Genomic DNA, 66,669 nt, shown 5'->3' with positions numbered 1-66,669 from the left:
CTGACCTCGAGCCAGACATCCTAGAATGTGAAGTGAAGTGGGCTTTAGAAAAGCTGAGCAACAACAAAGCTAGTGGAGGTGACAGTATTCCAGCTGAGCTATTCAAAATCTTAAAAGACGATGCAGTAAAAGTGCTACACTCAATTTGCCAGCAAATTTGGAAAATCAACAGTGGCCACAGGATTGGAAAAGATCAGTTTACATTCCAATTCCAAAGAAAGGCAGTGCCAAACAATGTTCAAACTACCGCACCATTGCACTCATTTCTCATGCTAGTAAAGTTATGCTTAAAATCCTACAAGCTAGACTCCAGCAGTATGTGGACCGAGAACTACCAGAAGTACAGGCAGGATTTTGAAGAGGCAGAGGAACTAGAGATCAAATTGCCAACATACGTTGGATCATGGAGAAAGCTAGGGAGTTCCAGAAAAACATCTACTTCTGCTTCATTGACTATGCTAAAGCCTTTGATTGTGTGGATCATAACAAATTGTGGCAAGTTCTTAAAGAGATGGGCGTACCAGACCATCTTATTTGTCTCTTGAGAAACCTATATGTGGGCCAAGAAGCAACAGTGAGAACTGGACACGGAACCACTGATTGGTTCAAAATTGGGAAAGGAGTCCGGCAAGGCTGTATACTGTCGCCCTGCCTATTTAACTTATATGCAGAGCACATCATGAGAAAGGCAGGGCTAGATGAATCAAAAGTTGGAATTAAGATTGCCGGAAGAAATATCAACAACCTAAGATATGCAGATGATACCACTCTAATGGCAGAAAGTGAAGAAGAACTAAAGAGCCTCTTGTTGCGGGTGAAGAAGGAGAGTGCAAAACTTGGGTTGAAACTTAACATTAAGAAAACCAAGATCATGGCATCCGGCCCTCTCAATTCCTGGCAAATAGATGGGGAAGAAATGGAGGTAGTGACAGATTTTATTTTCCTGGGCTCCAAGATCACCGCAGATGGGGACTGTAGCCAAGAAATTAAAAGACGCTTGCTCCTGGGGAGGAAAGCCATGGCAAATCTAGACAGCACACTAAAAAGCAGAGACGTCACCCTGTCAACAAAAGTGCGTATAGTCAAGGCTATGGTCTTCCCAGTTGCAATGTATGGCAGTGAAAGCTGGACCATAAGAAAGGCTGAGCGCCAAAGAATCGAGGCCTTTGAACTACGGTGCTGGAGAAGACTCCTGCGAGTCCCTCGGACTGCAAGGTGATCAAACTGGTCAGTCCTAGAGGAGATCAACCCTGACTGCTCTTTAGAAGGCCAGATCCTGAAGCTAAAACTCAAATCCTTTGGCCACCTAATGAGAAGGAAGGACTCACTGGAGAAGAGCCTAATGCTGGGAAAGGTGGAAGGCAATAGAAAAAGGGGACGACAGAGAAGGAGGTGGCTGGATGGAGTCACTGAAGCAGTAGGCGTGAGCTTAAATGGACTCCAGAAGATGGTAGAGGACAGGAAGGCCTGGAGGAACGTTGTCCATGGGGTTGCGATGGGTCGGACACGACTTTGCAGCTAAGAACAAGAAGGCATTTGATAAAGTAGATCACAACCTACTACTTGATAAGATAGAAAAATGTGGGTTAGACAGCATCACCACCAGATGGATTCGTAGCTGGCTGACCGGATGTACTCAGCGTGTGGTCCTCAATGGAACTGTATCTACATGGAAGGAAGTGTGTAGTGGGGTGCCCCAGGGCTCTGTTCTGGGTCCAGTGCTCTTCAACATCTTCATCAACGATTTGGATGAGGGGATAGATGGGGAACTCATCAAATTTACCGATGACACCAAGCTGGCAGGAATAGCCAACACTCCAGAAGATAGACTTAAGATACAGAAAGATCGGGATAGACTTGAACACTTGGCGCTATCTAACAAAATGAAATTCAATGGTGAAAAAAGTAAGGTTCTACATTCTCCAAATCTGATCAAACTACAAATTTGGTGAAATACCTTAAAATTAACTGTTGACTTTCTGATGCTGTTAAAAAAAATGATCCAGTTTCACTGCTGTTACTGACCGCCCTAAGCCCGGTTGACCATATGCCAAACCTGCTCCTTTGCTGGCTGCCCCTCCCCTCCCCTCCCCTTACTCTCTTACGATCCCCTTCCCTGTTTATTAATCTCAGCCAGTCCGAGTGATTTGAGTGACAAGCTTTTTACTTAATTAAATATTTTGCTTTGTAGAATTGCACCCAGCAATTAGAAAGCTTATATCCTTCTCTCTCTTCACACACACCTCCCACCCCACCCCCACCCCCAGCCAGTCATGATCCTTTTGCTTCAGTGCACCAGAAAAGGATGTGGTCACACATTAAGCAGCTGCAACCCTAATATTAATACACTGCTCTGCTCGCAAAATCATTGTGAGCTAATTGGTTTGTTGAAGGGCAGGTAGCTAATTGCTTAATTGATTACACATCTGGCCCATTTATCTAACTCAAAGTCCGTCTCTCAGAAGTGAGTTAAGTCACTCATACCCTGGTCATCTCCTGTATGGACTACTACTATGCGCTCTACGGAGTAATTGAAGAGTACAGATATGCCTCAACTCTACAGCAGTTTGTTTAGTGACCATTCAAAGTCAAAATGGCACTGATTGTTTTTCACACTTACGACCGTTGCAGCATCCCCGTGGTCACAAATTCAGTCACTTGGCAACTGGTCCATATTTATGATGGTTGTAGTGTTCCAGGGTCACGTGATCACCTTCTGTGACCTTCTGACAAACAAAGTCAACGGGGAAGCCAGATTCACATAACAAGGTTGTAACTTAACTGCAGTGATTCACTTAACAACAGTGGCAAGAAAGGTTATAAAATGAGTCAAAGCTCACTTAGCAAATGTCTCACTTAGCAACAGAAATTTTGGACTGTTATGATCATAAGATGAGGACTACCTATATTCACACCTCCTTCTTCTGCCAGGAAGGTGGAGAATGCCCTTGAGGGTGCAAGCCATACATCAGGAGTGCAAGCAGGCTGGGTTGCTATTACCTGGTCAAATGAAGAGCCAACTCCACTGTAAAGGTTGGATAATTTTAGCACCGGTGGACTTAACTTTCTCCCTTCTTAGCAGGATTCTCACATCTGTTAGTGAGAATCAAATGCAAAATAATTGCTCTGGAAGGTAATGTGAGGTCTTGGGACAAGCCCTTTTTAAGCCGCTGCTTAATGCAAGATTTTGTTCTTTTCAACATTAAGCAAACCCAGTTTTCCTTTCCAAGTTTCTTAATTTTTGTAATTTCAGGGTGTAACTCTAAAAGAGGAAAAAGGGCATTGCTTGTGAATTGCCTACATGCAAAAGGTGAGCATCCAAATCGGTGTTTATGTGCTGCCATTAACTCAGTGAAATGAGATAACAATAGCCTTAATTCCCTTGAGTTAATTTGCTTTTAAATTACTTGGACCAGAAGCGTGCTGTGTAGTTGCCTCCATGGCCAGCAGATGGTGCTATTGCTCAATTTTGCTACCTGTCGTGTACAGGTATTTCCCCGCCACCCCCTCCATCTCTTTACTCCCAAGAGAATGCAGTTAGTCCTTGACTTATGGCCACAGTTGAGCCCAAAATTTATGTTGCTAAGTGAAACATTTGTTAAGTGAGTTTAACCCCATTTTACTACCTTTTACAACCTTTCTTCCTTTCACATTATTCACCAAAGCACCAGAGGGAAGGATGAGAAACAATAGTTGGAAACTGACCAAAGAGAGAAGCAACCTGGAATTAAGGAGAAACTTCCTAACAATGAGGTCAATCAACCAGTGGAACAGCTTTGCCTCCAGAAATCGTGGGCGCTCCATCACTGGGGTTTTTTAAGAAGAGGCTAGGCAGTCACTTGTCCGAGTTGGTAGGTTCTCCTGCTTCAGCAAGGGGCTGGACTGGAAGACCTCCAAGGTCCCTTCCAGCTCTATTCCATTCTATTCCATTTTCTATTCCATTCCTATTCCATTCCTATTCTATTCTATTCTATTCTATTCTATTCTATTCTATTCTATTCTATTCTATTCTATTCTATTCTATTCTATTCTATTCTTATTTGTAATTCTATTCTATTCTATTCTATTCTATTCTATTCTATTCTTATTTGTAATTCCATTCTATTCTATTCTTATTTGTAATTCTATTCTATTCTATTATTTGTAATTCTATTCTATTCTATTCTATTCTATTCTTATTTGTAATTCTATTCTATTCTTATTTGTAATTCTATTCTATTCTATTCTATTCTTATTTGTAATTCTATTCTATTCTATTCTATTCTATTCTATTCTATTCTATTCTATTCTATTCTATTCTATTCTTATTTGTAATTCTATTCTATTCTATTCTATTCTATTCTATTCTATTCTATTCTAATTCTATTCTATTCTATTCTATTCTATTCTATTCTATTCTATTCTATTCTATTCCCACAGTTGTTAAGCAAAACATTGCAGGTGATAAGTTAGTAACACAGTTGTTAAGTGAACGTACCTTCCCCTCCCCCGTTGACTTTGCTTGTCAGAAGGTCGTAAAAGGGGATCACGTGGCTCCGGGACACAGTGACCGCCATAAGTAAGAGTCAGTTGCCAAGCGTCTGAATTTTGATCACATGAGCATGGGAAAGCTGCAATGGTCATAAGTGTGAAAAATGGTCCTGACTCACTTTCTTCAGTGCCGATTTAACTTTGAATGGTCACTAAGTGAACTGTTGTACGTCAAGGACTCCAAATAATAGAATAAAATAATAAAATGGAATGGAATGGAATAATAAAATAATAATGAAATAAAATGAAATATGAAGTGAAACGAAATGGAAGCTTGAACACCTTTTCCAACTACGGCTAACAATTCCTTATTAAGAGGCAGCAGCTCTGGCGAGCCGCAGCTCATGAAAGCAGATGCCTTTAAGAAAAATGGCTGGTTGGAAAAGGCGCTACTAGCCTCCCTCTAACTTTTTGGCTACCACAGACCAACCTGGCTTCTCTTCCTCCACTATCCTGGGCTGCAGAAACCCAGCTGTGGGCGGAGGATGCAGCCAGCATCCTGGAAAAGTTAATTCACTGGGGCAGCCAAATGCTGCAACCGGCCGCAGCCCCCCCTTCCTTCTCCTCCCCCCCGCCTGCTTGCCAGCCAGCCAGCGGCACAAGAGTTAACCAGGGTCAAGCGCATGTCAGCAGCTGGCAGCGTCTGGAAACCAGCGCATCAGTGAGGAGGCAGCGACAAGCCCCCCCCCCCCGAGACCCCCTGGCATGGAAGGGGAGCTGCTGACTGACAGCTCTGGCTCAGCCGGTGTCAAAGGCCTCCCCAGCTGGGCCACGGGTCAGGCTTGGGCCGGGTCCCTTCAGGCGGGAAGGGGAGGGGGCCTCCCGACACCCAGCCTGCCCCCCCTCCCAGGGGCCTCACCGACGCTCCCCTCTCTGGTTGGGCATGCATGCCACCGCTCGCGTGCCAAGGGGGGCAGGGGGAGGCTGCTCCACACAAAGGCGCTCCGTTCTGCTCTGGAATTCAGGTCCTGCTAGGAGCCACACGGGGGGGGGAGAGGAAGGAAGAGGAGCCCCCCCCCTCTGATCTCCACAGCAGCCAAAAGGTAGATGCAAAACGTGGGGGTGGGTACCAGGGGTCTGTGACAGTCCTGCTGGGGGCTCAATGGGACCGGGGCACATCCAGCTCCCCAAATGGAAGCAACATGGGGCGGGGGGGGGGAGTGGGGTGGGCTTTTTCTCTCCTCCCCCCCCAGGGTCTCTGAGAGGAGCTTGGAAGAAGGCACTTTATCTCTTTTTTCCCAAACTAGACGTAGTCCTCGACTTACGACCACGGCTGGGACAGGAACTTCCATTGCTAAGCGAGAGGGCAGCCAAGTCAGTCGCGTCCAATTTTCCTACCTCTTTGGCCACGGTTGTTCAGTGGATCACTGGAAGCTGGCCAGGGATCACGTGCCCCCCCCAACCCGATGCTGTGACCGTCGTAAAGATATGCCGGTTGCCAAGAGCCCAAATTGGGATCGTGACCATGGAGATGCTGCGACGGTTGTGAGAAGCTGCCGTAAGTCACTTTTTCCACTACTCTAGTGACTTTGAATGATCACTAAACGAATGGCCGTAACTCGAGGACCATCTGTAATACTGCTAGGTGGAAGGGGAGCTTTATAGCAAGTTTGGTCCTTTGATGGGACAAACACCCTCCCCCCCCAGGCTCCCTTTGGCTTCTCTTTAGGGCCGGGGGGGGGGCAATATTAGCCGTTCATTATGCCCTGGGTTTTTTTAATGTCCTCAGCCCAGGGTGCAAGAGAGGGAGGGAGGGAGGGAGGAGATGAGGGAGGGAGAAAGAGTGAAAAAGAAAGAAAATGAAGGAAGAGGAAGGAAGGAAGGAAAAGAGAAAGAAAGGAAATGAGAGAGAAAGTGAGAAAAAAGAGGAAGGAAGGAAGGAAAAAAGGAAAGAAAGAAAGGAAATGAGGGAGAAAGAAAAAGAAAGAGAAAAGAAAGGAAATGAGGGAGAAAGTAAGAAAGAGAAAGGAAGGAAGAAAAAGAAAGAAAGAAAGAAAGAGAAAGAAAGAAAGAAAGAAAGAGAAAGAAAGAAAGAAAGAAAGAAAGAAAGAAAGAAAGAAAGAAAGAAAGAAAGAAAGAAAGAAAGAAAGAAAGAAAGAAAGAAAGAAAGAAAGAAAGAAAGAAAGAAAGACAGCTTTGCCAGTTCAGTTCTCTTTTCCGGTGGGGCTTGGAAGCAAGCAGAGAATCCTCTCCTTTTTGTGCCACCCATCAAGATTGATTCTTTAAAGAAAAAAAAACCACCTCGAAAATGACAAGCTGCCACCCCAAAGACAGTTGATTTGTCGAGTTGATTTGTCGAAGAAGGGGAGGAGGGGGATGGAGGAAAGCCAGGAATGGCCGGGCCCGGCATCAAAGGAGCGGGGTATCCCGCCCCCCCTGGCTCTGCACACCTCCATCTGCCAGGAAACACAACGTGGCCTGCCCAGCACCATGGGGTTGCTGGTGATCTCTGCCCTGCAGGAACCTCCACCCGTCAATCAAGTGCAGGGTGACATGGCAGGCCGTCCTCGGCTATTATGGCTGACAGATGTCCATTATCTGCTCGTCTCCCAGCATTCCTACGACGTGGGCTGCCAATCACCCCCTCCTGGAGAAAAGATGTATTGATTTGCATGCATCAGGCCCAATTGGGGGGGGGATAAACCCAAGACACCCCCTCCCCCTTTCTCCCCATTCTTCGTGTCTCTGGTGGGGCCTGAATCCAACCACGTCCAGCTGCCTCCTGCTGCCTCCATCTGACCGGCCTCTTTGCAGGCTGTCCTCAAGGTTGGGGTCAAAGGTTGGGGTCAAAAAAAGCACGATGGTGGGCGCACCCCCCCAGCCCAGGTTCCTTCCCTCCAGGAAAGGCAAAATCAGCTCCAGTGCAAGGGGATCGTTGGTTGGATAGTCCTACGAGACCCTGATTGTAAACTCAGTTTGTTAGGAAGCTGTTCTTTGGGGGGGTGACCCTTTTGGGGTGCCCCAAAGTTGGCCACTGGGCAGGGGCACAGCTGCCCCTTTCCTCAGAGGGCTCCCAGCAGTTGCTCTGCCTTCTCTTTCAGCCAAGGAGGACGGGAGGGTGGCAGGGCAGCAATCTGAGTGGTTGGACAGAAGCACAGAGACGGAAGGGACCCTGGAGGTCTTCCAGTCCAACCCCATTTGAGCAGAAGACCCTATACCATTCTGGAAAAATGGCTGTCCTTGAAAACCACCCACAACTTCTGGTGGCAAGCTGTTCCACTGGTTAATTGTCCTCACTGTCAGGAAGTTTCTCCTTAGTTCCAGGTTGCTTCTCTCCTTGATTTGTTTCCATCCCTTGCTTCTTGTCCTGCCTTCAGGGGCTTTGGAGAACAGGTGGACCCCCTCCTCTTCTTTGAGGCAGCCCCCCAAATATTGGAAGACTGCTATCATGTCACCCCTCATCCTTCTCTTCATTAGAGTAGACATACCCAATTCCTGCAAATGTTCTTCATGTGCTTTGTTATCTCGCCTTTACTATTTTAACAAATAACTCAAGGTGGTAAACACGTCCAACCCACGTTCGTCCTCCTATTTTCCCCAAACAACAACCCTGTAAGGTGGACTGGATTGAGAGAGAGAGACTGGCCCAAAGACATCCAGCTAGCTTTCATGGCTAAGGCAGGACTAGAACTCACCATCTCCTGTTGACTGGCCCAAAGTCGCCCAGCCGACTTTCATGGCTAAGGCGGGACTTAAGCACTAGAGTTCTTGTAAGTTTTAGCTTTTTTTTAACTTTGATTCTCACCTATATTTTGATTCCTGAATCCTGGGAACGGGGTGGGCTAGATGACCTCTAAGATCTCTTCCAAAGCAAGGCTTCTATGTTGCTTCTGATCTATTTGTTTGTGCAGATTTGGATGGAGGCTGATCTTCTCCAGCATGCCATCTATTATAATGAAGCTAGCTCCCAATGGTTTACTTGACCCTGCTGTTTAACCACACTGGCATCCTCTTGGTTGTCTCATTTTTCCAGCCATTCTAGCCCAGTTTCCAGTTTTTTATAAAAGTCACCCCTCCCAGGAAGAGGCAATCAGACTTTTTTTTTTTTAGACTCTCCAACTTGGACCGATGGGGCTTCATCCCTGAACTTCCAGGCCGAAAGATCAATTCCACTTACGATAAATGCAAGCAGGATATATATATTTTTTCTCGTGCCCTGTGAGCCTCCGCAGACCTACCTCTTAGCCTAGCTCAGAAAAGAAGTTTGGGCTGGAGGGAATTAAACAGAGGACATTGCAAGAAGAGGAGGGAGAAGAAAACCGTTAATGTTTTATCTTTAGTTTGAATGATGGCCAACACGTGTAAATCTGAAGAACTGCGCATAAAACCGAAAATGAAATTCTACTGACCCGAGGAAGAATCCATCCATGCAAAAGAAATCATCGGTGACTTTGTGCCTCAAAGCGGAAGGTTGGACCTGGGTTCAAGAGACGCCTTGCTGCCATCCCTTTGCAACAGGTAAGTCCTGCCTCGCTCACTCCTGCAAAGTATTGCACGAGTGTCACACATATTGTGGGTCTGACTCTGGGGGATTCAGAGGCAGGTGGACTGGATTTTTGAGGGTGGGGGGAGACTTAGCAGGCATTTAAGGGGGAGGAAGGGGGGGCTAGCTAGGTGAAGGCAGAAGCTCTCCCCGCTGCCCCCACTTCCAAGACTCGGGTCGGCTTTGAAGCCATCGCAGTTTCCTGCCCTCCGTCCAACTCGGGTGGGCTTCCTATGCCCCGTTCACACGTGCATCGCTCTCTGCGTGCAGGATGCCGGTGAGTTGCTCTGCCTTGCTCGGCTTTCTCCAGCTCCGCTGCCTCGTCAGCCCGCTCGGCCGGCCGGCCCCTCCCGCCCGCTGCCGACCGGCGGCTGAAGGCGCAACGTGGCGCCCGCGGCTCCTCGCCCCGGGAAAGCGCCAGCCCGGCGGGGGGCGGGGGGGGGCGAGGCGGCGCCGGGGGGGGGCTGCTGCCGAGCCCGACCGACCGATGACGGAGGAGCCCCGGAGGCTGCCCGGAGGCGGCGGCGAGGGTCGCGGCGGCTGGCGGTGAGTCTCGCCCGGAGGCGCCCCCGAGCACGTGGCTGCCAGCCGGGCAGAAGGGCAGAGTTGGGGGAGGCAGCGGAGGGGTCGCCGGGGGTCGCGGGGAGAGCCCGGGGGCGTCCGGGGGGAGGAGGAGGAGCCGCGGGGGGCAGAGCTGGCCCACCGAGGGAGGGGGGCGCGCCCCGCCGGCCCCTCCTCCGGCAGCCTTTGTGGGGAGGGGGCTGGGGAGGGGGGCCTGAGGGGGGCGCCCGGGGGGGGAGGGCGCGCCCGCGATGGGCGGCGGGGCGGCGGGCGGAGCGCCCGGACTGGCGGGGGAAGTTTGCCGGGGCGGGGGCGGGGGTCGCGGCGGCTCGGGGACCCCCGGAGACGCTTCTTGCCCCGATGAGGCTCCGGCTCCGGCGGTGGCGGGGGACGAGCCGGGCGCCGATGGGGGTCGGGGGGCTTCGGGTCGGGCGCTCTGCCCCCCGTCCGCGGGGTCGGTCCGAGTGAGGAAGGAAGGAAGGAAGCGGGTGGAAAAAGCGGCCGAAGGGCCTCCGCCATGCCCGGGGATCCAGCGGAGGATCCGAGAAGTCTGGCACAGCCGGCGGGCGCCCGGTTGGGGAAGCTGGTCCTTAGGAGGAAAGGTGGAGTCCCCAGCGAGGAAGGGTCGTCCCCGCGGCTTGCGCGACTCTCTTAGGAGGAAGGTGAGCGGAATCGGGGCTCGGCGGAGCTTCGGGGTGTCCGTGTGTCTCTGCGTGTGTTTGTGTGCGTGAGCAGGTTAGTAAACTTGCAGGGCTCTTTGCTGTGATCCCCCCCCCACCTGCATTGTCTGCCTGACACTCATGCTGATTATACCTGGAAAGGGGAGGGGGTGTCTCGTCTCCTAACCTTCCCCTCCTCCTCCTCCCCCCCCCCAAGCTGGCAATTGGTTCATGGATGCTTTTGGAGCACAGGGTGTGTCGGCATCCAACACAACCTGGCCATACTATAAATCTTCACTTAGCTGGGTGAGGAACGCTACAACTCTCTCTCCCTCCCTCTCTGCTGGAGCCAGGCGCCCTCGATTGCACCCAGGGGTCAATTGCAAGCAGTTGCTGAACTCTGTGGCCAAATTGGGGAGCTGCCAGCCCTGACTGGGTGATTTGGGAAGGGGGGGGTTAGGTTAGACTGGTGGAGTGGTCAGGCAAAGGCGCTCTGCGTGCCCTCAGGGGCACCCTTTACCTTGCTGGAGATTTGCCTGTCCAAGCCTGGGCCAGAGGCAACAGGTGTCAGCTTGCTTTCGGCCACCGTCTTTGGCCACCGTCTTTCGCCCAGCCGCTGAATGCCGAGGGGGAGGAAACTGAGGCAGCAGCGGTTGCTACAGCCACTGCACTGGATGACAAGCAGCTTTTCCACCATCCCAGCCGGACTTGTCAAGGCATGAATCCAGAGGCCCCCCGGAACCTCCTCGACCTGAGAACGTTCCTTCCGGCAAAGATCCCGGGGGACCTGAGGACAGGATGGGGCCTTGGCACCTGAAGCCGAAGCAGGTCAGACAAAGGTGAATCAGCTCTGCCGTCCGAGGGGCCGCGTTCTGGAGGGTCCAAGGGGTGAATTGGGGAGGGGTGGGGGGGCTGCGTGGGCTGCTTGTCTGGAGGAGGGAGGGGGCACGGCTTGGTCGAAGCAATGGGCCCCGTTTGAAACTGCCTTCCCTGCCTCTCCAGGAAATGTTTTTTGAGGTTAAAAAAAGACAATTTGCAGACTCGGTTTCAAGTTTTTGAGCTGGTCCCTGGTGGACCGTAATGGGTCCGTGCTGGTCGTGGTGGGGACGAGAAATAGGAAAACAATCAGATCACCAAATCGGTGGGCGCTTTTATTGAGCCCCCCACCCACCCGCCCAGCGATTGGTGGAAATTGTCGAGGTTGGGTGTTCAACGCAAGTCGGAAACACTTTTGCTCTCCTACGTTTAATGGGTCTCCTCGGGATGTGCTGTTTACCTCAGCGCTGCTTCTGGGAAATACCCTTGTTTCTTTTCGGGGAGACAATCCCCAATTGTTCACTGCCCCCCCTCCTCCCAAAGACCCTCAGCCTGAAACTGGATTGCACACATTCAATTCCTTTTTTTTTTTTTTTTGGCAAAACTTGGTATGCCATCTCAGCCTCTCTTACCCACCTAGGCAGCCAGTGACGTTATCCTGAAATAACTTGTGTTTGGCTGTAGAATTTGGGCAGAAGGTTGGATTTGCAGGCGGTTGAATTGAGAGAAAAAAAACAACCCAGGAGGATTGTCAAATGGGTGTTTTAGAGGCTTTACCCCACAAGGCTGAAACAGGACCTTGGGAGGGCTGAGTATGACTTCTGTCTGCTGTTTCTTTCCGCGTCACCCAAAGGTTTAAGTGAAGCGGGGTTGGCTGGCTTTTGAAACTACGCAAGAGGAATATCCCAGCCCCCCAATCCCACGAGGGGGTCCAATCCTGAACGCTTTCCACACAGTGAGCGAGGTTTGATTTGGTTCTGCTTTGCATCTGATTTTGAGAGGGGTGTGTGTGTGTGTGTGTGTGTGTGTGTGTGTGTGTGTGTGTCCATCCGGGCACTGCTGAGTGCAATTGAAAATGGGTTTGGGGCTTTGCTTGGAGTGCCTCCTGCCTCAGGATGGTTTCAGAGGTTGAAAACGAGAAAGCAAGTATGTCTGCAGCAAAACATTTTCCTTCTGTTCTCCAGTGCCGCCGTCCCCCCAGCTTCATTCCCAAGGAGGGAAGGGCTCCCCCCCTCAATCCCCGTGGGGTCAGGTGGCTTGGCCTGCAGCCCTAGGAGGGACCCCACGTTCTGCTGCAGCATCTGGGCCCCAATATTCATGGGGTGGTGCCGATGAGTAAGGAATTCGGTGCAGGCGTGAGATGGGCAAAGATTTGGAGCTGAGAAGGCCTGCAAGGTCGGACCCCAGCCAGGCTGCCCAGCTCGATTGCCACCGGCGAGCAGACATTCTGCAGAGGGGAATCAGCGTGTTGTGTCCCTCTTCTGTTCTTCCAATCCGCTGGAGGATGGATAGGGGGAAGGAGAGAGCACGGAAGGAGGTATCCTTCCAAAGAGCAGGCTGGCTGGCTGGCTGGGGGTAGCAGCAGGAATACTTCAGAGGTTTCCCCCCCCCCAACTCACTCGGCTACTTTCACCTTGTGTACGTTTGACTTGCTACTTTGGTCTTTTGCACAGCCTTTGGATTTAGATGATGTGGGTTCGAGTCCCTCCTTGTTAGGCGTGGCACGATCTCAACTGGAAGCAGGAGTGCTTCTGTGGACGCAGGGCTGTGGGGCCTTGACCCATTTGGGGGGGAGTGGGGCGGTCTCGGCAGCGTGGCCGCGAGCCACTCGGCTTCAGAGAGTTGCAGACATCCGGGTGGGCTCTGCCTGCCATTGCCAGGTGCCTGTTTGCTTTCTCCCGCCCTCCCCCCCCATTGAAAATCTGGAGACCACAAGATGATCCAGGAGATCAGTTTGCTGGGAGAAAGTTCTGACCCGTGGAAACGTGGATCTGTGCTGTTTGGAAGGTAATCTGGCTGCTTCAGAAGAAGATCAAGTACTTTGCCCAGCCCTGTCTTTTTGCTCCTTCAGCCGAGGGTCAGGAAAAATTGGGCTGCGTCTTTCCAGGCTAACACATTTTATTAAAAGACTGAAGCTTTGGGGTGAAAGCATCTGTCTTTGAATAGACTTTGGAAACGTGCAACCAGATTCTTTCAGATTTTGGGGTACCCTGGACGAAGACGGCTCTCCTATAACTGCGGTTAAGTTTAAAGCCCTTCCTTGCTATTGCAAGTCTGCGTGGACCACCCTCACTTCTTCTCCCCCCCCCCCCCGACCTAACTCTGGGCTGAGATTCTGTTTATAATTCCTAATTTTGCCTCTGCACTCCTGCTGGTCTCCTAGCCCTGCCTCTCTCCCTCCCCCCCCCCAATTGTGCAAAAGTGTGTGCATTTGCAAAGTTTCAGGACTGTGCAAAGCCCGGGAGGGCCGTCACCCCTTGCCCCCTTTCGCCCTGCCCGAGCTTGCAAAGGTGGCTAGCTGAGCTCTGGAGGTTGCCCATTGGTATGCACCAGGCGGCGTGTCTATTGATGATCTCCATTTTATATGCGCAAGAGGCGTGGGTTTTGTATTGGTATGGGAGACGGGGTGCGAGTGCAGTTGTGCGTGCCTCCGGATCGGTATGCGTGGGCGCTCGTGCGTTTGATGTGGGGAGCTGGGAAGGGGGGACGGAGGGAGAACGGGTGGCCCACGGCGGGTTCGTCGGCTGGCAAAGGGTCTGCTTCCCGGCTTGTACACGCACCGGGCTGAGACAGGTGCGTGTTCGAAGAGTGTAGCCATCCGTGGCAAACAGGCTTTCCATCTTCCTGGCTTCGTGTCAGGATGTTGAACAGTTTTCGTACGGCCTCGCTCCGTTAGGTAACGTTCGTCCTGGGAATGTCATTCTCCCTCGGAGTTCAGAAGTAAGTGACAGGCGCTTCCTGTCTTGATTTATTTGCGATGGAAGTGATGGAGCAGGAAGGGCTGACGATGCTGGCACCATCTAAAGTCTGGGCGACCCACCCTGCTGGTGCTAACAGGGGCAAAGCCCACCCACCCCCTTGCCACTCGCTGGGGAAGGGGGTAAGCATCTGATGGCCCAACCCTCACCGTAAATAGGCAAAGGGACCCCGGTTCTGTGCCGTCCTTTTTCGGAAAGCAACCAGCTACCCAGATGGAAGCTGCAAATTCAGGGTTTGGCCGTCTCAAAACATGTTGATCCTGGATCTGTTGATCTCACATTTGGGGCAAGTTAGGAACTTCCGAAGAGCAACTTGGTTGGTCAGACCCAGGCTAGTTCCTTCCGTTGGGATCCCTGCTTTTCACAGGGAGAAGAACTTGCCTCCGGGTTTTTAAGAAGGGATTGGGCAACCATTTGTCTGAAATGGCTATAGGCTTCCTGCCTGAGCAGGGGGTTGGACTAGAAGACCTCTAAGGCCCCTTCCAACTCTGTTATTCTAGGAATTACTAGGAAGAGGGAGAGAAGTGGGCCTTCCTAGCTCACTTTAGTGCATTTAACCGTTGACGGACGCAAACGTGTCCCTTTGGGGAAATTGGCTTCCTTGCTACCCTCGCAGCTCGGCAGGCTGTTTGTGAATTTCACGGCAACAATTGCAGTTTGCTAGTTGAAGGGAAGGTTTCTGGATTACTCACCTGATTTGTCCAGCAAAGCCTGGCACGAGCAGTGAATTGGTATTCTAGACTTCGGGAGCTTTTGTGTTTGCAGATTCAGGATTACAGCTAGTCCTTGATTTTATGACATCTCCATCACTTAGCGAAAGGCTTGTTAAATGAGTCACAGCTGATCTTACAACTTTTTTTTTTTTGGCCACAATTTTTAAGCAGATCCCTGCAGTTGTTAAATGGACCGTGCGGTCATTAAGCGAATCTGACCTCCCGCGTTGAGTTTGCTTGTCGGAAGCCCACTGTGAAACTCGCAAAATGGCGATCGCTTGGCCCCTGGGACCCTAAGCATCAGAAATGCAAGCCAGGGTGCCTGCCTGCCTGCCACGCGCATGAAGTTTGATTCATTTAAGGGAGGGGATGCTGCGACGGTCGTAATTGTGAGGACGGTCACTTGTAAGTCACTTTTTATCAACTTCAAACAGCCACTAAATGAATGATTTGTAGGTCAAGGACTACAGTGGTCTTGCTCGAAGCTATGTTTTATAGTATGAGGTCTTTGAAAGCTAGGAAGCCGAGTTAAGACTGGTCAAGATCTGTTTGTCCTTATTGATTTTCTAGAAGGGAACTTGGGCTGACACCATCAAGAGCCCTAGAAGACCCCTAGACTTCGACTCCCAGAATTCCCCAGCCAGCTCCATTAAATCATGGAAAAGAGAGAGAAAAAGCTGGAGAAATTTAATCATCTGTCTTTCTTGCTAGCAGCTGGTGATTTTGAGGGACGTGCAGAATAACAGAGTCGGAAGGGGCCTTAGAGGTCTTCTAGTCCAACCCCCTGCTCAAGCAGGAGACCCTATGCCATTTTACACAAATGGTTGGCCAATCTCTTCTTAAAAACCACCAGGGAAGGAAGGAAGGAAGGAAGGAAGGAAGGAAGGAAGGAAGGAAGGAAGGAAGGAAGGAAGGAAGGAAGGAAGGAAGGAAGGAGCAGAGTAACAGAGTCAGAAGGGGCCTCAGAGATCATCTAGTCCAACCCCCTGCTCAAGCAGGAGACCCTATGCCATTTCAGACAAACGGCAAAAGGGCCAGGGTTGGTCTTGAGTGCAAAACACTTGAAAAGCAAGATGCTGATTCCTCCGTGCTGTTTTCCCGAAAGACGGCAGGTGCAACAGGAACCGATTCCTTGGTTTGCGGCTGGTGAGAGGCAAAAGGGACTGCTGCTCTCCAGCTCTCTGATGGGGGGAAATTCAGGGGGTGTATTGTTATTATTTTTAAAGGAAGGCTGATTAGCCATCATCGTCCTTTTAATGGATTGCTGATTTGTTTCCACCTGTTCCTAGTTCTAAAATCTTTACTCCAGGGTCTTTTTGAGATAATTGGGAGAAGCAAGGCAAGGAAACGGGTAATTAAGCAATTTAAGAATGCCCCCGACTGTTATCAGAAAATATTTTCTTTTGTGCCCCCCCAAAGGGTAATAATCAATGCAGCAAGACAAAAACATCTTCTAAACGCCTGACTCCCCCCCCCCTTCTCCATTCTCGGCTTGGAGCAAATGGTTTGTTTCATAGAATGATTCAGCCTTGGAAACGCAATTGGAGGCTACAAGCATAAGGACTAGAAACTTGAGGGCTTCCTTTGATCAGGAGCTCAAAACCCCTGCATGCTGGCTGGGGAATTCTGGGAGTTGAAGTCCAGACCTCTTAAAATTTCCTGCCTGAGCAGGGGGTTGGACTAGAAGACCTCCAAGGTCCCCTCCAACTCTATATGATGATGATGATGACTAAGAAATGCTGGATTAATATAATTAACTTGCTGTGTTGATGTAGCTACTGTTCTCTCGTTCTGTAAACCAACTTAATTTGGGAGGACGGAGTAAGCTGGATTACAATACAGGTAGTCCTCGATTTACGACTTTTCATTAGCAAGAAGTGACTTACGACTGGTCCTCGTATTTGCAACTGTCAGACCATCCCCACAGTCACGTGTTCAAAAGTTGGGCATATATTTACGACGGTCGCAGCAGAGTCACACGATCCCCATTTGCGATCTTCCAGCTGCCTTCTCAGAAGCAAAGTCGTTGGGGAAAGCCAGATTCACTTAGTGACCGCCTGATTCACTTAACAACTGGCACAGTTCACTTCACAACCATGGCAAAAAAAGTCACGTAATCAAGCATGGCTCACTTAATGACTGCCCGATCGTGGTCATACGTTGAGGACTGCCACAAATGCTAACCTCCATTAAAGGGGTTCGTGGAAACGATGAATGAGAATCTGGAGGGAGAGGAAAAATACAGGGAGTCCTCAGTTTACGACCATAATTGAGCCCAAAATTTCTGCTGTTAAGTAAGGCATTGGTTAAGTGAGTTTCTACCCATTTTATGAACTTCCTTGCCACACTTGTTAAGTGAATCCCTGCAGTTGATAAGTTACTAATCTGGTCGTTAAGTGAATCTGGCTTCCCCGATTGACTCTGCTTAGTCAGAAGGTCGCAAAAGGGGGACCATGTGTCCTTGGGACACAGCAGCGGTCATACATAACAAGTCAGCATCTGGATTTTGATCACGTGGCCATGGGATGCTGTAAAGATTGTAACTCTGGAAACCAGTCCTAAGTCCCGTCTTTCAGTGCCGTCGTAACTTTGAACAAACTGTTGTAAGTCGAGGACTGCCTATGTTACGAAGAGAAAGAGACCTGACAGGGATTTCCCCCCACCCCTTTGTCTTTCAGAAGGCCGTGTCCGTAAGGGGCATTGGGGGCCTCGGGTGTCCGGTGCCAGGCGGAGGGTCCCCCCCGGGCGCGATGGCCTCCCTCTACGGCAGCGAGGGGGTCAAGTGCTTCAGCGTGGAGTGGGACTTCCTCCAGGGCCTGCTGGTCAAGAACCAGTCGGTGCCCTGGTAAGTTGGCATCTGGTGGGCGCCGGGCTGGGTGGCAGGGCCTGCTCCGATGAGTGGCAGCTTCCCTTTTGTCGAGGGTCCCCTCTCTGAGCCTACCTCGAAGGGCTCTTTGGAAGGTTGCAGGGAGGCCAGGACCCCCCTTGCGGGCACGGACCCCTCTGGGGAAGGACGGAGGTTGGGGAGGGGCTGTGATAGCTCAGAAAGGAAGGGGGAGATAAACGGGGGGAGGTTGGACCGGAACTCGAGCCCTCTCTGGGGTCTCTAGCTTGATGCAGGAGGGGGGGCACCGCCAAATCTGTATTGGGGGGGTGCAGGTTAAGCCTGGGTAACACAGGCATAGATCACAAGCCGTGGCTCTCTCTAGGGACGAGGCCAGTTGGAGGCCCCCTGTTTGTGTACCCCAGATGGGCGTTAAAGGTGGCACGGGGGGGGTAGGAAAAAGAGCCCCTGACCCTCCAATCTTTCCAGTTGTTGAGGGGGTGGTTTTGGTCAGATGTTCAGTGAACAAGTGGACAGATTTATGATGCCCGTGTTTAAATTCCTGGGTCTAGACTCTAAGGCCTGGCACCTGCCTAGATAGTCTTGGACTACAGCTGCCATCATCCTGGAGAGTGCTGGCTGGGGTGCATGGGAATTGGAGGACTCCCATCCTCCCTCAGCTCAACCCATTTTCCTTGATGCCTGTCTCCCTCTTTTCCTTCTTCCCTTCCTTCCTTCCTTCCTCCCCCCCTCCCTCCCTTCTCTATTTCTCCTTCCTCCCCCCCTTCCTTCTTCCTTTCCTCCCTCCCTCCTTGTCTTACCTCCTTCCTCCCTCCCTCCCTCCCTTCCTTCCTCCCAGCCTGCAGGCTCTACGGAAGGAAAAATCCCGCAACGCAGCTCGCTCCCGCCGAGGCAAGGAGAATTTTGAGTTCTACGAACTGGCCAAGCTGTTGCCCCTGCCCGGCGCCATCACCAGCCAGCTGGACAAGGCCTCCATCGTCCGGCTCACCATCACCTACCTGAAGATGCGCCACTTCGCCCTCCATGGCGACCCACCCTGGACCCTGCGGGCAGAGGGCCCGGCCCCGGCAGGCAACGGTGGGTGCTGGGCAGGATGGGAGAGGGGTGGGCACTGACCACGTGGGAGCTTGGATGGGACCCAGTGAAAGCCCAGCCTTTATTGGAAGCAAAATGAAAAAGAGAGCCAGCCATTCTCCCTGAGCCCTAGGAAGGAGGCAATGGCAAACTACTTCTAAACCAAACTTGTCAAGGAAACTTCAGGGGCTCATCCAAGCAGTCTCTGAGAACTGGACACAACTGAACAGAGGAAAGGGACACACACGGACACACACACACACACACACACACATACACACACACACACACACACACACACACGCCAAGGTGTTGTAGCCTCTTCTAAAAGACCCCCTCCCTGCCTTAACCATTCACCACTTCACTCCCCCAGTTTGGTCCATGTTCCTTCCAGGAACGGAGAGATTCATTACCCAACACAGGCAGTCCTTGACTTGCAACCATTTCTGTTGCACAGCGAGATGACCTTCCTTGCCACAGTTGTTAAGTGAATTGCTGCAGTTGTTCAGTTAGCAACACAGTTGTTAACTGAATCCAGCTTCCTCCCCCTTGACTTCGCCTGTCAGAAGGTTGCAAAAGGGGATTACGTGCCCCCCCCCGGACACGGCGACCGTCATAAATATGAGTCGGATGCCAAACATCTGAATTTTGATCACATGACCCTGGGGATGCTGCAACGGTCGTTAAGTGTGAAAAACAGACACAAGTCGCTTTTTTTTGGTACCGTTGTAACTTTGAACAGTCACTAAATGAATTGCCGTTAAGTCGAGGACCAGCTGTCCAATCTGTTTCTTCCCAATTTGGAAATTATCAGGGAGAGAAATCACAGAAAGGGGAAGACTTGTCGGGACCCTCAGAGACCATCTAGTCCAGCCCCTCTCAGCCCGGCCAGTTGAATGCTCCATTCCAGCACACAGGCAGGACAGCCCACCGCCCCAGACCTCCCTGCCCGCAGCCCCTTACCCAGGCAAAATAGCATTGATTAGCCAGGGAATAAATCGCCATTTAAATAATGCCGCTTCAAAATGTGTAATTAAATAAATTAACTGCCGGGGAAGAATATGGCTTGCGGCATTTTCTGATTACTATCATTAGTTCTGGGGTAATTACCAGCCAAATAAAGAGGGTGCTGAGCAATAGGGATAACATCTGCCTATTGTTTTTGGGGGGATGGGCTGGGAGGGGGGAGCCTTCCCTTCATACCCCCCCCCACTTTGCAACAGCAGATTCCAGCACTAACGAAGATGGGTCTGGGGGAGGCATTTTGTTCCTCTTTTACTCTCTCTTTCCACCCCAGCTCAGGTGGGGGGGAGGCACCCCAAATCTGCAGGGAACTCATCTTCCTCATGGTTGCCTTTGCAAAATGGGGGCTGCAAACAACTTTTTAAAACTGGGGGCAGCTGTGGTCCCCTGCATCTGGGGGTCCAGTGTCCCAATTTAAAAAAGGTTGGGGTCTGAAATGGCTCGGGTATTTTGCCCCTCTCCCTTTGCCTCTTAAAAGAGGGGCTTGATCGGGGGGGGAAGGATGCCTGCCACTTCATGTGTTTGTGTTTTTACAGTGAGGACTAGAAGCTTGTATGAAAGGGGTCCCGGAGAAAAAGGCTTGGCAGCTCTGACCAGTTAAAAGGAAATACGTCAGGCAGGATGATTTGTTATCATAAGATGTGGTGGGCAGAGGTTTTTCGAGAAGAATTTTGGGAGACGTCAGGTGCTGCTTATCCACCATTATGCCACTATTCCAAGAATGCTTGTCTATAATATTTCACAATAATGTCCTAGCTCTGTCAGCATATGCTGGTGGTCTTTCTTTCTTTCTTTCTTTCTTTCTTTCTTTCTTTCTTTCTTTCTTTCTTTCTTTCTTTCTTTCTTTCTTTCTTTCTTTCTTTCTTTCTTTCTTTCTTTGCATCATCATTTTATATCTTGCATGACTGCAGTCTTCAACTGCCACCTACACACAAACACACACAGACTGCAGAGAGTTATCGGCCAGTGCTCCCCCCCTTAATTACCCTCTCTGTCTGGGGAGGGGGGACAAGGTCCTAATCAATTGCATTAGCAGGATTAGCAGCAGGTTTTTGTTTTGGAGGTTTTTCAATTGCCAACAGTGAGTCTCTTCCTGGGACTTTGTTAGGGGGGGGGGAACCCGATTAAGGTCATGCTGATTAATCAGTCACTGCTTTATTAAACCTCTGGAGGGAGACCAATTGCTCAAATTGCCCCTAATTTGACAAGGAAAATGGAGCCTGATTTTTTTTTAATTTCGCTTTTCCCGGAGTCACTTCACGCATGTGGGGGACTCGGCAAGAGAGAAAAGCGAAACCATACGAAACATGGGATGGGTCTGGAGCTGAAATGGACAGTCCTTTTAGGGACCTGGTAAGGGGCCGCATGGCAGATCCAGAGGCATTTGCAAGGGCAGTCAGAAAAGTCAAGATGGTGTCCACAGCCATACAATAAAGCCACATCCCTTTGACTTTTTTAAAAAAAAATTCCCCCACATACAAACTCCGAAGAGCTGCATAGTCCAAAATTTGTCCAACGTGTCATAAATACATGTCAAAATAATAAAAGCAGGATATAAATAGGTAAATACATGTACGTAAATAAATAAATGTAAATAAATGCATGGTTGCCAAATGGCCAAATCTTGATCACGTGATCCTGGGGTTGTCGCGACAGTCGTAAATGCAAAGACTAGTCATAAGTCATCTTTTTCAGTCCTGTTGTAACTTTGAATGGTCGCTAAATGAACGGTGGTAAGTTGAGGACTACTTGCATTTGTTAATTACCAAATATCTCACGAAGCAACTGATGGGAGGGTGCAGGGAAGCGAGCACGTTTGTTCCACATGCATGTAGATCTGTTTGTGTGTCGAAGCATTTTGAGTCCAATGTGCTTCAGTCTATCCATCCCCACCTTGAAGAGGGTCTTTCAGAGTCATTTCAATCCTGCCTTCCTCCTTTTCAACTTGAAAAAGCCAGAGAAGATTTTGGAGCCCTCTTATAAAGTTGAAAAAGAGGTCCACGTGGGTGTTTTGATCTCCAAATGATTAGGAGCGCGATGGATGTGGCTGGCCCAGTTGAATTTTCAGCGGTGTGTCCTTCTTCTTCCTCTTCTTCATCACTGTGAGAAAAAAGAGGCCGGGACTTTGGAAAAATTGCAGAGAAGAGCAACAAAGATGATTGGGGGGACCGGAAGATAAAAGATACGAAGAATATTTGCAGGAATTAGGAACGGCTAGTTTACTGAAAAGAAGGACTAGGGGAGACATGATAGCTCCAATATTTGAGGGGCTGCCATAAAAAAAGGGGGGTTCGCCTGTTCTCCAGAGCACCTGAAGTCAGGACAAGAAGCAACCGATGGAAACTTATCGAGGCGAGAAGCAACCTGGAACTAAGGAGGAATTTTCTCCATTTGTTCTCACTGTGAAATGTTCTCATAATGTAGATGTCTATGGAGATTCTCAGTCCTCCAGGTCATCGTTATCCCAAAGATGTTTTTTCAGGAGGCAACTGGACTTTCTTCTTTTTCTCCTTTCGCTTCTCCTCCAAGAAGCTTCTTCTGTTCTGACTGGATGGTGCGGATATAAATCCTTCCATTTCCCCGCCATCCAGTCAGAGCTTCTTGGAGGAGAAGCGAAAGGTCTTCAAAGAGAAACAAGAAAGTCCAGTTGCCTCCCGAAAAAGCATCTTTGGGACTTCATAATGCAGCTTTCCTCACAAGGCTGGTCCTCCGCTGAGGCCGCCTGAACCTACGGACCCCCTGCAGAGTGGTGGGGTGCTCTTTTCCACCTTTTCTCACCTGGCAGTCCAGGCCACCCCAAGGAGTAAACCACTCTGGGATCTTTTCCTGCAACTCCGCTCACATACCGCCCCCTCCTGCCCCGGATTTGGGCTGTCGGAAAGAAGGAGGAGAACGTGGGCGGAAAGGGTGACTCGTTCAACTTGGCTCTCATCCAGCCCAGCCACTTAGCCTGATTGATACAGCTTGCTTGGTATGGGCAGGGTGTACGATGTCTCTCGCACCCGGAGCCGGCAGCAGGACACGTCTGGGTGAAGGAAGGCAAGGTGGAACAAGCAGAGGAGGCTGAAGGACCGGCCGGCGGCGCAAAGCTTGGAACAAAACAAACAGCAGTGTAAGGACTGTGTGAAAAGCAGGCTGTTCGTCCATGCCCCGTGGCAGCGATGGCCTGACTGCCAAGCTGGGAGCCCAGCATGCCTCGCTGTCCCACATTTCCCTCTTTCTCCTCTCGTTCTCTTCTTTTCCCGCCTAGAACTGATGGTGTTACCTAGTTTGGTAATGAAACTCCTGCAAGGAAACCACCCAGCTCAAAGATCACCAAGGACCCCACAGTCAACCTCCTCCTCCTCTTCCTAGCAATGTTGATGTAACTTAGTTGGGTTATGAAATGTCTGCAAGAAAACCACCCAGCTCTGAGGGCATGATGACCCTAAAGAAACTATTTGCATAACTATAGATGTATCCTGGAAACTGCTAGGGAGGGACCGTTGGACCCTCCTCCCCCTTTCCAGTCATTCCGAGCTCTGCTGCCGCTTTGCCCTCCCGTAAGCAGCCCTTCCCTCCTGGGAATCCAGACCACCTTCCACTACAGTTCCCTGAAAGAGGGTTGCAAGATTTGCGGTTAAAGTGACCTCGACTTCTGAGTAGCCAGCAGAGGCCCTATGACCGTGGTGGTGAACCTATGGCACACGTGCCACAGGTGGCACGCAGAGCCCTCTCTGTGGGCACGTGCGCCGTTGCCCCAGTCCTAGGCCTTCAGCTGGGTTTTATCAAACCTTTTCGCTTTAGGCCTCCAACATCGTGCGCAAAAAAACAGAAAAAGGTTCAATCAATCAATTTCAACCTCGTGGGGAAAAAAAAAGATCTCGCAAAGTTGGAATTGATTGATTGAACTTTTTAGTCCCAGCCAGTCTGCCGTTACCACTGCAGCCACGCCCACCCAATGGGCCCCGCCCACCCGGCACCCGATGATACATAAGAGGGTTTTGGATTGCAGTTTGGGCACTCGGTCTCTAAACGGTTCGCCATCACTGCCCTGTGACATCCAAAACGTAGGATCTCTGGGAGGGATGACACGATCCCACTCTCTACTCCCCATCTCCGTCCCTTTTCCGTTCTCCTGCTTGAGAAGGGGGTTGGACTAGAAGTCTTCCAAGGTCCCTTCCCACCCCGTGATTCCCATACACTCCGCCAACCTTGCTCTTTGGCCTCTCAGCTGCAGCTCATTCCGCTACTGCCTGGCTGGGAAGCGAGGGCTGCAGCTGTGGGCCCATCATCCACGCTGGTGCTGGCGGCTTTATAATTAAGGGCTTGGGGAAAGAATTTGGTGATTACACCGAGCTAGCCAGATTTTGACGTTAACCCTCTGAATGCTCCTTCCCCTTGGGGGTTGGGGGTGAGGGGCCTGGACCCTCGGTTGGAGTAGGGAGCCCCAGGGTTCAAATGTATTTTTTGCGCAGGGTCCAGCATTTGGCACCTAGACCCTGTCATCTTTCCTGTTTATGTTACTATTTTCTTTTTTTTATTTAAAAAGTTTTACAATACATTTTAACTTTAATCCCCCCCTCCCCCACCCCCACCCAACCCTCCCTATCCCTTCCCCCCATTCCCTCCTCCCCCTTACTATTTTCAAAATGCACGTTGCTTAATTTTTCTTGCTCTTTTTTTATTTATTTTTTTATTTTTAATTCCATTTATATCCCACCCTTCTCCGAACACTCAGGGCGGCTTACAAGCTTAGCAGTAGCCTTCATTCTATGTATATGCCTGCTTATTAGGGCTTTCACACACACACCCCAAGCGGCATTATTACAAAGTCAGCTTAATTGCCCCCAACAATCTTGGCCCTTCCTTGACTCCTGGAAGGGAAATAGGTCAGTTTATAGCGGTTACCCCTTTCGTTCATTCGTGGGTAGTCACAGGCAGTTCTCACCACCACAATCGGGATCAGGATTTCCCTCACTAAGCAAAGCGGTCGCTTGCTAAGTGAGTCGCACTCGAGTTCACAAACCCTTTTCGCCACGGTTGTTAAGTGAATTTGTGGCTGTTAAGTGAATCCAGCTTCCCCCGTTGACTTTGCTTGAGGGAACCTGGCTGGGAAGATTAGAAATGGTGATCAGCTGATCCCAAAGGCTGCAACCGTCATAAATGTGAACCAGCTGCCAAGAGTCCGAATTTTGATCACGTGACCACGGGGATGCTGCAGTGGTCATAAGTGTGAAAAATGGTCGTAAGTCCCTTTTTTCAGCACTGTTGTAACTTCAAGCAGTCATTCAAGGAAGGTTTGTAAGTCAAGGACAACCTGAACACGCCCACTATATTTAAATATTTATTTCCAGGTGGGAGAAATACCCCTTAAAAGAACAAACATCCTTCTTCAGTGGAAGATGTTTCCTCATTCTTTGCTTATAATTATTTAAATTTATAGTTGCCAAACTTGTCCACTTTAAGATTTGTGGACTTCAACTCCCAGAATGCCCCAGCTAGCTCTGAATTCTGGGAGATGTAGTCCACACTTCATGATTTTTTGCTAGCATACTGGCTGAAGAATTCTGGCAGTTGAAGTCCACAACTCTTAAAGTGGACATGTTTGGAGACCCTTGATTTAAAATAAAGCCCACCCACTCTCAGGAGAATCTCCTGTTGCGTTTTGTGTCTTGTTACAATAGGGATCAAAGTTGCATTTTATTGACGGACAAATTCACTTGCTCTGCGTGCCAATCATAAGGGCAGCTGTTGACACCCTCCCCCTCCCACCACCACCACCAGTCCCACGTATCCCGATGACATCATGCAGATCTGTAACCTTTGCCAGGTGACGTCATCAGGTGGGGTTGACATTCCTTGGGATTCGTTTCCCCATTTTCCTGCCATTTTGCTTTTTCAGGAACGCCATGGGCTTCTTCAGTTTTGGGGGGGGAAACAGGAAGCGGAAAAAATCCTCTTTTTTTCCAATTTATTTTCCCCGTCTCTCTTATTTCTCTTTTTTTTCTTTCTTTCTTTCTTTTTTTTTAAAAAAAACTGTTTAAAAAGCTGGCAAATTGCAAACTTGAAAAGAGTGTGTGGGGGGGGATTAACAATATGCCCCCCCCAGCTTCTGCCCCGTTCCCTTCCCCATAATGTGAGCAGCTTTCTAATTCTTGCATTAAATGCTTTTAATTATAGGAGCATTCTGTCTGACCTGTGGGGTTATTTCGAGAGAGGAAAAATGAAGGAATTAAAGAAAATGACAGAGGAAATTGCAGCAATTAGCGGGGCTGGTATTGTTCCCGATTGTCTGTCAAGTGGGTCTCTGTTTGTTAGTTACAAGTAAATTCGTACAGATAACTGTTCTGAAACGGCATCTCCGAAGCTGCCACAGTGATTTAAAAAGACAGAAAGAGAGAGAGAGAGAGAGAGAGAGAGAGAGAGAAAAGAAGAAGGGAAAAAAGAGGCAAAAATATGATTTTTATTTTTTGTTGTTTTTTCCCCCTTGGAAAACCAGTTGCCCCCAAAACTGGGGCTGCTTCCACCCCATGTCTAAAGCTGCCTAAAGCAAACAAGCTGTCTTTGGGGTTAGCTTCTAGCTACAGGTTGTCCTTGACTTACGACTCCCGTTTCAGCCCAAAACTTCCATTGCTAGGCGAGATTGTTGGGAAGTGAGTTTTGGGAAACTTTTGGGAAGTGAGCCCGATTTTTACGCCCTTTCTGGCCACCATTGTTAAGAGAATCGCTGCAATTGTTAAGAGGGAAGCCGTTCCACCGATTCATTGTTTGGACTGTTGGGAAATTCCTCCTTAGTTCTAGGCTGCTTCTCTCCTTGATGAGTTTCCATCCATTGCTTCTTGTCCTGCCTTCAGGGGCTTTGGAGAATAGGTGAACCCCCTTTTTTCTGGGACAGCCCCTCAAAATATCGCAATATGCTATCATGTCCCTCCTACTTCTTATCTTTATTAGACCAGACATTCCCAGTTCCTTCAATTATTCATTGTATGGTTTAGCTTCCAGCCCCTTTAATCACAGGAGTGTCCAAGCTTGGCCACTTTAAGACTTATGGACTTCAACTCCCAGAATTCCCCAGCCAGGGGAATTCTGGGAGTTGAAGTCCACAAGTCTTAAAACAGCCAACTTTTGACACCCCTTCTTTATCATCTTGGCTGCTCTTCTCTGCACTTTTTCCAGATTCTTAACTTCTTTTCTGTCATGCGGTGACCAAAGCTGGACGCAGGATTCCAAGTGTGGGCTCAACCACCTAAAAACAAATTACTAATAAATGAACACACAAATGAATAAGAAACAAAACAGCCCGCAAACTCCTTGGAACTTCTGAACAGTTGTACCATAGAAAAATCGGAGATGTGATCAGGAAAGAGCTCCGGATTCCTCTGTGGATCAAAGAATGCGCCCTGTTTGGCATTCCGCACACGTGTGGGTCCCTTTGAGCCCACCTTCCTTCCCCTGCTTGGCCCCCAGCCAGTTGTGTGGGGGGGGACGGTGAGGCTGCAGGAAAGGTTAACTCAGGGGCCATGGAGCTTTTCAGCTTGATTGGGGGTCTCGTGAATGCCGGGCTGATAAGTATTCGCCTCTCGTCTGGCAGGAATGCTCAGGACACAATGGCTCGTCCTGTCCTCCCCCCCTTCCTTCCCCCTCCTGCTCTATCCTTGGCTTCCCCCAAATTTAGCACCTTCCTTCGCCTCTGCCCCCCCCCCGTCCTAGGTAAGGGTCCTGGCCAGAGATCCTCCTCCACAGACACCAGCCAAAAGCACTTCTTATTCGTTCCTTGTCTAGATATTCCTGGATCAAATTAACCCACATCTATCTATCATCTCTCTCTCTCTCTCTCTCTCTCTCTCTCTCTCTCTCTCTCTCTCTCTCTCTCTCTCTCTCTCTCTCTCTCTCTCTCTCTCTCTCTCATCTCTATGTTATCTAATATATCACTATCTATCTTATATATAATCTTTCTGTATCTATCTTCTCTATCTCTGTGTATCTCTATCAATCTATCTGTATATCATCTATATCAATCTTCTCTACCTTATCTGTCTATCTTATCTATCAATCTATCCTCTCTATGTGTCTGTATATATGTATTGATATGTGTATATCTTTGTGTGTGTGTGTGTGTTTCTTTATTTCTGTAGCTTAACTGTCCATCTACCTCGGAGAGGAGCCCCAGGGGGTATATTTCAGTTGCAAAAGTTAGAATTTAAGTATGGATAGTCCTCCACCTAATGTTTGTTTAGCGAACGTTTGAAGTTACAGTGGCACTGAGAAAAATGACTTAAAAAGTGAGCTTTGTTGACTGGAGAATTCTGGGAGTTGAAGTCTATCCCTCTTAAAGGGGCAAAGGTTGAGAAACCCTTGGTCTAGATCAGGGCTGTCAAACTGCCGGCCCACGGGCCGGACGCATCACATGGAAGCTCTGCCCACCCCATTGCCGGCAATGGCAAAACTGTCCCGATACATTGCATGACGTCATGTGACATGGCGAGTTTGACACGTCTGGTCTAGATCTAGTTCCAGAGCTCATCTGGGTGGGGAATCTAAGGGAATCTGTGGTCTGTTGTTTAAGATCCCCCAACTCTGAGCTGAGGTTTGGAATCTGAGGGCTAACTTGGAGAAGAAAAGCAGAGTAGGCATATAAATTGATTGAATGAATGCATGAGTGAGCGAGCAGATATCACAGGAGCATTGATTCCTCCTAGCCAGATCCTGCCCATAGCAAGGGATCTCTCAGGCTTCATGACCCCAAGAAGCTGACTGGGAGGGTTGCCACTTTGGATCCTCCTTGCTGACCCTGAGATCTTGGTTTCTCTCCAGCTTCTGGTCGGAGAAATATGAACGGGCTGCTGACGGAGCTCTTTGAAAAGCACTTAGGGGGCCACATCCTGCAGGTAAGTAATAATAATAATAAAGTTGGAAGGGACCTTGGAGGTCATCTAGTCCAACCCCCTGCTCAGGGAGGAAACCCTATACCATTTCAGGCAAATGGCTGTCCAGTCTCTTCTTAAAGACTTCCAGTGTTGGAGCATTCACCACTTCTGGAGGCGGGTTGTTCCACTGGTTAATTGTTCTAACTGTCAGGAAGTTTCTCCTTAGTTCCAGGTTGCTTCTCTCCTTGACTAGTTTCCATCCGTTGCTTCTTGTCCTGCTTTCAGGTGCTTTGGAGAATAGTCCACCTTCTGTCCTCCAGGCTGGGTTCACCAAGGTGCCAGGACAGGTTCCTCTCTCCTTGTCTGAATCCATCCATCCTTCCTTCCTTCCTCCCTCCCTCCCTCTGTCGTAAGTTTGAACCATCTTTAAGCAACCAGTCATAACTTCAGGACTGTGCAAACCGAATAAATAAATAAATCTCCAGTTAACTCTAGACAGGAATGTGAGTCTCCACACCTCTGCATCTGTGCGCATCAAGGGTACAAATTGTGAAGGCACCACAGGAACACAAAGGCCTTATTTCCTGGTTCCCGCTATTCTCCAACTGAGTTTCCCCCTCCGATGGGCAACTGAGGCTGGCCACTGATCCCTCCAGACCCCCAAGGCCCCCACCACCACCTCCTCCCTGCAGACCCAGGAATTCTGCCTTCGGGAAATGGCTCTGGGCTCGGCTAGTTCAGCCAGGCTGGGTTTGGGGGGGGAGACCCCTCCCTCCCTTGAAGGGAACTTAATTAGCCCACGGTCGATGAAGGAATGAGAGAGCCAGGAAGGGGTGGCAGGCGAGGGGACCAATTGAGTTAGGGGCTTTGCTCCAGCCTTGGCACAGAGGGAAACCGAGGCCTTAACCTGGTTTGGCAGCTCGGCCAGGTGGGGGGTCCCTTCTGAAATAGATTTCTTCCCTGGCTCCTGTGCTGCCGGCGGCCTCCGCCAGCCCCTTTTCGCGAGCTAATGCAGATTTATTGGGAAGCAATTCGATTTGGCCCTCGGTGTGTGGGAAGACTGGGCAACAGATGGCGGGCAGGAAACTTGTGCTTTCTCTTCCTGCCGAAGGCAGAAGACCCCTCCCCAATTATCACAGAGGTGCTGGAAGCTGCACCACCGTTTTTTCTGTTGGATCCTGGGCTGGGGGGGGGAGTTTGCCAGCCCCCTCATTCCCACCCCAGGAAAGGAGAATATTTGTAGCTCAGGGTTGAAATGAGGACCTACGGGCCATCCTCGACTGAGCTCTAAATTTCTGTTGATAAGTGAAACAATGAAGTGAATTTTGTCTCATTTTACGACCGTTCTTGCCACGTCTCTTGTTAAGCAGATCGCTGCAGTTGTTCTGTTAGCCACACGGTCGTTAAGCGAATCTAGCTAGCCCCCTCTTGACTTTGCTTTGCCTGAAGGTCGTAAAAGGGGATCACGTGATCCCGGGACACTGCGACCAACGTAAATACGAGTCAGTTGCCAAGCGGCTGAATTTGGATCGCGTGACCGCGGGGATGCTGCGACGGTCGTGTGGAAAAACTTAAGTCCCTTTTTTCATTGCCGCTGTCATTTTGAACGGTCAGTAAGCGAACGGCTGCAAGTGGAGGTCTTGCCTATAGTCTAGGCCAGGGGTAGGCAACCTCGGCTCTTTTATGACTGGTGGACTTCAACTCCCAGAATTCCTGAGCCAGCATGGCTCAGCTTAGAAACTTCTCCCTTTCCCCTCAGCATGGCTGGCTCAGGAATTCTGGGAGTTGAAGTCCACAAGTCATCAAAGAGCCAAGGTTGCCTACAAGGGTTTGTTTTTGTGTGGTGAGACGTTGCTTTGGGCTCTCCTGAGTTTTGCTTCCCATAACCTTCGCTTAAAAAAGGAACCAGGCGCTTCCTGCATAGGTGACGGAAAGAACGTTTACCTGCCAGACTTCAAAAGCCGGTTCAGTGGGACCCTGCCTATCCGGCAGGGCCACGAGGGGAGGTGGGGGGTCCTTCGCTTCGTCACCCACCGCCCAGCCTCTGCGCAAGGGGAGGGTCCCACGCAACAAGTGACGCTGAGGAAGCGCTTTGGCACTTTTGCAGTGGAGCCGTGGAAGAGGAACTGCGGGGAATTAAAGACACCCACAGCTGGGTTAATGTTCAGACGTGTTAATTACTGCTGACAGATAAAATTGCTTCTCCCCCCCCACCCCCCAGTCATCAAGTATGCTCAGAGGTCATTGCTGCAGCAATTAAACGGTTGACACCAGAGGACAGGCATGCCTCCCTGGGCTGTTGGGGAGGGGAGGTGGGAGAAGTGGGTGGGTGGGATCCCCAGGCTTTCCCCCCCCCTTTTATGAGGAGGGGATTGGGGACGGCCCCTCCGAGATTGACTGGAGATGAGCAAGCAGAAGGAGGTTCGGTCTGGTTAAGGCACCAGGCTACAATGCGGGAGATGGCGAGTTCAAGTCCCACCACAGCCAGGAAAGGGGTGTGTGTGTGATCTTGAGTCAGCCCAGCCCACCTCACAGGGTTGTTGTGGTGGGGAAAATAGGTGGAGGAAGGTGTGTTGGGTATGTTTGCTGCCCTGGGTTATCTGTAAAAAGAATAAAGGAAATGAGAGAGAGAGAGAGATGAAAGAGATGATAGAGACAGATAGTTGATAGAGATAAATAGATGATAGATAGACAGATATAGATAGATGATAAAGATGATAAAGAGAGAGATAGATTATATAGATGATAGATAGATAGATAGATAGATAGATAGATAGATAGATAGACAGACAGACAGACAGACAGACAGACAGACAGACAGACAGACAGACAGACAGACAGACACAGACAGATGGACAGAGAGAAATTAATTTCATTGCATTAAAGGTCCCCTGCAAAATTATTTTCCCAACCAAGTGACTGGTAGGGGAAAAAAAACCCTCCTTCCATCTCTCTGAAGATTTGAACTCAAGATCCCAGGGCCATTCATTAGCAGCGCCTTCTAGCTCTGTGCACAGCCGTCCTGGTTTGCGGACTCCGCTTGTGCAAGGACGGAGGTGCCCTTATTGGTGACCCTTCAGAGCCAAGACTCTCTTTTGTGCCAGGAGGGGTTTGTCTCCAAAGTTGGAAAAACTTTGGGGTCTGAGTTCAGGATGTTCATCTTTCCTGCTTTGGGGCTGATTTTGTAACTTCCCCAAAGTACCTTGAAAAGAGGGATTGGGGGGGGCTTTGCCTTTGGAGGGCCATGGCTCTGCTTCAGAGGGTTGATTAAGAAGCCAAATTTCCTGGCGTGGGGGATGAGTTGCCATGGTTAAATTCAAAGGGCCGTTTCAGGCTTCCTCCTTGGGGCGCCCAAGAGAGCAATTTCCTGCTTTCCGGAACAATTTGGAAGGGGGTGTGTGTTTGATTATTCTACACCACCACCCACCACCCCCCGGACCTTCTCCCTTTGCAGCTTCTCTGGAGCTTTCCTCTGGAGGATCCCCGAGAAATCTCTAACTTTTTAAAAATATATCTTTATTGAATTTCTCAAACGGATCTAATAGAGTCTTGGGGGAAAAAGAAAAGCAACAAAAAAAAGACTTAGAAGTGTAACAATGCTGTAACAGCCCTAAATAAAGGTGGATATACGTGTCCCAAGGTTAATGCCGCTTCCCTTGCAGACGTTTCGTAACCCAGCTAGGGGACAATATTGTGCATCAGTTTCCAGATGTTTGCAAGGGCCTTTCCTCTCAAAGAATCCAGATGGGGCTTGTCATCCACTGGGAATGATAAAGCAAAGGGACTTTCTGTTGCAAACTTACTCTGCTTTTCACAAACAAACAAACAAAAGAGGTACAGAAGCTGTGGTTCTTCCTGCTACTTGGGAGACAGGCAAAAAGCATTTCCAAAGCATTTCAATTTAGTCCCAATCTGGTTCTTTAACCCTTCTGGTCTCCAAGCAACTAGTTGTAAACTGAGAACTGCTTGCGTGGCCTTCTTCCGTATCATTGGAGACGGATTTCGGTGCATTGGTTTGGGAAGAGTTTCTGGTCCTTAGGGCGAAATCATCTGAACGTTTCTAAGTACAAATCCTGCAGATTTCCCCTTAAATTAGGTGACTTTTCTCTCCGCTGGGGAAAAGGAGAGAGTTGCCTTGCTGGCAAGACCGTTTTTGTGCCTACACACAACCACAGTTGAATTGTGTTCCTTTGCTCCACAGTCTCTGGATGGCTTCGTCTTTGCACTGAATCAAGAGGGAAAATTCCTTTACATCTCCGAGACGGTGTCTATTTACCTGGGCCTGTCACAGGTAGGTTTTGCCTGCAACTACAGGTCCTAAATCAGAGGTCCCCTTTTGGGCACCAGGGACCACCGGTTCCGTGGAGAGAGGTTTTTCCGCAGACCGGAGGGTGCGTAGTTTTGTGTGCCTGCATCCCACAAATGGGGCTTTGCTTGTTTGTGTGGGCCGGTTGCTGGCATGCTGCAGCCCGGTACCTGTCCATGGCCCAGGGGTTGGGGACCCCTGTCCTAAATCATTTCTCCAAGGCCGTGCTAACTTTGAACCATTGTCAAACAAACAATCGTAGGTCGAGGACTCCCCTCAGGAACGTTTGAGTTCTGCAGGATGCGGGTATTAACTTAGTAGTTCGGGAAGCTTTCCCGGCAAACGCTCCCACGTGCCCAGCCGCCCTTTTGACGCCCTCCGTGTCCTCTTTGGTCTCACCTGCTGAGCGCCCAGAACATCCGCCGTCTGGTTTTTCGGCGCACCAGCCACTCCGCCACATACATAATGAGCCACAGCAATTATCTCCCCTGGAAATGACGCCAGACAGGCGGCATCGTCTGATAATTGATGATCGATGATCAGCCGGTTCCTTCCGAGCAGGAATTGATTGATCGCCGTGGCAAAGAGAGAGACATTTGCTAAGGTTTATCGTGCCCCCCCCTTTCTTGTGGGAGAATTTGAAGAAGAAAGAGGGGGGGGAATTGTAGAAGTGCTCAACACACAGGAGAAACACCCCCCCTGCAAAAAGAAAAAAATCTGCCTTGCAAATCAGTCCCGGTGCGCCAGCAGTTGAAAAAAGACGGCGTCTGTAACCGTTTGTGAGCCGGTGGCTCTTGCCCGTAAATAACCCTCCAGGGTGACTTTCAGATTTTAATTCCAGATTTGCTTTAGATCCAAATTCTGGGAAGGGAGCATTGTCCCCCTCCTCAATTTTCCCCACTCGTTTCTTTTTCGCGCCTGTTTGAGTTGTAAGTCCTTTTTTTCAAGGCTCTTGTAACTTCAGACGGCTGTTGAATGGATGGTTGTAACTCAAGGACTATCTGTGGTGCCGTTCCTACTACGGGTAGTCCTCGACTTACGACCACAACTGAGCCCAAAATTTCTGTTGCTATGTGAGAGATTTTTTAGGTGAGTTTTGCCTCATGTTATGACCTTTCCCACCACGGTTGTTAAGTGAATCACTGCGGTTGTTAAGCTAGCAACACTGTGGTTAAGCGAATCTGGCTTCCCCCCCTTGACTTTGCTGGTCAGAAGGTCGCAAAAGGGGATCACGTGACCCCCCCCTCCCAAGACGCTGCGACCGTCGTAAGTACAAGTCAGTTGCCAAGCGTCTGAAGTTTGGTCACGTGACCAGGGGGACGCTGCAATGGCTGTCAAGTGTGAAAAAGGGTCATAAGTCACCTGTTTCAGTGCTGTTGTAACTTCAAATGATCACTAAGTGAACTGTTGTATGTAGAGGACTATCTGTACTGCTACTTGAATTTGATGCAGTCGGGGCCCCTCCCTATCGCGCAGGAAAGTCCCCCTTAAATCATGGAAAAGAGAGAGGAAAAGCTGGAGAAATCTGATCATCTGTCTTTCTTGCTGGCAGCTGGTGGCCAGAGTGATTTTGTGGGACATACTGCAGGGAATAACAGAGTCGGAAGGGGCCTTAGAGGTCTTCTAGTCCAACCCCCTGCTCGAGCAGGAGATGCTACGCCATTTTACACAAATGGTTGGCCAATCTCTTCTTAAAAGCTACCAGGGAGGGAAGGAAGGAAGGAAGGAAGGAAGGAAGGAAGGAAGGAAGGAAGGAAGGAAGGAAGGAAGGAAAATAAATAAATAGCAGAATAACAGAGTCGGAAGGGACCTTAGAGGTCTTCTAGCCCAACCCCCTGCTCGAGCAGGAGATGCTACACTGTGCCATTGTGCTGAAGACGCTTTTTAGGAGGAAAAACTGTGTTAGTCTGCAGGAATCACAAATCTGGAATGTTGCAACATCTTTTGCAGATGGCATTTTTTTACTGAAAGGCAAAAGGTTTTTGTGAGCTGTCGTTTCAGCCCTCGAATAACACGTGTGGGTCCCAAAAGACCCTACCGGAAACCCCCTCCTCACTTTTTGGGGGGGAACAAGACACCTAGCTGCACAGCCAATCTTTTCTTTCCCTTCGTTTTGTTGTTTTCTTTTCACCTTGAGAAGCAGGCAAGAACGGGGCCGATGGTGCTGGAATGTGAATATCGCCGGTGCCAGCCTCTCCGTCTGCGGGGAGACCCGGCGGGGGGCAGGGGGGGCTTTCATCTCGCCCACTTGCCTTAAGCAATTAGAGGGGGATGAAACGGAGGATGGGTTGGGGGGAAAGGACGTTTTCAGAAACTGAGCTGCCTGCCTGGGCTGCCCCACCCTCACCCCCGGCCCTGATAATGGTGCCTGACGTGTGAGTGACAGCTGTCTCCTTCCAGGGGGCACCTGGCAGAACAGGTGGGGCACCTGCTAAGGAGGTGGCCGGAACGGCGGGTGAGTCACGGGAAGGATGTCTGGAGGATAAGCCGTCTCTGGCCGAGGTCATCCGAATTTGTGCTGCCCTCCCAGGGCCGTTTCTGGACACGCAAGAAAAGCTGGCCAGAATTCGGAGCCCCGCTTTGCACCAGGATCAGCGTGAAGGAGAGAAGACGTTTCTGATCTTTTAGTTGTACGCCGCTCAAAGTCATGCTGGGAACAAGATGGGGAGTCTCAAAATTGGACGTAGAAATATAAATATATGAAATATAAATTCTGACAGCGGTTAAGGCACCAGGCTGGAAAGCGGGAGGCCACCTTAGCCACGAAAGCCAGCTGGGTGACTGGGAGTTCTAGTCCTGCCTTAGCCATGAAAATTAGCTGGGTGACTTTGGCCGATCCCCAGGAGGTGGTAAGTTCTAATCTCACCCTAACTATTAAAGCCAGCTAGGTGACTTTGGGCTAGTCACCAGGTGACTGAGAGTTCTAGTCCTGCCTTAGCTATGAAAACCAGCTGACTATCGTTCATCCAGTCCCTCCCCCCCACCTCGCAGGGTTGTTGTTGAGGGAAAACAGGAGGAGAAGGTGTGTTGGATACGTTTGCCATCTTACATTATTTGTAGAAACAGTAAAGTTGGGAAGCAAATAAATAAATACATACGTAAAATATGTTCACAGCTTTGAGTCAAAAATTATTTGTAAAATAATAAAGGAGACATACATACAGACAAACAGAAAAGGAGTTCCAGTCAGTTTCCCCAGCTGACCTGCAGAGAACATTCCGTCTGGATGCGATGCCCTCTACACTCTTTGGGTTGCGTTAAGGAGAGAGCCCTGTGAATTGGGGGTCTGCCCAGCCCTGGGCGGGTTTCACTGGGCACAACCGCTTCCATTTCCAACGCTCCTCATTAAAACGCCCAAGCAGACCTCGGCTTACGACCACAATCCAGTTTTTAAGTGAGTCATACGGTTGTTAAGTGAATCTCGCTTCCCCCTATTGACTTTGCTCGTCAGAAGGTCGCAAAAGGGGATCATGTGACCCCGGGACACTGCGACCGTCATAAGTACGAGTCACTTGCCAAGCGTCTGAATTTTGATCACGTCACCATGGAGATGCTGAAACAGTTGTAAGTGTGTGAAAAATTGTCATAAGCCACTTTTTCAGGTACTGTCATAACTTTGGTCGCTAAACAAACCGTTGTAAGTAAGAGGACTACCGATCTTTTCAACCCTAACCCTTCTCTTCGGTTCTGCTTTGTTTTATTGATTTATTTCTTAAATTTATCTGCCGCCCATCTCATCTCTTGGCGCCTGGCAATCGAGGGAGGGAAGGAGAGCACCCGTGCCCGGTCCGGCTCAGCCTGGTAGGCACATCTCCATTCCCGGAGCCCCAGGGCCAGCGCCTACACCGGCCTTTCCAACTGCTCGCCCACCGTGGCTTGCAGACCGGGAGGAAACCTCCGGCAAGGAGATGGCAGCCTTTGACGCTGCGCCTTGCCCCAGGAGGAAGACCAGAAGCGCCTGGTGTGTGTGTGTGTGTGTGTGTGTGTGTGTGTGTAGGGGCGCTTGGGAGGGTGCAGGAGAAGCAGGCACAGCTTAGTGTCGGGGAGAAAAGTGGCATTCTGCAATGAATGTCTTACTGGCTGCCGAGCAACCTGACAATGCCAGGCTGGAGCCCGGCCACCTGGCAGGCGGGCGCTTCCGCTCCTCCACGTCCACCTCGCCGGGCGCTCCGGAGATGTCCTTTGCGCCAGCTCTCCTTTCTTCGGGCTTCCTGGCCATTGGCATCTCCTCCCTCCCCATCCTTCCCCCAAAGGGCACTTCGAATTAGGCGTTTTAATGTTTTTTTAACTGCTCTGATGCTTTTTTAAAATTTCAATTGTAATACAGGGGGTCCTCGACTTAGGACCGTTTTTCACACTTAACGACCATTGCAGCCTCCCCACGGTGACGTGAGCAAAATTCGGATGCTTGGCAAACCGACTCGTACTTATGACGGTCCCCTTGGGGGACCTTCTGGTGAACAAAGAGAGTGGGGAAGCCGGGTTCCCTTCACGAGCGTGTGACTGACTTAATATCTGCAGTGATTCATTTAACAACTATGGCTAGAAAGGTTGTAAAATGGGGCAACAGTCACTTAACAAGTCTCTCGTTTAGCGAGAAAATCTGGGGCTCTGTTGAGGTCATAAGTCAAGAGCTACCTTTATATGTTTCGAATTGTGAGCTGCCCAGAGATTTCCTGAAACGGACAGCTACAGAAACCAAGTAAATAAACATGTAAATATATATATTTACATTTATATCAATAAATATAAATAAATCGTCTTGCCCCACTGCTTCTTTCTCCAGCGGCCTCTTTTCTTTTCTTTTCTTTTTTTTTTGCTCACTCAAAGGGCTGCTTGTGGTTGCGCCCGTGGCTTTTTGCACTCGGATCTGTGCAAGCTGGAAGGCCGACGCAGCGCCGGGCGCTGTGCGAAGTGGCTTCCCTCCCCCAGATGTGTTTGTCCATCTCACAATGGAAGTTGGACACGAAGACACGGCTGCCCTGCGTTGAAAACCCTGCCAGCCGTTAGAAGCAGCCATGTCAGCTCTCCTCCCCCTCGGCTGCTCCCCCTTCCGACTTACCCCTCCTCCCTTTCTCCGGCTTTCTCACTTCTCCTAGCCGAGGACTAGCTGGTGCATGTTTAATGAGGACTAGCTCCTTTGAATGCACGCGACTCTCACGGGGGAAGCCAGTAGCTCTGCATTATTATTTATCGATCTCTTTGCCCTGGCTGCATTACAGTGCAGGGAACGTTAACCTGAGCCGCTGACCCTGGGTCTTGGAAGCGGGCAAGGGGTCTGCATCAGGACTGGGCAGGGTCTCCAAGCGGGGTGGGTTGGGAGGTCACCCCCCTCAGGACTAACTTTCAATGTGACTTCTTTGAGGAACTCTGGGGGTGTTGCCAAGGGAGTGAAGTAGCCTGGGAGCAAAAGACAGACAAAAGGGGGGAGGGGGGCGTTCCTGAAGAGGCATCCATGCACCCCCAGGCAAAAGAGGAGCAAAATGGGACCCCCTGAGATCAGGGAGACGAGGGTGATTGTGGGATGCTGACTGCATCAATAAGCTGCTTTAAGCCAGGAGGGTAATGAGGTAGATCATGGGGTCCCCCTCCCAGGTAACTGATGGGCAGGGGAAAATCCTGAATCAGGGATCTGAATATAGAGAGAAGAATTTAAGATTTCATTTAATTAGTTTCCCCAAGACCTATACACTTTCTTTCTTTCTTTCTCTTTCTTTCTTTCTTTCTTTCTTTCTTTCTTTCTTTCTTTCTTTCTTTCTTTCTTTCTTTCTTTCTTTCTTTCTTTCTTTCTTCTTTCCTTTCCTTTCCTTTCCTTTCCTTTCCTTTCTCCCTTCCCACCCATGCTCTGGATATGATGGGTTTACAGCCTGCTGACCGTCCCCCCTTGACCTTTGAACCTGTCCTTGCTCTTCCAGGTGGAGCTGACCGGCAGCAGCATCTTCGACTACGTCCACCCAGGGGACCACCACGAAGTGGCCGAGCAGCTGGGGCTGAAGGCTCCCCTGGGCCCTCCTCACCCCCCTCACCCCAAGGCCTCCCTGCTGGGCTCCTCCACCTCTTCTGAGGGTCCTCAATCAGGTACGGTCTCTCTGTTACGCCCCCCCCCCGTTGCTCAAGCAGGCTTGGAGGTTGTCTGGCCATCTGTGGAGTCAGGAAGCACTTAGCACATGCTCAGAGATGCCCTGTTACCTCTGGTCTGGTCTGGATCTTGCTTAATAGAACTCCCACAAGCCATCATATTCTAGGCCCCAGAACATGGTTTCCTGGGTTTATCACCTGGACGTACCACCACAATTGAGCCCCAAATCGATGTATTAAGTGAATGTAGCCCCATTTTACGACTTTTCTTGCCACCGTTGTTAAGTGAATCAGTGCAGTTAGTCACACAGTGGTTAAGTGAATCTGGCTTCCCCCATTGACTTTGCTTGTCAGGTCGCAAAAGGGGATCACTTGACCCCAGGACACAGTGACCGTCATAAATACAAGTCAGTTGCCAAGTGTCCGTGATGCTACGACGGTCATAAGTATGAAAACAGGTCCTAAGTCCCCATTTTTCAGTGCCGTTGTAACTTTGAACGGTCACTAAACAGACTGTTGTAAGATGAGGACACCCCCCCGTATGCCTGAACCCAGCCAGCCGCAGCTTCATTAAAACTCAGCTTGAATCAGTCGTGGCTTTCTCAGCCGCGGCTGCCTTGCTCCGGTGGGCCCTGCGCCCCCTTCATCCAGAGCAGGCCTCTCTGCAGCGGTCTGATGAGGAGTTGGGGGGCTCCCTGGGCTGAGGCGCTGAGCCCCTTTAAATGTGCCTGGGCTTGGGGAGGGGGTCTCGGCTTCACCTCCCCTTCTTCTGCCCCCCCTTCCCCCCCGGGCCGGGAGAAAGAGATGGTCCCTGGGGTCTCCAGCCCTGGATTGTTGCCGGCTTCGCTTTCATCGGGGAACTTGTTAAAGATTGATGCCAAGATGGCAACTGAAAGAGAATGCCAGATCAGCTGGCTGTCAAGAGCGAGTCCTCAGAAGAGGGAGACGTCCGGGGTTTGGCTGAGGGTCCCCACGCCTTGCTGCCTTGGCCTGAATCGGGCAGACTCCCCACCCCCCCTCAGATGTCCTCTGTCCGTGGCAGATCCAGGGATACGAATATTACGTCCATTCTGGGATTCTGCTGGGGCTTTGGGTGAACGAATCCGGTCCTTCTTTTCTCCCCGGGGACACTTGTGGCACACACAGACACCGTGACGCTCCCACACACCCGAACACACCCCCCACCTGCGCTTTCCTTTTCTTTGTTACCTTCTGGGAGGAGGGGGCTTCGGGGTATCCGAAGCAGAACATCTGGATTCAGTCACAGTTTCGTCCCATGCAGTATTAACCATGTGAACTCTCAAGATTCCTCCTTCTCTTATGTATTCAAGACGGGCAGTGATTAATATTTATAAGGGTGTAGTAGGTCTATACACGTGTTGTACATAGCATGTTTAAATGGGTGCTATGTATGTGTACACTTTGAGAGCCAGCAACTAAATTTCATTTTAAATGTGTGCCTTTGTGCTCACAGTAAAAATGACAATAAAGGTTTCTCTCTCTCTCTCTCTCTCTCTCTCTCTCTCTCTCTCTCTCTCTCTCTCTCTCTCTCTCTCTCTCTCTCTCTCTCTCTCTCCCTCCATCCTTCCTTCTCTATCTTTAGATCTTTCTAGTTCCCGCACAGCCCCAGGCGACGGAGCCCTGGACCGTTCCTTCTTCATCCGTCTGAAGTCCACTTTGACCAAGAGAGGACTCCACATCAAGACTTCGGGCTATAAGGTACAATGGGCGCCCCCACCCAGACTTGGGGGCTGGAGTGGGGGGAACGTGGGGACAGGACAAGGCAATGCCTCAAAAGGAGAAGCAGGTCATCAAAGTCAAGCAAGACAGGCTTGATCTGACAATTAGAGGTGACATTTGAAAACAGAGCTTCTGTTCATTAAGTGAGTCACAGGGTCACCAAACGAATCCGGCTTCCCCAGCTCACTCTGTTTGTCAGAAGCTGGCTGGGAAAGTCGCAAATCAGGACCGCGTGACTGTAAAACATAAAAGCAAGTCAGTTGCCAAGTACCCAAATTGCGATCATGTGACACCAGGGGTGGTGTGACGGTTGTAACTTTGAGGACAATTTAAAAGTTGCTTTTTCCAAGGCTGTCCTAACTTCAAACTGTCGTTAAATGACTGGTCGTAATTTGAAGACTGCTTAGAGTACCCTTTGGGATATGGCATCTCTCTGTGGCCCCTGATCCACTCTGTGGCCCTCTTTTGCCCTCCAGGTGATCCATGTCACGGGCCGCCTCCGTCCCAGACGACCGTCTTATCCCCATGGCCACTCAGTGCTGGGCCGGGTGCTGGGACTTGTAGCGCTGGCCCACACCCTGCCACCCTCCACCCTCAGCGAGGTGCGCATTGAGTGTCACATGTTCGTTTTCCGGGTCAACATGGACCTACAGATCGTGTACTGTGAGAGCAGGTGGGTGAAGGGGACAGCTGGACTCTGGCCTGTCCTGGCAGCGGAGCGGGGGGGGGGGGTTGGACACTCACAGGGCAGCTTAAAAACCAGACGCCAAAGGGAAGCCCAGCAGGCGCATGGTGGGTGCAGAACCTGTCACATTTGGGGATGGACACTAGCTGTGATTTGCAACTTCTACAACAAGCTGACTCAGCCCAGCCTGGAACTGGCCCACTGAGCCATGTTTTGTAATCCACAATCCAGCTTTGGTGATGACCAGGTTGGGTGACCCCTGATGACCACGTTTCCTGCTATTTTGCGGGAAGTGCTCACTGACTTTTTTTTTTATTATTACATTTATATCCCGCCCTTCTCCGAAGACTCAGGGCGGCTTACAAGCTTAGCAGTAGCCTTCATTCTATGTATATGCCTGCTTGTTAGGGCTTTCACACACACCCCCAAGCGGCATTATTACAAAGTCAGCTTATTGCCCCCAACAATCTGGGTCCTCATTTTACCTACCTCGGAAGGATGGAAGGCTGAGTCAACCTTGAGCCTGGTGGGATGCGAACCTGCACTAATTGCAGGCAGCTGGTGTTACTTAAGGAGGGGTAGAAATTCAGCTTCTCATTGACCATAGAAGCTAGGAAGCAGAAGAACCGTCTGTCTCCTGGAGTTGTGAGGGCTCCGTCACCAGAAGTTCTCAAACAAAGATTGGACTGGTGTGAAGATTCCTCATCCAATCCTATGATTCTAAGATCCCTCCCTGTCCACATACTCAAGATTGGACCTTGGAGAACCTCAACTGGCTTGAGGTGGACTCTCCTACCCTTGGTGGACCCAAGGATCTAAGAAGGTGTCCTGCCTTTCCAAGAAGCCAGACACTCCTGTCCCTCCTTAGACACCCCATGGAGAAGAGTGTGCAGGCCAGCTCCCCTCCCGGACCATCTACAAGGCTTTGGCCAGGCTCTCTATCTCCTTTAAGCCCAAGCCCAAACCAAGGTCAAAGTTTCTGGTCCACAGCGGTCCCCTTCCTCTTCTCTCCTCCAGGATCACCGACTACATGGACTTGTGTCCCTCAGAACTCGTTGGGAAGAGCTGCTATCGCTTCGTTCATGGAGAAGACGTGGAGGGGATCCAGCAGAGCCACCTGGACTGTACGTGGCCCCAAGAAGGGTGCAATTGCTGGCCAGGATTTATGGATCCTGGGCCCCTAGCTAGGTTGCCCCAGAGGCTTCTTTCTACATAGGAATGGTGCACAGGTAGTCCTCGAATTACGACCGCAATTGAGCCCAAGATTTCGATTGCTTAGCGAGACAGTCGTTACGTGAGCTTTGCTGCCATTTTACGACCTTTCTTGCCACACTTGTTAAGTGAATCACCGCAGTTTGAAGTTAGTAACACGGTTGTTAAGTGAATCTGGCTTCCCCATTGAATTTGCGGGTCAGAAGGTTGCAAAAGGGGATCCCGTGACCTTTCACACAGACATGGTCATAAATACGAGTCAGTTGCCCAGGCATCTGAATTTTGACCACATGATCCTGGGGATGCTGCAATGGTCGTAAGTCTGAAAAACGGGTCCTCAGTCACTTCGTCAGCGCCATTGTAACTGAACGGTCACTAAGCAAACTGTTGTAAGCCGAGGACTATTTATATGCTAATAATAATAATAATAAAAGTTGGAAGGGACCTTGGAGGTCATCCAGTCCAACCCCCTGCTCAGGCAGGAAACCCTATACCATTTCAGACAAATGGCTGTCTAGTCTCTTCTTAAAAACTTCCAGTGTTGGAGCTTCTGGAGGCAGGTTGTTCCACTGATTAATTGTTCTGACTCAGGACAATTAGTTAGTTCCAGGTTGCTTCTCTCCTTGATGAGTTCCCATCCGATGCTTCTTTCCTGCCTTCAGGGGCTTTGGAGAATAGCTTGACTGCCTCTTCTTTGGGGCAGCCCCTGAGATATTGGAAGACTGCTATCGTGTCGCCCCTAGTCTTGTCATTAGACTAGACTTCTGTTCAACTTAAACAAAAACCTGGGCAGCTCCTAACCATCAAAAGCAAAGAAATTCCAACAAAACAAAACCACAAAAAGATAAACCACGTTAGGAACAACAAACCTCTATTTCCATGCAGTACTCTGAGCTGTTTATCAGGCGCACTTCTCCTGTCCTGGGGAGCTTTGCCAATCTCCCTGGGCATCACAATTGTTTTCGTGAAGCAGTCTGGAAAATGATTTTTGAATGATTTATACACTGCCTCTCCTGTCAAGAAAGAATTCCCTTTTGGGAGAGGAAATGCAACTGTCTGCAAGTAATGTAATATTTATTGTATCAGATCAATATGGTAAAATAATGTAAATACATTTGTTTGTGGCGTTCTTGGTGCTGCCTTCAGCCTGCAGACATTTCATGACCCAACTAGGGAACATCATCAGCGCTAGAAGGGGGGATGGTTGTGGAGAGGAAGAGGAGGAGGAGGAGGAGAAGTCTGGGGTCCTTTGTGCTCTCTGAGCTTAGTTGTTTTCTTGCAGACATTTCATGACCCAACTAGGTAACATCATCAGGGCTGATGTGGGTGGGAGAATACATCCTCTCCAGAAGCCAATACCTAGATAAGCAGCGATTAACACCAGACAATCAAGCAGAAAACAATATCCGAATTAAGGGATATTACCAAAGGGAAAAAAACCGCAATGACAATGACTGTCTATAAACAGGGCACAAATCCCACCCTCCCTCACGCTGGGGATGTTCCCTAGTTGGGTCACGAAACGTCTGCAAGGAAATCGCCTGGCGGTTACACAGTCTGGGTCGAGCGTGTAGCTATGTTGAGTCTCGGCCAAGATTGACCTTCTTCTTTCTCCACCCGCTTTAGTGTTAAACAAGGGGCAGGTGGTCACCCGCTACTACCGCTGGCTGCAGAAGAGCGGGGGGTTCGTCTGGGTCCAGTCCTGTGCCACCATCTCGGTCAACGTCAAGAATCCCTCCGAGAGGAACATGGTGTGGGTGAACTACATCCTCAGGTGAGTGTGAGAATTTGCATGGTCTTCTAATCCAACCTTGCCAATTTTAAGACTTGTGGACTTCAACTCCCAGAATTCCACAGCCAGACCGTTGCAGAATCCAAACAGTCACGTGATCAACATTCAACAATGTTGAATGAGCAACCAGCTCATATTTACGACAGTCGCAGCATCCTGGGATCATGGGATCCCCTTTGGCGACCTTCTGACAGGCAAATTCGATGGGGAAGCTGGGTTCACCCCACAACCGTGTTACTCGCTTAACAAGTGCAGTGACTCGCTTAACAGTTGTGGCTAGAAAGGTCGTAAAATGGGGCAAAACTCACTTAAAAAGTGTCTTGCTTAGCAACAGAAATTTGGGGCTTGATTGGCATTGTAAGGCGAGGACTGCCTGCATTCCCTGAGGCGGATGGAGCCGGTTCAGCCAAATTTGGCCCCAATCTTTTTCAAGTGAGCCTCTGTTCTTTTCCACCTGAAAAGGCCAATTCCCTTAAAGCAGAAAGCTAGCTCTGCAGGCATCCCCATCACCCAGCAGAGGAATTTCCTCCCTGCTGTGCTAGATTTCTTCATTTGGGTGGGGGAGGTTGTTAAAAAAGAAAAAAAGAAATGCAGACCACCGTAATTCTGGATTCCCTCTATCCATGCACCGTTGGGGCTTAGCTCTGAGTCCTGCTCTGTCCTCACCCCAGTTTTGCTGCCCCTCCACACCCCCTTTGGACCCTCCCCACCCAGCTGGACCCTTTAAACCACAGAATCTCCTCTGCTGAGCCTTTTTTTGTGGGGATAAAAGGCGGGCTGTGTGAATGGCCGGCCCAGATGGTTATTAATGGCCCTGCTCTCCTTTTCCCTCTCCATAAAACCAAAGGAAGCATTCTTATGCTAATCCGGCAAGCAATTGCCGATACTAATGTATGATTTGTCAGAGTGATTAGTATTTTAGTTAATTAGAGCTGTAATTAGAGCCTAATTAACTTTCTTGCAGCAGCCTCCCTGCCTGGAAGCTCGCCTCCCTCTCCCCACAGCTGCTGTAAAACTTTGCACGGGAGGGGCTGGGTGGGATTGTTGGGGGTCCCATAGCTGGCAACAGGGGTGAAGCGAGGGGGGGGGGCTGTAAAACAGAGGTGGTTTCTTTGGGGGATCCAAGATCTGGGGGTGAAATAATAGCAAATGGAGCTCAGCGGCAGTCCACGCTGGTTGTCCCTCTGCCGGCTTCTTTGCCTTTTGCGAGAAGCAGCTTGGGGGGGGGGAGACGGAGTGAATGGCCGCTGACCAACTTTTTTTCTTTCTTTTTTTTAACCAAAAAAGGCATCAAAAGGGGGGGGGGTTCCGCCTCCACCGAATTTCCGCAGCCTCCAATAGATTCGGAGACTGTAGCTGCAGCTAAGTGGTCATGGAGGTAGTGAGAAGGGGAGTGTATAAATCTGGTTAATAAACAGGTGAATAAGTCAGTTCCATGTGTGTGGCTGCTTTAAGACTGTGGACTTCAACTCCCAGAATTCCCCAGGCATCAGAATCAGTTCTGGATCATCATCATTGGCATTGGCATCCTTCAGTCTGGAGAGACGATGGTATCGTGCTCTGGGAAGAGGTCCTAAAGCAGCGTCTGGTGTGGCTAAAAAGGCCAATGCGAGAGTGGCAGTCCCTTCCACACGGCAGGCAGATACAATCTGTCCCCTGTCCAGCCCCAGGTTTCGCTGGTTCCGGGGCTGCAGGTGTCTTTTCTTTGAGGCTCTTCGAGTTCTGGATCATGAAAGCAGAAAACCACCTTGTTGCCTCTTCTCTCCTACAATCCTTGTGGCATTTGTACAAAATCGTATTTGAAACCTTTCCACATCACTCACCCACTTCTTTCTTTCTTTCTTTCTTTCTTTCTTTCTTTCTTTCTTTCTTTCTTTCTTTCTTTCTTTCTTTCTTAGTTTGCAATTTTAATCTGTCTCTGTTTGTTCTTGGACAATGGAGCAACTATGGCCCTTCGGCCGCTCCCAGCTGCAGGTGGCTGGCACTGTCAGTCCCATTCAAGTGGGCTTTCGGCTGATCTTTTCTGATTCATCGGCCAGCAGGCAGAATGAGCGGCCTGGTGGTTATTTTAATCCTTTGCCTCTCTTGCAGTCTCTTACATTTGCAAATCAGGGGGAAATTTGCATTTCTTTAGCTTGAGGAGGGGGCAGCCTGAAGGGGCTTTGCTGCCCCCAAGTGGCGGATTGCCCTTTGCAACACAAGCAGTCAGACAAAATGTATTATGTCCATGACCAGCAAAATTTAAAAGAAGAAAAAGAGTGAGATGCAGTTTTAACCCCTGGCTGTTTATATTTTTTAATCTTTTCCAGCAAGCCGGAATGTAAGAACATTGCCCTGGATGTTTTCCAGGTTCCTGGCATCCCCGCCAGACAGACAGAAGCGCCCAGCGCGGGAACGGATTACAAAGGTAAATGTCCTAGAACGACCTACGAGAGGCTGCCACCTTTTGACGGTGCCCTGCTGGTGGAAGAGACTTTGGGGAGGGGGAGAAAAGGTCATTAGTCTAGGCATACCCAGTTCCTGCAACTGTTCATCATACGATTTAGCCTCCAGACCCTTTATCACAGAGGTGTCCAATCTTGGCGACTTTAAGACCAGTGGACTTCAACTCCCCAGAATGTTGTGCTGGCTGGGGAATTCTGGGAGTTGAAGTCCACAGGTCTTAAAGTTGCCAAGATTGGACACTCCTGCTTTATTGTCTTTGTTGCTCTTCTCTGCATTCTTTCTAGAGTCTCAACATCTTTTTTGTATCGTGGTCACCAAACCTGGACATAAACCTGGCTACCAAGCGGGGGTCTTACCAAAGGCCATGCTTCTATTCCATCCAGTTAGCAAAGGGACCTGAATTTCCCTCCGGTGCCAGGCCGATCGATGGTTGGGGCATTCCCTGTTTGGTTGACTCCCCCTGTTTTCCCCCTTTCAGAGAGTGACCGGGGAAAGCCGTGCCCAGCCGGCAAACCAGTGGGGACCCTGGCCCAGCCCTACCCCAGGAGCGTGACCGAAATGGGGCGGCACTGCCACCTGGTGGAGAGCAAGTCCAGGGGTCCTGAAACCAAATACCCAGAGGAGGAGGTGGAGGCATTGGAGGAGGAGGCTGGGAGTGACACAGAGCCCCCCCCAAGGAAGCGGATCAAACTGGAGTTCCCGCCAGAGAGCCCCCCGCCCAAGGGCAAGGGGGAGACCTTGCTGGCTAGCTCCGAGGACTCCGACAGCAGCAGCGATTCGGAGCCAGAGATGGTTCCCCAGCAGACGGGGCCCCTGGCCCGGAAGGTGAATGGCTGCAAGCCCAGCGGACGGAAAACCATGGTCCCCGGCCGTCCCTGCATGTCAGAGTTCACCTCTGTCATCCAGACCCAAAAGGGTGCCTCGCTCAGAGCCAGCCCGGCCCTTAGCATCAAATCGGAGCAGGGACCCCGGGCCAAAGGGGGCCTCTGGACCTGTCCTGGGGGGAAGGGCAGCCCTTTCCCCGCAAACAAAGCCCTTCGGCTGGAGAAGCCCCTAGTGAGACAGGCACCCTCACATCTGTACGTCTCCATCCCCGACTCCGTGCTCACCCCGCCCGAGATGGACAGCGGTCCGGCCAAGGGGCCCTTCAGCGCCTCTCCCCGGGCGGCTCCGTCCTCCTCAGGGGACACGCTCTCGCCTCCGCTCTCGGGCTCCCCCTGTGAGGACCGGGGGACTGCCACGCCCTTCACCCCACTGATCTACCCAACGGAGATGGAAGTTCTCCAGAGGTTCCACACGAGCAACGTGGTCGTCCCCTTGATGCATCAGCTTGGCAATCCACACGCCAGCTCCTCGGCAGGCTCCCCGGGACTCTACACCACGAGCACCATCCGCTACGCCCCTGCAGACATGACCCTGGCCATGCCGAGCAACATGCTGCCCCCTTCCCACCACCCACTCAGCCTCATGGACATTGGCAGTGCCGAGGCCAAGACCTCGCGGGAGATCATGTACCACCACCTGCAGCGACTGAACATGGTGGCCCCCTTTGGGAACTCAGCTAGTTTGGCCCAGATTTCGGGAGGGGCCTTTGCTGCTGCTGACTCTTTGTTTTCCACCCTGCCCTTCTCTGTGGCCAGTGGTGGGATCCACAGCGGGCCAGCTCTGGAACGCAAAGAGGATTAACGCCCATCAACGGTCCATGATCAAATTGGTGTCTTCTTTGCCCAGATAACCACAGTTGAGTCCTGCCTGGAAGAGAGCTATCAAATCTTGAGACAGCTCGGTTCCGTGCTAGGGTGCTCACCAGCCTTCATGAAACTGGGGGAAGAAATCTTTAGTCCCGGAAGAAGTTGCTAACCACCTGCCTGCTTATCGCATCCCTTTCCTAGTCCTCGGGGGGCAAAGGAGAGCGGATGGACCGACTTCTGAAGGTCGGTGGTTGGTTGAAATGGGGTGTTTGGTGGAGGGTTTTGCTTGGAGAAACGTGGTAAAGCTGTCCAAACTTCCAGGAAAAAAGACCCACAGACATATTAATGGGCATCTCCCACATACCTGCGTTCCTGCTGCTACACCTTGACTGATTTTAAAGACTTAGGGGAAGGGGGGTTGTCAGTTGTCAAATATAACCTGCATTTGTGTGCCAATGAAAAGTAGGCAGTCTTTGCCCGCAATGCCTTTCCTAAACGTGTTTATTCCAGGCTGTCACACCAGCAGTTAACTTTTTTTGCTCACGCTGAATTAATTCTTAAAATATGCAATATGATCGAATCCAGGAGGATAAATCAAAAGGATGTAATAAATAGGCGTGTGAACTTATCCTTCTAGGAACTTTGTCCTGTGGTCTTGCTGGGCAAATCGACAACTTTTTCCAACATGGACTTTCCAGATATGCTGACCTTGACCTTGGAGGGGGAATAAGGGAATTAATTACCCCTTAAGGAAATTAGTTGGATACATTTGGAAGGCAGCCCGTGATGGGGGTTTACTCGACTCCTTGCATTCAGTTTTGACAGAAAGAGGCTCCCTGGTTCTTCCCAGGGATTTGGAGCGAGTGGCGAAAACACTTGTGAACCCATCGTAAGGTGGAGTGAGTTTGGATCAAGGGTGGGTGGCTGAGTCAGACATGCAGCACACGCTGTGTTCTCCGTGATCAGGTGCAAAGAAGCAAGATTACAGGTCAAGTTCCAGTTAAGCAGATTTATTCCTCACGCCTCTATGGAAGAATCTAGAAGAATCTAGAATCAATTCACGGTCAGCAGTAAATTGGAGCTAGAAAAGAGTTAATGGAATTGAAAAAGGGTTGAACCTGGACCGTTTGTGAGAACGTATCAGTTTCAGGCTGATTCCTCTCTTGACTCCACCTCCAGCTTCTGCTTGTGCTTCTACATCAGGGAGGTCCAACCTGGGCAACTCTAAGAACCGTGGACTGCAACTCCCAGAATTCCCTAGCCAGCACAGCTGGCTGGGGAATTCTGGGAGTTGCAGTCCACAGTCTTAAAAGTTTTGGGAGTTGGGAGTCCACAGGTCTTAAGATGCCCAGGTTGGACACCCCTGTCGTACACACATCACCCAATGTGTTACTTGGATGTAGACCTGGTTTTCCAGTGATATCAATTCAATCCTGAGCTATTAAATTGTTCTGTTTAATTGTTTAATAACAGTTTGCTATTGAACTGAAGCTCTAGCTATCCAGCAATTGCATGGGAGCAAAATGCGGCATCCCTATGAAGGGATCGCTTGAGGTTCTTCATTGACACTTAATAATCTAGGTGGTCTTTTAGATCTGGCCCTCTGCAGAGCTACCCTTCTTCCTCTTTTTATGCAAATGCAGCTTTTCCAATCCTTTCCCCAATTCCTATATATTAAAGGCTCAGCAGGGAAGGGATGGACCCGGGTGCAAAGCTGGCTTAGAAAAGGGGCGAGTCACGGCAACGCGGGTAAAGATGGCCTTGGAGCAGTAAGGAAGCAAATGCTGTAACTTTAAGCACTTATTCAAAATAAACTGTACGGGGGAGTCCTTGACTTACAACGGCACTGAGAAATGTGACTTATGACTGTTTTTCACACATACAACCGTTGTGGCATCCTCATGGTGACGTGATCCAAATTAAGACTCTTGGCAACTGACTCGTATTTACGACGGTTGCAGTGTGCCGGGGTCAGGCGAACTTCTGACAAGCAAGGTCAACAGGGAAGCCGAGATTCACTTAACAACCAGGTTACTAACAACCACTGCAGTGATTCGTTTTACAACGGTGGCAAGAAGTCGTAAAATGAGGTGAAGCTCACTTAACGACTGTCTTTCGCTTAGCAACGGAAATTTCAGGCTCAATTTGGTTGTTAAGTCAAGGACTACTGTACAGGTCAGTGGGAAACGGATGGCACCCACCGAAGATTGTAGCACTTGGATAATGTGAATTTTTCCCCCTCCCTCTATAACTCGTTGCTAAAGAACTGTACGTGTCTTGTGTTTTGTTTTCTTCCCTTTTATTAATCTGCTGTTCGCACCGGGTAGACGAAGGTAGCTATAATCTCTTGTTGACATTTTGCGGCTTCTTTTGGCAATCCGGGACTGGAGAGAACATTAAAAATAAACAGAATTCTTTCCTGCCTTCTCAAATGATTTCAGCAGATTGGAAAAGCTGTTTTGTTGTGTGTCTTGTCTGAATTTTGGCCTGACAGATTCCTATTTTGGGTTAATTAACCAAAGGGATCCCCCTGACCCTTATTGAGCAACCAAACACCCCAGCTATTGGACGGTCCTTGAAAGGTCCACATCCTGATGATTTAACCCACCACTGATCTAGATCAAACGGTTCACTGTGGGTGAAATTTAAAGGGTTCCCAGTAAATTGTGAGCACAGAACCAGCCAAACAAGCTCAGCTGCACTAAATCTTCCCCCTCCAGAGACAATGCCGACAAGACTGTACTACAGGTAGTCCTCGGCTTATGACTGTGAACGAGCCCAACATTTCTGTTACTGACATTTGCTAGGAGAGTTTTGCTCCGTTTTACGACCTTTCTTAAGAGATGCCGCAACGGTTATGTGAAAAACGGCCCTAAGTCATTATTCCAGTTCCATTGTAACTTCAGTCACTAAATGAACTGTTGTAAGGCGAGGACCACCTGTATTTCACAGAGTCTCCCTCCCCCCCCCTGAAGACCCTCCCTTGCTTTTGCACAGAAGAATAAGGGCAAACCTTATTTCACAAACAGACCCCACTCCCTTCTCCCAGAAAATAACTAGAAAGTAGACAAAACTTTCTTTGGGTGTCTTTAATACAAATGTCCACTGGCCCAATGACAGAAGCGAGACATGGCCAGGAGCGTAAGCGAGAGCGGACAAGCCAAAGCAAGCTATGCAGCAGACATTCCGGGAATTGGCTTTTATTCACACGTGTTTGTAAATATATATATATATATATATGAAACCAGAAAATCGGTTTAAAGCAGAAAGGGGGGGGGGGGTTGCAAAGCAGGTCCACTCGTGAAAAGCATCCAAGATCCTTAAGTAGCAAGAATTCATGCTTCCAGAGCTCTCATTTGCCCAGAAGGTGGTTTAAAAGCCCTTCCTTCCTTGCCATCCCATCTGGAAAAATCTGAAATGAATTGAAAGCCCGCTCTTTCACTGGTCTCTTGCGTGCAGGAGAGCCACCTAGCCTGCCTGCCTGCCTGCCTTCCTCCGTGGTGCATCCGGCCCAACCGCCGTGGAGCTGTCCCTTCCGAATCGTCTGCAGAGTCTCATGGAGTCCAGAAGAGCCGCTCCAGCCTTCATTTTTCGCCCTTGCCGTCCTCCTTCCTCTTGTCGCTGACGTCCTCCTGGATGATTTCCACCTCCAGCCGGCCGATGTAGAGGGAGATGGCGCACAGCCAGAAGAGGGCCACGCTCACCACGGCAGCTGAGTTCAGGAGAGCGGCAGAGTAGGAGAGCATCATGGTGCGACGGAGGAGGAGGAGGCTGACGAAGTAGGAGGCGCTGCCGTACGAGACGCAGATTCCCCCAAGGATGAAGAAACCTGAAGGGGAAATGTGGGCAGAGAGGAAGACCCATCGTTAACTAGGCCAAGGCAAAAAGGTGGAGCTGGCTTTCCAGCCATCCCGTTCACGGGAGCCACAGCTGCCCGGATGCGGAAGGGGGACAGTTGTGGCCAAGTTACCTCTGGACACCCAGCCCGGCCGAAGGGCCTCCCGATCACTTACCGTAGGCCGCTTCCCGCCCCATGTCGCTCTGCATATAGGAAATCACGCCAATGCCCGTGGCCAGCAGCCCATTCCGAAACCAGGATAGGAAGGCTGACAGAAAAGGAGAAACGGGAGAGTTTCACAATTAGCTCTGCATATCCGTTCATCCATTATCTATCATCCATCTATCTGTCTGTCATTTACCTATCTTTCATTTATCATCTAGCCATCTATGCTTCTATCTTAAACTATCATCTATTATCTATCATCCGTTTATCATCTAGCCATCTATGCCTGTATCTATGTACCTACCTATTAAACTATCTTTCATATATATAATATATAATCTAAAATCTCTCATATACAATATAAATATAATATAAAATCTATCATCTAGCCATTTATGCCTGTATCTATGTATCTACCTATTTATCTACCTGTCATCTATCTACCTCTCATCTACCTATTGATCATCTATCATCTAGCCATCTGTGTCTAGATATCTATGTATCTCTCTCTTAAAGTATCTATCATCTATCTACCCATCCATCCATCCATCTAACATTATCTATAAAATTTAGGGTATTCCAGGGAGGGTCTTTGAGAGGCCACACAGACAATCACAGTCTTATTTTTCCCCTTTTCATTATTTACTTATCAAATTTTTGATGACCAACTCACCACGAGGTGACTCTTCAGTGGCTTACATTGGTCAAAAGAATAAAACAATACAATAGCACATACACGATAAGTATAAAACACTATAAATATACAAGTTATCACCTACAATTAAAAGATGAGGAGGGAAGGACTGGGATAAGGGGGGGGAGGAAGGTGGAATCTGTATTTAACTATTATTTTAAATAAACGATGCCATGCATTGTCTCAGTATAATGATGTTTATATGACATGATTAGAGATTATTTTCTACTATCTAATTAACACAGTGGAAATAGAGAAAAAAGTAAAAATCAACAGTATTCATTGCAATTTAGGAGGCCAATATTGAAGGCATTGAATTATTTGGCTAACTTGGCTAAATATAATATTAAGAAAAAGAGCTGCCGCAGTTGATATAAAAATATTGTTTATATACTAGCTTTGATCTTAAACTATTGACCTAGTATCAAATTATTTTTAATGTGTGTATATTTTTATATTCTGACAAAGGGAAAAAGCCCAACTTTGACGGACTACAATTCCCATCATGCCCCGCGGGGGCAGCAACCGTGGCAACTCGCCCAGCAGCCAGGTAACCGACCAGCCCCGCCCCGTGACGTCACCCGCCAGCCCCGCCCTCCCCTCCTCACCGGTCTCGTGACTCTTGCGGAGCAGCCAGGCGTCCGCCTTGTCCAGCTCGGAAGCGGGCGGGAGTCCCGCGCCGCGGCCGGAGTTGGGCCTCGTCGGCCGCCGTAGCCACGGCCAGGCCTCTCCCCTCAGCAGCCCGCCGGCTCTCCTGGCCCGCGCCGCGGCTCGGCCCCACCAACCGCCGCCGAACGCCATGGCGAGGAGGAGGCCCGGGAGCCGCTCTGGTGATCGGACACCTCGGTCTCCAGTTACGCCAGGCGCGGTGGGTGGGGCTAGCCGTGATAGGCCGCGGGAGCTGTCACTCCGAGCCAGCGCCGCCTCTTTGCGGAGACGAGCGCGGGTTGCTCGAAAGGCCACTGGTTGAGGCTGCTGTTCGTTTGGAAGGGTTCAGCCCATCATTTCGTAGCCACCGCCTCCAGTCCCTGCAGTTTTCGGGTGGAAATGCATGCTGGTAGATTTAGTTCCCAATTGGAATAGGAAGCAAAAGGTGGAACCGCCCTCCCTCCACTCCGACACGCGGGCTGCATTCACAAGTATCTCAAGCCAAGGTGTTGCTTAAGTGGGGTTCAAGCGAATATTCAGGACTTCCTGAGCTGAACTGCATGCAAAAAGTGCCACTAATCCAATGAAAAGTCTCTCATTTTTTAGGCCTTTGCATGACAAATGGGGTGTTTTTCATTAACGGGGGACCTCATTTCCCCTTTTTAAGACCCTGCCTGTATCCTCATTATCCGGATCTTGGATAAGCTATTGGCAGATTGTGCAGGTTGATTACGTGCCGGCAGTGAATCCAGGGACCAGGGATCAAAGTTTCAAGGCCAGCCTTTCTCGTCTTCTTCCTAATGTTTAACTATACACAGGGCGTCCTTGACTTAACAACCATTCATTTAGTCACCGTTCAGAGTTACAACTGCATTGAAAAAGTGACTTATATGACCATTTCCCACAGTTATGACCGTGGCAGCGTTTTCACGTGATCAAAATTCAGATGCTTGGCAACTGTCACATTCAGAATGGTCACAGGTCCTGGGGTCACCTGATCCTCCTGCTTTCTGACAAGCAAAGTCAATGAGGAAGCCTAATTCACTTAATCACTTAAAATGCAGTGATTCACTTAATCACTGGCAAGAAAGGCCATAAAATGAGGCAAAACTCACTTACACCGGCCTGGAAGGGATTCCTGCAAGGGGGGGGGACCCTCTGTAACATCGGGACAAGAATGTCAATAGAAATGGGCTCAAATTATAGCTCTAAGTTGAGGATTACTTATAAAACCTTTATTTTATGGAAATGGAGTCTAATAAATCCTTTAAACAAACATCCCAACCTGCCTCTCCTGACTCCCATTTTCCCCACAGCAACCCTGTGTGGTGGACTTAACAGGGAGCGCAACACCCCAAGGTCATCCAACTGGCTTGCATGCCTAAGGCAGGACTAGAACTCACCTCTTTTGGTTTCTAAGCCTCCATACCCACACAAAAAATCCACACCTGGGTGAGTGGTGCATTTTTAGCATGCATCGACCTGTCTTGTATCGGTTTTGACTGGCAAAGAATGCAGCAGCCTGATACAATCTTGAGATTCGTAGTCGCAGGACGCAGATATCTGCATTTCCACCTTGCAAATTAGCCATTTTTGCAGTCTGATTAAAATGCTATGAAAGTAAAAACCGAATGTTGGGGGGGGAAATAATCCCAGGAACTTCTTTCATTTATTCTGATGCCCTGGAGGGACATGTTGACACCTTAATTATAAGATTCCTGAAGCCCTGGAGTGGAACTAGTTATTTATTATACAATAATGGTAACTTCCTTGTCGAAAATGCTGGAATCATCTACCATACTTTAGAATGTTCCTTTACAACAGACTGCAATCCAAAACACAACTAGAATAAATACTGCACACAAATTAGCAATAACAGTTTTGATTTTTGTTCAAAAGCCTCAATTCCCTTCACAGATTCAAAACAAAACAAAACAATAGAATGCAATTGATAAATATAGAGACAGGTATTAAACCAAACAAACAAACCCAGAAAACAGCCATTTAGCCACTATTGTCAAAAGATAACACTTGCTGGCCCCGGTTGCAAAGGTTTAACAGTATTTCTGCTGGAGTGTTTCTGTTGTCTGCAGTTCCAGGTGGAGAAAGCTTGACCCAAACCAACCAGCGTCTGTTTCTCCACGACCATTGTACACGCCCTTCCCCACCCCCACGTAACAGATTTACACCGGCCTGGAAGGGATTCCTGCAGGGGGGGAGCCCTCTGTAACATCGGGACAAGAATGCCAAGTGGAAGTTTGCTGTGCCTCCCGTGCAGACGTGACGGCTGTCCCCCTTCCACGAAAGAGGGACGAGGCTGGATGGAGCACAACGGGGAGCTGCGGGATCTTCTGAGAAGTCTCAGCCGGGACTCAAGCTGCAAATTCCAATTTCAAATGCACACACGTACGCAATCCACACAACTCCGGAGAGACCAGCTGCTTCTCTACAGCATCCTTCACGGACGCTTCTGCAGAGCCGGGGGACCCATCCTGGGCCTCCGCAAGCCGCCCCCCCCGCGTCCGGCCCTCCGGGTTGTCTGCAGCGAGCGGGCATCGCTGCGACCGATCCTCCGCTCAGGATTGCGCGTCCTCCTGCTGATGCTGCCGCTTCCCCGGGGCGAAGAAGCCCATCCTCGTGGCGTGCCCTTCCCGGAGCTGCTCCAGCTGCCTCTGCCCGCGGCGCAGCAGGTACTCGATGAGCAGCACGTCGGTGCGCGGGATGCGGGCAGCCCGGCGGAACTCGGCCTGCACTCGCGGCAGGAAGCCCGGCTTGCCTCGGCAGGCGCGCAGGAACTGCCGGTAGAGGCCGAGCACCTCGCGTTGCAGCCGGCTGTGCCTGGCCATGAGGCCGGAGCCGGGAGAGGCAGTCGGGGCAAGGGGCTCCACCGCCTCCGGGAGCCGAGCCGGGCCAGGCGTCCTTCCAGCGGCGAGGGGTCTTCGCTATCCAGACGGAGTTATCTCCTGCACGGTCGGGACCCCGGAGGCAGCGCCGCGCCCCGGAATGGCCACGCACCGCCCTCTTCCCACGTGCAAACCCACCCCGGAGTTTCACGTGTTTCGATGCACCTGAAAAGGGGTCACAGCTTGCTTCCTCCCCACGCAAGGAACGTCTCGAGCATCGCTCCGAATTGCGGGTCGTGGGGACAGACCCAGCAGGACCCTCTACCCCGGCCGGGATCTAGGTCTGTCCGCCAGAGGGGGTGCACAGGCCGCTGCAACGGAGACCCCCGCCGCCCCCCTTCCCCGCTTGAGCCCGGCGGCTCACCGACTGTCCCGGGAGCGGCCCCCCAAGAGGTCGCTTAGATCGTTGAGACTTCTCCGCGATCGGCTCGCTTCCTATTGGCCGCTGCCTTGGGGGCGTTCCCCGGAAGCCTGGAGGAGGGGCCATGATTTTCAGTTTGGCCATGAAGAGTAGTGGACTTCAATTCCCAGGATTCCCCAGCCAGGAAAACTGGTGAGAGAATTCCGGGAGTTGAAATCCACCAGTTAGATTGCAAAATTCTAGTGTATGGCAGAGGTCTCCAACCTTGGCTACTTTAGGACTTGTGGATTTCAACTCCCAGAATGGCTGAGGAATTCTGGGAGTTGAAGTCCATGTCCTAAAGTAGCCAAGGTTGGAGAGCCCTGGTCTAGGGAATATATTAGTTCCGCAGAGTCTCTGCCCCAAGAAAGCCCAGGGCAGTGATGGGCGGTCTCAGCCTAGCCAAGGGTTCCAAGTCACTTCCCCACAGAGGTCAGGAGACCAGACTAGAATTATCCCTGCCCACTCAGGTATCTAACACTCTCTCTGACTGCTATCTGGGTTGCAGATGAAGAGGTAAATAAATAAGTTGGAAATGGCGCCAGACCAATCAAAAGAATCTGTGTTGCTTTAGGGACCCCCTCCTCCCCCCCTTGCAAAGAAAATCAAGTGAGACCCCGAGTTAGCCTGCTTTATTTTGGCAAGATTCTGCTTATGGGCAAGGAACAATAAAGAAATCTGGAAGAATCACAATTTGTCTATTTTGGGTTTTGGAGGAATGTGACAAGGTGCATTAAACCCATCTTGATAGAAGGGCTGCAGAACACAGGCCATAGAATCCCACTCCTCCAGCTAGATCGGGCATGTCAAGCTGCCAGATGCATCACGAAACCGCACCCTCCCCATTGCCGGCAATGGGGAAAAAGTCGCGAGACGTCACGTGACGTCGCAAGTTTGACATGCCTGAGATAGACCAAAAGCCAAGAGGAAGTGATGTCATATGCACAACCTCACATTTCCCCCTCCCTTATATTATGACATCATATGATGTCCTTGTGGTTTGTACCACCAGCACCTTGGCTCGGCTTAAGGCCACGCTTCTGAAAATTTCCTTGCCAGTTTTTGCTTGCCTGGAGAGAGAAAAGAAATTCACTCTGAAGCATGTTTGTCTGGAATGTATCTGACCGCCCCCTTCCAAAACTTTAATTTGTAATGATCACATAGCATCTTCCAGCAGCACAAAAACAAAACTGAACGACAAAGACCCACAATGGAAAAAAAAAAGCACAGTCATCAAAATTATTCGGTTTAGATTTTGTTTTGTTTCGAAAGCAGAGTTGTATATACATCTGTTCAGAACCCTCAATCTCAGCTTCCACTCACTATCACGGGAAATTTGGGGAGACATCATCATTATCTCCCTCCCCCAAATGGTTACCACAATCAAAGACATTCTCTGTTACTGACCTAAAGGGAGTGCATGGAAAAATCAGGCAATGCGGCATCTTCACTGAACAGAGACAACCAGGGGAAAGGGACAAACAACCAACACGTCGAAACACACAGGTCTTCTGCTTCACACAAGCTACCCCCGACTTGGGATCAGAGCACAGTGGTGGTGCTCTGCAGAAACCGCAGCAACCGGGAGGGCTCTGCCAGCAAGCAGGGGCCATGGAGATCCTCTCCGCTTCCCTCCACCTGTCTGCTTCTCTCACATTTCATCGTCCAGCCCATAGTCCTCTTCTGGGAAGTCCCCCACGGTGACATACTGAGGCTTCACAAAGCCTCCATACTTCGGCTGGCACTCAAAATATCGCTTGCCATTGATGCTGTCAGGAAAGGAAAGGAATAAACACCAAATGAGCACATGGATCAAATGCGGTTGAAGTTACGATGGCACTGAAAAAAGTGACTTAAGACCATTTTTCACACTTATGTCCACTGCAGCATCCCCATGGTCATATGATCAAAATTCAGACTTGGCAAATTAACTCATAGTTATGACGGTTGCAATGATCATGTGATCATCTTTTTCGACCTTTTGACAAGCAAAGTCAATGGAGTAGCCAGATTCACTTACCAACCATGTTACTGACTTAACATAAGTCTTAAAAGTTGCCAAGTTTGGAGATCCCTGCAATATACATTTCATTAATAAAATAAATAAAAATTCTCCACTGTGGACCATCTTTTTCCCAGCCAGAAACTCAGGATCCCTCCAAGAGGGGGCGTGTGGACAGCTACAAGGCCAAAAACAGAGCAAAGGGGGATTTACCTGCCATCATGTTTTCCCAAAGGTTCGTCATACTTGATCCCAACCCAGTAACCAGGTTTGAATTCTGTTAAGCCTATGAAAAACCAAAGAGAGAGTCATAAAGGTATTCAACCAACTCTTGTGTGTGCACTGTTTTAGACAGCCAGTTGAAGCAGGCTAACTAACAATTTATTGAAATTCAAAGTAGCAAAAAAGGGATCAGTTGTATTCAAACTGTGTTTCAAGAGCAAGCCACACAGGCAGAGATCTAGTTGGACTCAGATCCATTTTCTGAATTCCACTGATCTTCTTTAGGTAGTCTGTAACAGCGTTTCTCGACCTTGCCAACTTCAAGACTTCAGCTCCCAGAATTCCCTAGCTTTCTGGGAGGTGAAGTCCACACATACTCAAGTTGGCAAGGTTGAGAAACATGATTCTAGGAGCACAACATTATGGAACCACCCTCGCTGAGAGCTCACTCACCTCCTGAAGCAGAGGTGAGACATGGGGCCTTTTCTGCTGCAGCCCCCAGGACTTTGAACCCCCTTCCCCCACAGACTCTTGCAGCACCTTCCTCCTTGGCTCTTTACAAAGAGGCTGAGACCACTTCCCTCCACCCTGCTTCTCCCTCTATTTGATTATAGCGTTCATTTGGGGTTGATTTCATTTCTTTTCATGATTTTTTTTTTACATCCTTGTGGTACACTGCCTAGAGCCTTTCGGATAGACACAGGTTAGAAACATTGGAAATAAAATTGTCCATGGTGCTTCTCAATCATCTAGGTCATGGTTGTCCTAAAGATGCTTCTCAAAAGACAACTGGACTTTCTTTTGTGTTTTTTTTAAAAAGGTTTTGCCTCTCATCCGAGAAGCTTCTTCAATTCATCAGAACTGAAGAAGCTTCTTCAGAATAGAAGAAGCTTCTTGGATGAGAAGCGAAACCTTTTCAAAGAAAAAAAAATAAAACCAACAAAGTCCAGTTGCCTCTTGAAAAGCGATTTTGGGACCTTGGATGTAAAAGTCAAATACTCACCCACGTACATCACCATCCCCCGTTTGTTGGGCTGCCCGGATGCTCGCACTTCACACCTGGCCCCCACGGAAATGGCCTCCACCAGGGCTTTCTCCTCCATCAACTTCTGCTCTAACTCGGCCTCCTTCCTCGACAGTTCCTCCTTATTGTACTGTCCCAGCTTGCTGCGCTTCATGAACGAGCGGGCCGTGTCTGCAGGGCAGAGCCAGTGGCTTAGCAGAGGCCCTTCATAGGGACCCCCCCAAAAAAGGCTAACCTCCCTCCATTGGTAAATTCGGTTTTCATAAAAGCATCCACTTTGTATCACTGGGAAAGGAAGACCTCAAAGGGACCGTCCTTTTTAATGCTTTCTGCTCAGAAGCTGAACCAAACATTTATATATTTAATATATATAATATAGATTAAATTACATTGCATACACACAGACACACATTTATATATGTAATATCAAAATCTGTATTTTTTATGTATATATCGACTGGGGAATAGATATACAGTATACAGACAACAGATGGAAATTTTACACACACACACACACACACACACCTACCTGTTCGCTTCTCGTATTCAGTATCCGAAATCTCGAACTTTTCCACCCTCGAGACATCTTCGTATTCCCCGATCGTTGCACTGCTTCGGTCTATCACCTACGGGGCCAAAGAAGGCATCCACTTCAGGTCACTGGTAGGTTCCAGTCCAGAAGCAGAGGTGAATGTTGTTCAGCTAACTCAGGGGTCCCCAAACTTGGTGACTTTAAGACTTGTGGACTTCAACTCCCAGAATTCATAGCCGGCTAGGGAATTCTGGGAGTTGAAGTCCACAACTCTTACAGGCACCACTTTTGGAGACCTCGTCTCAAGAATAACCCTCAGATAATAAAGTTTTTTTGCAATAGGGAAAGAAGCCTCACGAAAAGAGCCGGAATCCAGGCAGACTCACATGGATTCGGTATCCATCGTCAACCGGGTACGAGCCCAACAAGGCCTCATCGCGGTCCAGCTTCATCACAAACTTGTCGTCCGGGGTGTAGAGTTCGAGTTCCATGCAGGAGGCTGGGCTTCCAACGACGAGTTCCAGCTTACACTAGGAAAGAGAAAGCAAGTCAACTAGTCCTCAACTTATGACCACAACTGAGCCCAAAATTTCCGTTGCTGAGTGAGACATTTGTTAAGGGGGTTTTGCCCCATTTTACCACCTTTCCTGCCACAGCGGCTAAGGGAATCCGTGCAGTTAAGTTAGTCACACGGTTGTTAAGCGAATCTGGCTTCCCCATGGACCTGGCTTGTTAAGTAAAAAAAAGGTGATCACATGACCCCGGGACACTGTGACTGTCATAAATATGAGTCAGTTGCCAAGCGCCTGAAATTTGCTCTCGTGACCTGGGGATGCCGCGACGAAGTATGAAAAACGGTCATAGGTCACTTTTTTCAGTTCCATTGTAACTTCGAGCGGTCATTAAACAAATGTTTGTAAGTCAAGGATTGCCTGTGACTGACAACACAGCCATTCCCCCTCTCTGCCCTTAATGGTAGCAGTGACTCAACCCTCTGGGCCCAACATCGTCCGGAGAGGAGTTTCAGCCGGCCCCTCAAAACAGTTCCGTGCGGAAGCAGTGGAGCCAGAAGGAAAGAAACCGGAATCTCCCAGACATCCTTAACTATGACTGGAGATTCAGGAGGAACAGCCAAAGGTCCAGTTGGGATAACAGAACCAGCAAGTACAGCAATACTGATGGGGTAGAAAGTGGGGCTGCTGAACTTGCTCCATTAAAATTTCATTTATTTCTCAACTTTATCCACCACCCATCTCATTATCTGACTCTGGGTGGCTCACCACAGTATAAAACGTAGGCATAAAAAGATCAACAGCATGACAATTAAGGTGAACCACAAATAAATGAAACGTTAAAACCAAGGGGCACGGACAGGAAGAGGGGGGACTTCTGTCTCTCACTCCATCAACCACCACCAGCTGGCCCCCTCCTTTCCAGTTCCCTGCAAATTTTCCAAAATTGAATTATTTCAGAGGGGAATTCAAGTCTGTAGCTCATGCGGCCTGGCCTGGCCTGGCCTGGCCTTCCTTTCCCTTCCCCTTTTGTGTGTGTCCATGCTTCTATATGGAGGCTGTTGCCATTACTGCTTTCCTGTTTACGTTATGATCCATTTCAAACACGGGGTGGAAACTTTAATTTTTTGTTGATCTAGCCTGCAGACCACCAAGAGTCATCGCTTCAGCATGGCAGGGCAGAGGTGCTACAAATTAAACAGTTAAAATAAAGAAAAAAAGAAGGGCTCTCCCGAGCATCAAATTCCACTTTAATTCCCAATTCTCTGAATGGCAAACAAACTGCTCTTCTGATGAATTCTGGGCAACAATAATGCAGCCTGCCAAAGGGTGGTTCAACGCTAACAAAGGCAGAACAGAGAGGGCAGGCTTGGCAAGTATTATTCTTAATATTCTCTGCAATTTTTTCATCACCAACATTATATATAATATACAGACAGACAGACAGACAAGAGGAAACAAAAGCCAGCCCTTGGCATAGGGCCATAAGCTGGAGCTGTGCAAAGCTGAGTGGCAGATTTACCCAGCCCGGCATGAAATGCCAGCTGCCAGGCTGCAGTTAATCCCTGCCAGGATGCACAATGCAGAGAAGGCTATTCTGTTGATCAGTGGCCTGTCTGGAGGCTTGCAGCTCAAAAGAAGGGGGGGGAGAAAGGCATCTACCAAGGTAGCCTGGAAAATCTGAGGCTGGTAACTGAAGGAGCCGGGTTTGGTGGGAAGTGCCCGGGTGGCCGAAAGCAGCTGCTATGCCCGCCAAAACCAGGCAGAGGATCAAAGAGTGCCATCTGTGGAGAACCTGCTCTGTGTGTGTGTGTGTGTGCGTGCGCGCACAAGCGCCCTGCGTTTATAACAATCGGGGATGATCAGGAGCACACAATCTGCTGCGACGCACAAACTCCGGGGAATCTCTTCCCTCTCTGCAAGCGATTCTCCCCGGGCATAGGAATCTTTCCCTTCCTTGGGGGGCAGACAAGCCCTCCAAAAAGAGCTGAAGAGGGGGGATTTTTGCCTTTTTAGAATGCTTTTAATCCTCGGATCAAAGCTGCACACCCACTGCAATTTGGCTGCCATGATGGACAGCAAACTGGCACAGGGATGTCTCTGCCGTCGCAGGTCCCCGAAATGCAGCAATGGGTCTGCAGCAGAAGGCAGATGCCGGCACCCAAGCAGCCCCTTCAAATTTGGGATGGGGGCTCAGCTCTATTTTAAAACCTTTGAGATTAATGCTTTAATAAAAGTGTTTCATTATTTAGCTGTCATCACAGCCCAGTGTGGAAAGTCAGAACCGGGCAGCGGATGCACATATTTATTTATTTGTTTGTTTGTTTATTTAATTGAATTTCTATACTTCCCTTCTCCCGAAGGACTCAGGGCGGTGTACAGGGCAATAAAAGCATTACATACAAAAGTTAAAAGTAGATTAAATTAATTAAGCCCTTATAATAAATAATTAAAAATACCCCAAACCCTTAAACCAGGCCGGCCTGTTCAAATAAATAGGTTTTCAGACGTTATATCCTAACGTCTCAGAATATAAGAGTGGGAAGTGATCTTAGAGGTCATCTAGTCATATCTCTTTTCAGGGTGAGGATACCCGAAACCATCAGAGGCAAGAGGGGGAAGCCATAAATCCTGATGGGGCCACCATTCCTTCAGCCCTGGTGGGTTCTTCCTCAGGGATGAGGTGGGGCGGGCTCCCCTAAGTGGGAGGGGTCCTTGTGAACAGTGCAGCAATCCAAACACTTAAGCCCATCCTGGATCTGGGAGGCCCATAGGTCCAATCATCCCCAGCTGGCAGTGGAGTTCTGGGCCAAGATGCCCAGAGGGTACCTGCAGTGTGCACACATGCCTCTCTCTCTTATTATCTATCATCTATCATCGATCAATCTAATCATAAATTATTATCTATCTCACACATGCCTGACTCTCCCTCTCTCATTATTATCTGTCTATCATCTATCACGTATCAATTTAATCATATATTATGATCTATCATGTTTTATGTAGGTATGTGTGTGCATTGTGTACACAAACACACAAATATACACATGTATTTGTATATACATGTGTGTGTGCCTTAATTTACTAACTTACTGATAAATCTACTGGTGAATTATCCTGGGCATGAATGCAGAGCAATGCCCGTCGGGGCTGCCATCCTCTCCCATTTTGCCTTGCAGAATATTCACAATTACAATACAATTTTTGATGCTGATACACCAGCCTGACCCTCTCCCCCCCTTTTCCCAAGGCAGCTTTCTGTCATCACCCCCCAACAGCCCTGCAAGGTAGGCTGAGCAGGGAGGGGGCCCAGAACCCCCCCCCAACCGCCACCACGGGGCACTTGGGGCACGAGCACTCCCACATCCCTAAGCCGCGCCGGCAGGGCCTCATGGGCTGGCAAGGGCCGGGCAGGGACCTGTGCCAGGAGCCGCTGAGGAGGATGGGAGCTGCGGTCCACCAGCATCACCACGGACTCCCTCTCGCGTCGGGCTGGGGATGATGGGCGCGGGTGGCCCGGAAGCGGGCCCGCCGCCCTACCTTGAACTCGGCGATGGTGAGGCCCCGGGCATATCTCTTCAGGGCCCGGAAGGAGTTGAGGCTGCTGCTGATGGAGACCGACACCACCGCGGGGGTCCCGACCACGCTCATCCCGGCCGCCGCCACCGTCGCTGGTCCCGGTGCCGCCGCCGCCCCGCCTCAGGCCCCTTCCCGGGCCCCTCCCTCCGGCCAGCCAATCGGCGCCGCGCCGCTCTCCCCACTGGCCAATCACCTGCCCGGTCGCCGTGCCTGCCCCGCCCTCGCCCGAGTACTGCGCGGCCCGGCCTTTCTCCTGCGGAGTTTCTGTCCTCGGCCCCGCCCTCTCACCCGTCCTCGAAGCCCGGGCAGGGAGGCCCGCCAATAGAGAGTCGCGATGCATCTTGCGGGAGCTGAAGCGACCAATGAGGAGGCGCGATAGAGACGGGCGGGCAAGGCGGAAGCCAGGAGGCTGGTAGTGGAGAAAAGGGCAGGGTTTCGCTGGCGGCTGGGCGCGCAGGAGCGAACGCTGCAATTGCAACTGCGCGGTGCTTTTGTGGGGGCCTTGCGCGGGGCTCCCGCGGCATCCTTGCACCGGAGGAGTGAAAGAGGGGCTCCGGCTTCGTCTACAATTGGGTCCGGGGAAAGGAAAGCCCCTGCTTTGACGCTGGCGCGGATTGTCTTCTACGTGCATGGCTGGGGAGCATGGGACTTCCAGTGCCACGTGGGTCGAGGGTCCCAGCCGGGGGAAGGAAGCCAGGGAGCCTGATCCATTGCAGAGTTGACCCCGATTCTTTGCAAAAGCGCAGTTTGTACCCATCACGGCATTCCCTCTCGTGTGAAAAGCAAGGTTATGCATGGGAATAAAAGGATTGCATAAATCAGTATTTCTCAACCTGAGCAACGTTAAGTCTTAAAAGTTGCTCAGGTTGAGAAACCCTGGCAGAAATGATGTTGCGGGGCAGGGATGACTAACCTCGGCGACTTTTAAGACTTTTGGACTTCAACTCCCAGAATTCCCCAGCCAGCAAAGCTCCAAAATCCCTTCCGGTCTTAAAGAGTACGAAACGTCCCTTTGATAAATACATACAGAGGTTCCATCACTGCACAAAAAGTGGGAGCTCAAACCACCACAGCCTCTCCTTCCCCAGCCTGACTTCAACTCCCATAATTCCCCACGAGCCACTTCTTGAATTGGATATTGTTCATTTGGCAGTTCTAAACTGAAAAAAAGCATTCCTTCAATGTGTGGGTTGAAAGAATTTGGCCATGGGAGACAGCAACTTCTGTTGATTCAGGCATGGGTGGCAAAGACATCTCCACATAGGGGAGAAACTGTGTTGCATTTAATTACAAGGGCTGGGCATGCTCACAATGGTGCTTCGATTATGAGCCCACAATCATTAATTTCAGACGGGGATGTTTCCTGAGCGCTTCATATGACTCCTGCTTCCCAAAGGTTTTTCTCCATTCCTTAAAAACCACTTAGTAGAAAGTAGTTTACTCAGTCTGGGTTTGTGAGTATGGGTGCTCCTCGCCTTACAACCACAACTGAGACCAAATTTTTGCTGCTAAGCAAGGAGGTTGTTCAGTGAGTTTTGCCTCATTCTATGACCTTTTTGCCACAATTCTTAAGCAAATCATTGCTGTTAAGTGAATCATGCAGTCATTAAATGAATCCAATTTTCCCATTGACTGCTTGTCAGAAGCTGGCTGGGAAGGTCACAAATGGC

At 49.9% G+C, this 66,669-nt stretch overlaps 4 protein-coding genes across 5 annotated transcripts; 1 reads left to right on the top strand and 3 right to left on the bottom strand.

The window, feature by feature from the left end:
- Positions 1–10,982: 10,982 nt before the first annotated feature.
- NPAS1 (neuronal PAS domain protein 1) lies at positions 10,983–48,475 on the top strand (the record flags this gene model as incomplete). Its single annotated transcript, XM_081334415.1, has 12 exons — positions 10,983–11,072; positions 17,419–17,585; positions 18,424–18,662; positions 28,479–28,552; positions 32,733–32,822; positions 38,753–38,915; positions 40,519–40,634; positions 41,132–41,328; positions 42,358–42,464; positions 44,179–44,326; positions 46,654–46,751; positions 47,268–48,475. Exons 2-12 carry the CDS (start codon positions 17,491–17,493, stop codon positions 48,473–48,475), a joined length of 2,535 nt encoding a protein of 844 aa, XP_081190541.1. The 5' UTR covers positions 10,983–11,072; positions 17,419–17,490.
- A 3,088-nt stretch (positions 48,476–51,563) lies between these two features.
- TMEM160 (transmembrane protein 160) lies at positions 51,564–54,024 on the bottom strand. Its single transcript, XM_081335397.1, has 3 exons — positions 53,786–54,024; positions 52,494–52,586; positions 51,564–52,309 (listed from the first exon to the last, which is right to left on the bottom strand). The coding sequence occupies exons 1-3, from the start codon at positions 53,976–53,978 to the stop codon at positions 52,065–52,067; spliced, it is 531 nt and encodes a 176-aa protein (XP_081191523.1). The 5' UTR covers positions 53,979–54,024; the 3' UTR covers positions 51,564–52,064.
- Positions 54,025–55,562: 1,538 nt separating this feature from the next.
- Positions 55,563–56,902, bottom strand: SDHAF1 (succinate dehydrogenase complex assembly factor 1). Its single transcript, XM_081335447.1, has one exon. It carries the CDS (start codon positions 56,669–56,671, stop codon positions 56,402–56,404), a length of 270 nt encoding a protein of 89 aa, XP_081191573.1. The 5' UTR covers positions 56,672–56,902; the 3' UTR covers positions 55,563–56,401.
- Positions 56,903–58,232: 1,330 nt separating this feature from the next.
- TBCB (tubulin folding cofactor B) lies at positions 58,233–65,150 on the bottom strand. 2 transcript variants are annotated; one of them, XM_081335105.1, is made up of 6 exons: positions 64,961–65,150; positions 61,295–61,438; positions 60,906–61,002; positions 60,356–60,547; positions 59,344–59,416; positions 58,233–58,897 (listed from the first exon to the last, which is right to left on the bottom strand). In XM_081335105.1, exons 1-6 carry the CDS (start codon positions 65,069–65,071, stop codon positions 58,780–58,782), a joined length of 735 nt encoding a protein of 244 aa, XP_081191231.1. In that variant the 5' UTR covers positions 65,072–65,150; the 3' UTR covers positions 58,233–58,779. The 2 variants fall into 2 exon arrangements, with proteins under 2 accessions (XP_081191231.1, XP_081191232.1); XM_081335106.1 differs by lacking the exon at positions 64,961–65,150 and adding an exon at positions 64,514–64,657.
- Positions 65,151–66,669: the final 1,519 nt, after the last annotated feature.

This window comes from Vipera berus, assembly GCF_964194415.1.
Source record: "Vipera berus genome assembly, chromosome: 9".
NCBI classification, from domain to species: domain Eukaryota; kingdom Metazoa; phylum Chordata; class Lepidosauria; order Squamata; family Viperidae; genus Vipera; species Vipera berus.
The sequence above is the reverse complement of the archived record's forward strand: the minus strand, read 5'-3'. Positions and strand labels throughout refer to the sequence as shown.

What these genes read in the sequence shown, in the direction of transcription:
- TMEM160 (XM_081335397.1), bottom strand. Translation starts at nt 53,978, where the DNA reads ATGGCGTTCGGCGGCGGTTGGTGGGGCCGAGCCGCGGCGCGGGCCAGG. An exon ending in CCGCAAGAGTCACGAGACCG is followed by an intron (nt 52,587 to 53,785) that starts GTGAGGAGGGGA and finishes CTTTTCTGTCAG; the next exon opens with CCTTCCTATCCTGGTTTCGG. An exon ending in GGGGCGGGAAGCGGCCTACG is followed by an intron (nt 52,310 to 52,493) that starts GTAAGTGATCGG and finishes TTTCCCCTTCAG; the next exon opens with GTTTCTTCATCCTTGGGGGA.
- SDHAF1 (XM_081335447.1), bottom strand. Translation starts at nt 56,671, where the DNA reads ATGGCCAGGCACAGCCGGCTGCAACGCGAGGTGCTCGGCCTCTACCGG.
- TBCB (XM_081335105.1), bottom strand. Translation starts at nt 65,071, where the DNA reads ATGAGCGTGGTCGGGACCCCCGCGGTGGTGTCGGTCTCCATCAGCAGC. An exon ending in TCACCATCGCCGAGTTCAAG is followed by an intron (nt 61,439 to 64,960) that starts GTAGGGCGGCGG and finishes TCTCTTTCCTAG; the next exon opens with TGTAAGCTGGAACTCGTCGT. An exon ending in TTGGGAAAACATGATGGCAG is followed by an intron (nt 58,898 to 59,343) that starts GTAAATCCCCCT and finishes CTTTCCTGACAG; the next exon opens with CATCAATGGCAAGCGATATT.